Here is a 72,089-nt window from a genome sequence, read left to right as displayed (position 1 = left end):
ACGAAGTATGAAATAACGCAGGACTTGACGTTCATCTCTTTTTAAACATGCAATCGTCATGACAATAATAAAAACAGTCATGATTACATGAGAATGGATACAGTCGATTAACATTAGTTTCATGTGGGAAACGGGTGTCGTTTTAGAGTATTCTTTGCGTTCAAGTTACAAACTACCATGCGTGAGGGAGTCAAATTTATTTCAGATGTATGAAATACCGATACAGATCTGCATCTATACAGTCACTTAGTATATTCGAGAGCAGTACTCATAGTTATTTTGTAACATCCAAAGTAGGAGAAAAGAACTACAAACTACCTGCTCCAAACTGTAACTACTCACACCACTTATTGTAATAGGATCTCCTATAAAATTTTAGTTTCTCTCTCTTCTGATATATTGAAAAACAAATGCTGTCTACATTTTGACAACAGACATGCTGTAACACATCCAGGCAGTGTATGACTACAATTTTGTACACCGCCATATATTTCGCGTTCCTACCATGATTTTGCAGGCTGTGACAGGTGATAAACCAACATTAATACGTTGCGATCCACTGGCTCTCAAGGAAAGCAAGACATTGCATGGTGTAAACTAAGCTGCTCCTACAACACATACGATATTGGAAATGAAACACAATGGTGATGTTTATTATTATCAACAATGGGGAAGAGTTTGTGGCACTGTGGAGCGTTTCCAAACAGCTGTCCGCAAGTGATGACTTGTACACAATCTGACCTTCGCCAGTGACAAGGTAGCAGATGTCCTAGTGTTCCATTTCGAAGAGTATTGTTTCCTCATTTTGCACTCGTGCGCTTGATCTCTGTTCCAGTCCTGACCATTCATCGCGGGTGCTATTCATAACACATGCTAGGTAGCAGAAATAAAAAGAAGTACTGTTATCGTACTTGTAACAAAAAAATGTGGAGGGCATTGCAGTGTAAGGAAATAGATGGAGTCTGCAGCATTGAGGAACACATCCAAATGAGTGGCTGAAGGTGTCTACATTGAATCCCATCTTCCACAGTAACAGATAGCAGATGTTCAATTTCCCCCCTCTCCCCCCCCCCCCCAAGGCTCATCCCATCTCAAAAAAGTGGTGTCAGTGAATCACTATTTGGTAATCAACAGAATGCCAGTGGATGGATAGGATGGAAAAGACACTGTCGACATGCGATGATGTACTGTAACAAGCACCACAGTTCATAGTGTGATCAACTTTAGCAACTGTTTTGTAATTTGAACACCAGCCAATGATGAAACAGAATACTTACCAGTTTCTATATAATTGCTAAACCACCCATTCACTATTCTGCAAGTACCACATATTATACTGTGAATGCAGATAGATGACGCGGCGGTATGTCCACTCAGTCATATACACCAAAGTATACCAGACAGCGTCCTATACTGAATCAATTAGGTTATGTAATATTTATATGACATTGATCATAGTGCAAAATTTACAGTTATGACTGGTCATCTTTCCCTGTGTGGCAGGAGTCACAGAGTATTCTCGCAATTGTGGGATAAAGTCGGGGATTGTCTGATACCTCTGCACTGTCCTTGACCAACGCATCCTACAACACAGTCGCCGAATTAATCTGCACCTGACCAGAAGTAAGAAGGTATTATATGTACTACATTCCACATCTCATGAAGAAACAGAGTGAGCTGTGTCTATAACTGCTGTTCAGTGAAGACAATTTTACACCAGTCTTACCCATCGCACCATCCCAGTGCACAAGATGTCTCCAGATCCATGCACGTCGTCGAGTTATCACACCTTATTGGTGTATAGTAGACATGACTGTATTGTGGCGATATAGCAGATGGTTAAGAAGAAATCTGTGGTTTATACATAATGGAACTCCAGACAGATGAAGTTTGAAACGTTTTCGTAAATCAACTGTGCTATCAATTCTGGTGGTCTTATTCGAGTGTCTGTAGTCAGTTCCAAGAAGATACCGGCAGGAGAGAATGATCATAGAGCATAAACACACACTCCTGTGGATACACGGTTCTGAAGTATTAATTGTGGCAAATGAAATATTCCTAATACTCTAATGCTGGACATATATGTCCATCATCTGACATACAACATTCTGCAAGTTTTCTACCTCAATCACTACAGTGACAAACTTTCAGATGATAAAACTGCATCCTTCTACACTATTCATGTGCCCTAGGAAGTGACTGAGGTGTCCCTCAGTCAGTGTACATCCACCGCTCGAGCTGCTTAGAAAGCAACTAGAACAAAGTCGGGAGACTGATCCTCTGTCTCTTAGGAAACTGAAGAGATTTATGCGCCTTTTCAAGTTGGAACCGCATGTAGCCTCAATCACACTTCCCACTTTGGTCATGCTCATTATTAGTAGTAGTAGCAATTTTGACAGAGGTGGCTATACCTTACGAGGCAGTAGATCGAGGAAAACGACACTAATATTTGCGGTAGTTGATACACCGAGTTACCATCCACACCCTGCTGCACGAAAATGCACACGAAGAAACAGCAACTTATTACTAGGGAGTAAGCACCATGATCAGTGCCCAAAGCAGATGTAACAGTCTTATTGCTGTTTACAGTAGCTTTACCATGTTCCTGGTAGCATTCGTCTTGCGCTCAGAAGTCTGCAGTTAGATTGTTTGCTCATGTGTAGTATAATATAGCAATTTCATCCTAATACCATGTCTCTGGAGTACATCCTCTTCACAATATTAAGACTGTTATATGTGCCATCTGTTCACTCTCTTATAGAACACGTTAGGGAATGGCTCAAATCTGAGAAATGCATTGATTCTTCTCTTTAATACTTATGGAATAACATTGCTTGTGAGAATCAACAATAATTTGGTAAAATCTATATTCATGTGTGAGAACACAGTTAGGACAGGGATACATATGTTTTGCATTCTTTAATATAGCGCCTCTGTGTAATACTTATGTCGCCCTTGTTGAAGTATGTGTAACGAAAACCCACGTAGTTTACAGGTGGGAGGGGGAGGGTTAGATATGAAAGCTGCCAGAGCATAATTTTTAAGCTTATCTCAGTCTTCTTCGGGTACCCCCAAGCCACCTCAGTTCCACACATTTCGTGGTATGTCTTCCCTACTTTTATGTGTTCTTAGTCAATTTAAGTAAATTGGAAACTTTTTCGCGGTTTTACAAATGTCGCCCGTATTTACCTCAATTTTACGTATTTCTCGCCAATTTCTCGTAATTACGGAGTTTTCCTCAATTATTACCGATTTTATTTCATTTTTCATATTTATTTTGATAGTTTTCCGTACGTATATGGTCATATTGCTGGCATACCTATGTGTTGATCGATTTTAAACAAGGATATTAGCGTGTCCTATACGCCACCTACTAAAAGAAACTCCTAATAATTACGCTTTCCTGATGATCTGCATTATTGCATTTTGAACAGAAAGATCATGAGAAGCATAGTAACCCTCACCTCGTACCTCATCGAGTGGTGCAGATCGGAAAATAGAGGTCTGTAGACAGTCGGTGTAATGCTGCGACTCGTCAGAGTGCTTCTCTGCAGACTCAGGTAGCGATGTACTTGATCGAAAGCCAATATCTGAAACAGTTACACATGTTAATTTGATTTCCACTGCACTGTCTACGAATCTGGAAGAGGGAGATGACAAGTGTGCAGAGTTGACTTTTTCTGTTGCTCTGATATTTTTCCCATACCTATAAATCTGGATGTCATTCCTCTCTTTCAAATTCTAAAGGTGGCAGGGGTAAAACACAGGGAGCGACAGGCTATTTACAATTTGTACAGAAACCATATGGCAGTTATAAGAGTCGAGGGACATGAAAGGGAAGCAGTGGTTGGGAAGGGAGTAAGACAGGGTTGTAGCCTCTCCCCGATGTTGTTCAATCTGTATATTGAGCAAGCAGTAAAGGAAACAAAAGAAAAATTCGGAGTAGGTATTAAAATTCATGGAGAAGAAATAAAAACTTTGAGGTTCGCAGATGACATTGTAATTCTGTCAGAGACAGCAAAGGACTTGGAAGAGCAGTTGAATGGAATGGACAGTGTCTTGAAAGGAGGATATAAGATGAACATCAACAAAAGCAAAACAAGGATAATGGAATATAGTCGCATTAAGTCGAGTGATGCTGAGGGAATTAGATTAGGAAATGAGGCACTTAAAGTAGTAAAGGAGTTTTGCTATTTGGGGAGCAAAATAACTGATGATGGTCGAAGTAGAGAGGATATAAAATGTAGACTGGCAATGGCAAGGAAAGCGTTTCTGAAGAAGAGAAATTTGTTAACATCGAGTATTGATTTAAGTGTCAGGAAGTCATTCCTGAAAGTATTCGTATGGAGTGTAGCCATGTATGGAAGTGAAACATGGAAGATAATTAGTTGGGACAAGAAGAGAATAGAAGCTTTCGAAATGTGGTGCTACAGAAGAATGCTGAAGATTAGTTGGGTAGATCACATAACTGATGAGGAAGTATTGAAAAGGATTGGGGAGAAGAGAAGTTTGTGGCACAACTTGACCAGAAGAAGGGATCGGTTGGTAGGACATGTTCTGAGGCATCAAGGGATCACCAATTTAGTATTGGAGGGCAGCGTGGAGGGTAAAAATCGTAGAGGGAGACCAAGAGATGAATACACTAAGCCGATTCAGAAGGATGTAGGTTGCAGTAGGTACTGGGTGATGAAAAAGTTTGCACAGGATAGAGTAGCATGGAGAGCTGCATCAAACCAGTCTCAGGACTGAAGACCACAACAACATATGCTCTTATCTCTTACCAATGAGATTAATTAGTTTTGATTATACCTTCCAACTCTGATACGTTCCCACAACACTATCGGAACATCTACAAAATGTAGACTTCGGGTACTTTTTATCCTAGTAACTGGTTATTCGTTAGTTGTCAATGAGTCAACTGTGCTTAGCAAGCTGGAACATGAGATTTGGCCTTCTAAATACCTACAGAGTGCGTTTCGCTGGCAGTGTAATTTATAGATGAACATTTATCAAGGTAAGCAGTGGAATCGCAACCGCCCACCACTGACAACTCTATGTAGAGTCATGCTCAAAACCATCCAAAGGACCTGAATTGCATTTCACCTGATTCTCATGCAACCCACATAACGCAGCTGTCTAGCAGGTCCTCTAATCGCTCCTCGGTATAGTCGTTTGACTATCGAAAATGGTTCCAACAAGTCACCACTAGAGAACACTACTCGGTATCGCAATAACTCAAGATGTTAAGTAATACCAAGGTAATACAAATATCAGGGAATCCCTTATCACATATAAGACTCTCCTTAAGGCTTATAAGCTCACATTTATTACAATAAATGACATACCTGAAATGTTACCACCCTCATTATTACGTCATATTCATGATTTCCTCTTTAAAGTAGCATACTGTACTTATTGTTTAACACAATATGACATTAAAATTTTAAGTTATTTAGGAGCAGCTAGTTGAGAATATGTATGAACTTCAAATGACATGGCGAACCGTCTCGTTCTGCATATCGATTCATACCCAGGTCATGCAGACTAAGCAAAGAGTTCGTGACCGACGGAAACTAAAAGTCATTCCTAACTAGGCATACAGAGAGTGATATACCTCGTTTTTAGACAGTATCAGTTAGCAAAATCAATTTTGAATTACATAACGTATTCATTATTAACGGACGCGAATTCCTACCCATCATCTATTGTCCTTGTTAACGAACTACGAGAGATATTAAATATTGCTTGTTCAAAAATAACTTCCATGAAATGAAATGTCGTAAGGAAAACCTTTGAGTTGGATAGGGATTCTAAGCCAGAACCTAATCGGATTGTTATCGAAGCACAATCAACTGTGTCATATCGGAATTTCTAGGCAGTAGCCAGATGTTTTAACTGAAATGACGAGACAAAACATTTATTTTTCTTCCCAGGACTCCAAACTGGCATCTATCTCTGTTATATTCCAGAGAAAACGAACGTTAAATAAGGGTTTGTTACACCAGCAGCGACAAGTGAGCATGTTTGAACTAGAAATAATTTGACGAAGAGTTCAGTGCTGACTGGGAATCGAACCCCACACATATCGTTGTTGACTGCACTCAAAGAGACGTCAGCTACCGAATTTTTCTCCACCAGCAGCTCGGAATAACATCCATGAACTTACAGTGATCTCGAAAATAGTTCTGTGTCGCACTGGGCATCAAAACCTTCAGATATCATTAGAGTTGACAACGAATGAAATTACATTAAATATCTAAATTATTATCCACCAGCAGATAGGTGTTCTCATGCTAGAGCTTGATAATACATAATGAAAACTTTAGTGCCGGGCCGTGATTCGAACCCATTCACGCGCAATATGTGGAGATGTTGAGGAATATGCAGTTTTGGAGAAACAACAAATTGTAGTCGAGCTGTATTGTCACGAAGGGATCAAATTCCGTGTTAAGGACGGTCTGTGTTGCATTCCCAGTTCAGAACCAATTTTATCGACATACAGAAGCTCAAATAAAAGATGAAATAAGTGTCCTGTGACCCTACAAAGCGTTTGTTTCGTCACTAGAAATAAATAACTAGTATAAGAAAGGTTACTGTTGATAGAGTTCCTGCGTGTCGCGACTCCTGACTTTATTGTGGTTCAACCAAACGTCTACTCGGTAGAGAAGGAATATTATCTTTAACGTGAATTTCAGACCACAATGCCATTATACCTTCTTCACTTGGCGTAGCCAGAGGAGAATAGAATCTGTCTCTCCTTGTAAAAAATCATCAGAAGAAGTAGGAATCGAACCCAGACCATAAGTATATGAACCTACCGTGAATCCAATAGACCATCAAATCCTCTTCTCTTTGACTCCTTTTTCTGCCATAACAACTGGATGAGAATTCTGACACACAGACTCCCTTTAGTCGTTTGTAGCATGTTCAGTACATTCATTTACTTGGTTGACCGAATCGCCATGAACTAGCTGCCTCGGCTACCCAATGCATACATTCGACTCTATTTTGTAATCACCGAAATAAAATCAAATAACTGCCATCCATACAGAACTGCCAGCAGTGTAGGATGCAGAAATTTAAATGGGAAGTGTTCCTTTCCACTTGAGCTACTCTATTGTGCTATCTTTTTGCTGAAAACGCCGTGCAGTGCAAAAGTAGTGGATCATAATTCCCTTCACTTCTCACCCCAGAATAGTCGCATGTGGAAAAGGTCTAACTTCTGCGACATTTTGTTCTTTTCAGGTTTAATAGACGGCAGGGCAGCAGATGCACCTCGAAACTTTTGTATTATGTATGGGGAGAGCGCATCGTGCCACAATACGTCAGAAAGGTAATCTCTACATTAGCTGTCATGTGGTAGTGGCATTTTATTCTTCATCAAACATTGTTTGACAGCTTTAATTCGAAACAAGTTTTCTACATGCATGTAATGAATAAACTGCGTGTGCATTGTCAGACTGTTTTAGATAACATCAGAGAATTCGCATATATCGTTGATGATTAATTTCTCTGCCGTGTTTACTACTGTTTTAACAACACTAAAAGAAACCTTACGAAAATTGTGCACTTTGTTATAAGAAATGAAATAAAACTACCCACGATAAGCTTGCGACGAAACTCTGTTTCAATAAAACTGAGCATATGTACACAAGCGTGCCTCCATTGGCACGAATTAGTAAAATACTATTCACTTAGATTTCGATTTTGTCTGTGTTTCATTGGTATGCTGTGTCATACTCAATTGGTATGCAAATTGGGCATTTCATAAATGAAGATGTATTCCTAGAAACCCAAAATTTGCTTGTCAGCAGCGGAAAGAGGCGATACCTGTTGTGCAGCATTGTAAGTTTTTCACCATTTCACTATGAGTCGAAAGCATTTTCTTGCGATTTTCTTATCAATGTTTCATCTGACAGTTTGTAGCTCTTTCACAGAAGGGAATAGCAAGTGAATTTAGCGAGTCAATTCAGTACCATAAGCAGAAGTGATGCTCCGTCACAGTGTTGCCAAATGTTTGTGACGACGTTGTCAATTCTCAGCTGCGCTAGGAACAGATCTGTAGAGATATGCGAGAAGAATCCCATGCTCGTGTCATAGGAGGACACGGAGAGGAGGCGTGGGATTTGGTTAATACGCAGTGTTTTGTCCTACCAGTTATGTTAAACATTCAGGTGTATAATAATGAAAGTAATAATCGAATTATCCGGGAACTTTATACTTCACGGCGGATTTTCTCCAACTAAGAAATTTGTTGAATTAGTGAAAATTTCGGAATGGCTCCACATCGAGGTTATGATGCCTACATGAGACTTTACATCCTGCTGACATGAGAATACCATAATCACCGTGTCAGGAGCTTGCTTCTACTTAACCATTTAATAGACTCACATTTTTTCCACAGTGACTAATTTTGTAAGCTAAGCACTTCATCCGTTACAGCACACTCCTGGGGCTGGGAAATATGGCCACAATGGTCTAGTGGGACGAACTATTACAGGTGCAATGCGTGGGTTCAGGCATTTACTTTTTAGAGGCGCAAACAGATTTCCTTCACCTCTGGTAACTTCAAGAGAAAGACGTTATAATCCCGAATCGGTTTTAAACATCACATTCCTTCATTGCCAACTGGGCAAAGCCAGTTTACGTTGGGAAATGACATAGGTGGAAGACATGGTAAACAGAAACTTACTTACATTAGAAAACTTTAGTTTATTTGATGAACCGATAGCCATTTAAAGGAACAGGGCTCTTATATTACTGGTACTCGATTGAACTAGAGACGTTTAAAAATTTGGTGCTGGACTGTGATTCGAATTCGTATCATCTCTTTCGAGGAACTGAATCTCTCGGAACAGTATAGTTCAGTTATTTGGTTCCAAGACTGCAATCTTCTCTAGGTCTCCTCCAAAGGTAAGTATGTGGGTCCGAATCCTGATCCAGTGCAAAAATATTCATAATTTCATTTCAAGCCCAATCACGTGCACACCGGCCTGCTAGTGAAAATTAACATGCATTTTTAATGTCTGTTCGTGTGTTGCCAACAATCGCAATAGGTATCGTTATTTCTGGTCAAACACGCACACAGCTTACTGTTGGTGAGTAAGCAATTGATACTTAAGCTGTATTCGTGGATGATAAAGAAGGACTGTGTGTGTGCGGTTCGATTGTCGCTCAGGCAACAAAATTTGTATCCTTATTTTAGATTCAAACACCTAGCAGCTGATAAGAAAAACGGATACGTAACAATTGATTATACTTAGTTAACAATCCGATTATGTGTTGGGTTCGTATCTCCGTCACAGAACTTCACATCATGCGCTCCATCTTTAAGTGCATGCACACTTTGTTACTTCTGAATTGAGGTATAACAGACATCTTTCGTGGTTAGTTAACGGCCCTGAAGGTGTCTTGATAGGACTCCCGGTTTATTACAAAAACTGTCGTCTTTTATTTTCAAGTTTAGATTTCGTTACTGATATTGCCGAAAATTTCGGTAGTTCATGCCTCTTCATGGCTAGCCAGAAATATGATATGATTAGATTTGATTAGATTTGTACTTGTTCCATAGATTATGAATACGACATTTCTTAATGATGTGGAACATGTCATTTAAATGAGAGATTTCTTTACATATCATGATTCAATTCCTTTAAAACAATTTACACTCTCTCTCTCTCTCTCTCATCCTCTTTTATTTTTATCTCTCTCTCTCTCTCTCTCTCTCTCTCCCTCAAAAACACACACACACACAAACACACACACACACACACACACACACACACACACACACACACACATTCTTTTTTTTATTTTTATTTGTTTATTGTGCTCGACTATTGGTGAGGCACGTAAACGTCTGTCAATAAGTTTCTTAGTTTTTGGTAGACTTACGAAAGAAATATAAAAACAATTATGAGAGTTCCTGATATATGATGCTTTGTTTTCAGTCACTTCTGAGTATTATTAGTAAATACGCTCCAGTTCCTAAACTTCGTTACAGAAATGTGAATCGGACGTACTAGGTTCTCCAGGCCGCAACAGCCGCGTCTTTGAGACGCCAGCTATGTTTACTTCACAGCCTGATGTAGAATCACATCGGTTCGTCTTCTTCCTACTGGTAAAGTAACTGAGATTTGGCAACAAGACAAGGTATGTTTGGCATTTCTGTGATCGACGAGCTACTTCCTGGTGTGCGCGGAATTAAGCCTCAAATTTCACTTGATTTTACATGTCATTTCCATTGAATAATTTGAGTTATTATCGCTTGAGGTGGAAAAAAAGATTGTATATTTACGGTTTTCAGCCCAGGAAAGTAGTTGCACGTGGAAATCGCAACTAATCTCGTCCTTTAACTAGCTGTTTACGAGTTCTAGCCACTATTGGGCTCGTAAGAGGAAGCTAAGACACTTACCTGTTCGCCAGCTCTGTGGTAACGTGCAGACCTGTGAAAAGGCGTCTGATATGGTTCGCAGTTCCAGTCTCACTGAGTGTAGCGTTTTTATCCGTTCTGTGAAAGAGCAACAAACAGTCAGATCGAACATCGATAAAAAAATCGCAAGAAAATACTTCATCCTCATAGTGCAATCGTGAAAAACTTACAATTCTCCACAACAGGTAAAGCCTCTTTCCGCTGCTGACAAGCAAAATATGAGTTTCCAGGAATACATCTTCCATTTATGAAATGCCACATTTGCATACCACTTGAGTGTGACACAGCATACCAATCAAACACAGACAAAATCGAAATCTAAGTGAATAGTATTTTACTAATTCGTGCCAATGGAGGCACGCTTGTGTACATATGCTCAGTTTTATTGAAACAGAGTTTCGTCGCAAGCTTATCGTGGGTAGTTTTATTTCATTTCTTATAATAAAGTGCACAATTTTCGTAAGGTTTCTTTTAGTGTTGTTAAAACAGTAGCAAACATAACAGAGAAATTAATCATCAACGATATATGCGAATTCTCTGATGTTATCTAAAACAGTCTGACAATGCACACGCAGTTTATTCATTACATGGATGTAGAAAATTTGTTCTGAATTAAAGCTGTCAAACAATGTTTGATGAAGAATAAAATGCCACTACCACATGACAGCTAATGTAGAGATTACCTTTCTGACGTATTGTGGCACGATGCGCTCTCCCCATACATAATACAAAAGTTTCGAGGTGCACCTGCTGCCCTGCCATCTATTAAACCAGAAAAGAACATAATGTCGCAGAAGTTAGCCCTTTTCCACATGCGACTATTTTGGGTTGAGAAGTGAAGGGAATTATGTTCAAAGTTCCACTACTTTTGCACTGCATGGCGTTTTCAGCAAACAGATAGCGCAATAGAGTAGCTCAAGTGGAAAGGAACACTTCCCATTTAAATTTCTGCATCCTACACTGCTGGCAGTTCTGTATGGATGGCAGTTACGTGATTTTATTTCGGTGATTACAAAATAGAGTCGAATGTATGCACTGGGTAGCCGAGGCAGCTAGTTCATGGCGATTCGGTCAACCAAGTAAATGAATGTACTGAACATGCTGCAAACCACTAAAGGGAGTCCGTGGGTCAGAATTCTCATCCAGCGTGACGGGATGTGGTTATGGCAGAAAAAGGAGTCAAAAAGAAGAGGATTTGATGGTCTATTGGATTCACGGTAGGTTCATATACTTATGGTCTTGGTTCGATTCCTTCTTCTTCTGATGATTTTTGACAAGGAGAGACAGATTCTATTCTCCTCTGGCTACGCCAAGTGAAGAAGGTATAATGGCATTGTGGTCTGAAATTCACGTTAAAGATAATATTCCTTCTCTACCGAGTAGACGTTTGGTTGAACCACAATAAAGTCAGGAGTCGCGATACGCTGGAACTCTATCAACAGTAACCTTTCTTATACTAGTTATTTATTTCTAGTGACGAAACAAACGCTTTGTAGGGTCACAGGACACTTATTCCATCTTTTATTTGAGCTTCTGTATGTCGATAAAATTGGTTCTGAACTGGGAATGCAACTCATACCGTCCTTAACGCGGAATTTGATCCCTTCGTGACAATACAGCTCGACTACAATTTGTTGTTGCTCCAAAACTGCATATTCCTCAACATCTCCACATATTGCGCGTGAATGGGTTCGAATCACGGCCCGGCACTAAAGTTTTCATTATGTATTATCAAGCTCTAGCATGAGAACACCTATCTGATGGTGGATAATAATTTAGATATTTAATGTATTTTCATTCGTTGTCAACACTAACGATATCTGAAGATTTTGATGCCCAGTGAGACACAGAACTATTTTCGAGATCACTGTAAGCTCAAGGATGTTATTCCGAGCTGCTGGGTCGGCCGGAGTGGCCGAGCGGTTAAAGGCGCTACAGTCTGGAACCGCACGACCACTACGTTCGCAGTTTCGAATCCTGCCTCGGGCATGGGTGTGTGTGATGTCCTTAGTTTAGTTAGGTTTAAGTAGTTCTAAGTTCTAGGGGACTTATGACCACAGCAGTTGAGTCCCATAGTGCTCAGAGCCATTTGAACCATTTGAACCGAGCTGGTGGTGGAGAAAAATTCGGTAGCTGACGTCTCTTTGTGTGCAGTCAACAACGATATGTGTGGGGTTCGATTCCTAGTCAGCACTGAACTCTTCGTCATATTATTTCTAGTTCAAACGTGCTCACATGTCGCTGCTGGTGTAACAAGCCCTTATTTAACGTTCGTTTTCTCTGGAATATACCAGCGACAGGTGCCAGTTTGGAGTACTGGAAAAAAAATGTTTTGTCTTGTCATTTCAGTTAAAAATCTAGTTGCTGCCTAGAAACTCCGATATGTCAAAGTTGATCGTGCTTCGATAACAATCCGATTAGCTTCTAGGTTAAAATCCCTGTCCAACACAAAGCTTTACCTTACGGCTTTTCAAGTAAGTTACATGTGAACAAGCAATATTTAACATCTCTCGTAGTTCGTTAACAATGACGATAGTTGATGGGTAGGAAGTCGCGTCAGTTAATAATGTTTACGTTATGTAATTCAAAGTTGATATTTGCCAATTCATACTGTCTAAAATCGAAGTATATCATTCTCTGTATGCCTAGTCAGGAATGACTGTTATTTTCCGTCAGTCACGAACCCTTTTCTTAGTCTGCGTGACCTGGGTTTGAATCCATATGCAGAACGAGACGGTTCGTCGTGTCATTTGAAGTTCATACATATTCTCAACTAGTTGCTCCTGAATAACTTAAATTTTTAATGTCATTTTGTGTTAAACAATAAGTACGGTATGTTACTTTAAAGAGGAAATCATGAATATGACGAACTTACTACATGCATTACCTATATGACGTAATAATGAGGGTGGTTACATTTCAGGTATGTCATTTATTGTAATAAATGTGAGCTTATAAGCCTTAAGGACAGTCTTATCTGTGATAAGGGATTCCCTGATATTTGTATTACCTTGGTATTACTTTACATCTTGAGTTATTGCGATACCGAGAAGTGTTTTCTAGTGGTGACTTATAGGAACCATTTTCGATAGTGAAACGACTGTACCGAGGAGCGATTAGAGGACCTGCTAGACAGCTGCGTTATGTGGGTTGCATGCAAATCAGGCGAATTGCAATTCAGGTCATTCGGATGCTTTTGAGCACGACTGTACATACACATTGAGACTATGCGTACCTATTACCAATCGCGAAGTCTCCATTTAAACCACCTGTACACTATATATGACAGTGCTGCTTCCCTACAAATAGCGAAAAACTCTTTGAATACGTTTCTGTGGGGATGCAAGCACATTTAAATTCATCCTGTTGAAGAGCATAACATCTTCGGTGCCAGTTGTGTTACCAATAGTTCGTAACAACATTGTCTAGATTCTCCAGTAATAACAACAACCCATGCCATCCTGCTCCACCTATCACATCTTCTTTTATACTCTTAAAGATTCACGGTGACAGCACATGATCATCCCAGTTCCGATACTCTGTGTGCTAGACATCCATCGGATTGAGAGAGACAGTCTCTTGTGAGTATTATTTTTATATACAAGATAGAACAGTACATAAGTCAGACAGAATACTGTAGCACTTTACTCGAGTGAACTCAGTCATATACAGCCACATATTCAACAGATTTACGACGTCTGCTCTATTTTCTGTATGTCTATGTCTATGTGTGTGTTATGGATAGATCCTATGGCCCAGGGTAGGCCTGAGTTAGTAATCAAATGTGGAGCCACACCGCATTTTTTCAGAATGGTGGCTATATGTGGATCCACAATGCACAATATCCAGGACAGGGCCTGAAGTTGGATCCACCAAGCATTATATTTGGAAAGGTGTCTAGAGGTTGATCTGCAAAGCGGTACGTCTGGAATATGGTTCAAAGGTAGATCCACCAAGGAGAGGACTGGGTCAGGTTTACGGTAACCATCAGTGACATACACATAGGACAACTGTTTGGAAACGCCCCACAATGCTGCAAACTCTTCCAGTTTCCATACGTTGCGAAGTCTTCCTTATTTTGCCAATAAGAAACACCACACTGTGTTTCATTTCACCATCATGTGTGCTGTGGCAGTAGCACAGCTTAGACCATGTGATGGCCAGCTTTCTGTGGGAGCCAATGGATGGACTCATCTTAATGTCGGTTTAGCACCTATCATACACATCGAACGCATGGTAGAAAAAGAAAATGTTGTTTTCATACACAGCTTCGATGTGTTACAGCTAAAAATCTTTTCTTAAACTGCTTATGAAAGAAACGTCTCTCGTGATTAATGGTCTGTGGGATATGGTCTTCCTCGAAGCAGGCAACAAACCTTTCCACAGTTGTATGCAAGCGAATTCGGTCACTGGCGACCCTCACCAGAGGAGCAATATTTGTGTATGTAATGTGCTTGATGTCAACATGCAGATGGTAATTATTTTCCGATATATCGGAAGAGAGGGCCACAGTTGTTCCACGGAGTGGTACGACTGCCTAAAGTTTGGATTCAGTTGCTCGATAGTTTTTTGTCTACTCTGGATGTTGCAAAATGAGGAGTGCTCTCAAACGTACTAAATAACTGTATAGATGTTGATCTGAATTGGTATTTCGAACGTCTGAAATGAATGTAATGCCATTGTGCATTACAATTAGTAATTTGAACGTGCAGAATTCTCTCAAACTACACCAATTTTGCTCCTGAAAGTAAAAGAAATCGACTGTATCTGTTCTTGCGGAATCATGACTGTTTTATTAGGATCGTCATGAGTCCTTGTTTAAAAATACGCGTTACCGCAAGTCCTGCGTTACTTCATACTTCATAACCTCTGATTATAAAGCAGAGAGCACTAGAATTATAGCTTGTTGTGGAACCTACGAAAGATACTGTTGTTCTCGGGATGTGAGTAGATTGCATGAAATAAACTGTTTTGTGATGATCAAATTGCTTACGAAAATAGAACGCAAGAATCTGCTGCTATTGCGAATGATAATCTGCTAGATTTGGACTAGTTCTTCCTGTAGCCACCATAGAAACTTTACATGCCGGTCGATGTATTTTTTATTTTAGAGATAGAGGGGAGTTACAGAGCAAAAATGTCGAATGTCACCAAGCAGGCGGTATCTGTTTTTGATGTATCAGAGGATTCTTATTGGGTTCTCTACTAGGTGACGTTAGGCGGTCCTGTAAAAAGACATGATCTCACGATTTTTTTTTACGTTTTGTAAGCTCCAGTGCGATATAGCATCACACTGGTAAAACGGCAATTGCCACAGTGTACAAAACATCAACATCCTCTTGAATTACAGCTAGTTGTTGTCGAACGTAAAACGACTGTTTCTTCCCGACATGTAAGCAAATGGCGTGAAATGCTTTATTTTGTAACGTTATTTCAAGTATCTGGAATGTCTGTAATACACAAATGGACGACAGTTTATTTACGCAAGGGACGCTCTGAAACCGTGTAATTTTTTCCATCAAACTGAAAGAAATCACTGAAGATAGACGCTTCTTCTTCGGAGCTTAAATCTCGCATTTCTTTATTCCACTGGAAGTTTCGAAGTAACAAGGACATATTGTGATGATCAGCAGTTACTGCACCAAAATAGTTTAAGTTTTTTTATCGATTTTACACAGGATGTTTGTGTACAGGTGATGTGAGATACATCGGTTAATACATCTGTCAGATGTGTACCAGCGGCCTCTATAGTTTGATCATATGTAATCAACGGCAGTGCTGTAGTTTTTTTTTTTTTTTTTCGCTGGATGTCGCAAAATGACAGGCGTGAGTGTGTGTGTGTGTGTGTGTGTGTGTGTGTGTGTGTGTGTGTGTGTGCGAGAGAGAGAGAGAAAGAGAGATGCGAATTGTAATTGAACAAAAAACTAACATAAATGGACTGCGACTATTTTCGTGGAAAAAGTATTTACTACCGTCACGACCGTGTTTGGTTTTTTTAACACATGCTCGTTTATAGGAGGTGCATTGACGTTAAATGCGATTGTTACAGTGAAGGGTTTTCACACTCAGAATGGCATGCCGTATCCTGGCGGCGTGGGAACGATTTTGGGGGATGGTGCAGAAAAGCTGCATTTTAGACAAAGAAGTGGCACTTGGGATAAGCATCATTTATCTAGTTTTGTCCTCTATTCTGGCTGCATTACAGCCTATTGTCGCCGTTAACGCAGATCAACTGTTTGGACCGCCATGTCCTCCAGCCACGTTCTTCACTACGGACGCTCCCTGATAACGTGGGGGTGGGGGGGGGGGGCTGCTGTTGACACAGGCAGCACACAGAGGCGCTAGCAGCTACCTGTTTGAGAAAGCATTCTGGAGAGTTCTCCAGAATTTCGTTAATGTTCCAGTCTTTCCAACAAATAGGTTTAACTAATAAAAGGAAGCGTCCATCTGTGACTCAGTTCCGCTGACCGGAGACGGTATATCACTGCCGCCAGATGGGTCACTTTGTGGATGAAACAAGCCTGTATCACTATGTAAGGTGGGTAGAGGGAGGGATTGGGAGGGCAGATTGGAGGTATGAGTGTCCTAAGTTGGCTGGTCAGTGACCGCTAATCATTGAGAACACACGTGCAACAGCCGCCTTTCTCTCGTGGTGTGACCTTTTGGGAAGAGAATTTTCCGCCGTCCCCAGTACACATGTTCCATTTTGACCCGGTTGATAACGACTTTTTGTTTCTTCTTCACCACAATTTCGATCTGTAATTAGTACAGTGGAGCATTTTCCATCGGTTGTTGCAGAGAGTATTGGCATTCCTGAATTTCGGTTACCAGGGCTGCGGGGTGATTGTCGAGCAACGCGGCAGGAGGCATATGTATTGAAACCTGACATCATACAGCGTCAGATACAATCGACAGAGGTGTGGAGGGGTGGGTTGTTTGGGGGAAGAGACCAGACTGCGAGCTCATCGGTCTCATCGGATTAGGGAAGGACGGGGAAGGAAGTCGGCCATGCCATTTCAAAGGAACCATCCCGGCATTTGCCTGGGGCGATTTATGGAAACCAAGGAAAACCTAAATAAGGATGGCCGGACGCGGAATTGAACCGTCGTTCTCTCGAATGCGAGTCTAGTGTGATGACCACTGCGCCACCTCGTTCGGTGGCGGTATGCTTACGGGTTTTCCACATATTTAACTCCTCTCTGTTCAACACAGCATCTCATCAGTTGAACAAATGTCCCACTACGCACTGTGTCTTCACTGATTCTTAAATTGTGGTCGGATCAGGACTCTAGCCAGGCCAGTCCATTTAAGGAATGTTATTGTGCATCTTTGTACACAATCTATTACCTCACAGACGGTGCTCCATGACTCTGCTCATTATCACGATGATGATCTCCAACCTTACAAACAGGGTACGCCGTACACAGTTCTGTAAAATATGTTCCTATTCTTGTGCATTTAACGTTTCCCTAAGTGATACGAAGGGAAAGCTTCCCGTTATCCACCATCCCATTGTTTCGATCATTGCACCATCTCAAGAGTTGCTTAGCATTGACTACATGTGAGGTACTGCTCGATCACTGTATCCCCTACAGGCAGTCATTGCATTAGCTTGATTGCTGGTAGCACTTTGGAACTCACGGGTGATTCTTTCCGATGGTTTCTAAAGACGTCTTACAGTCACCCTCCACGGTGCTCCACGGTGACTGTCTGCAAGTACGTTATGTCTGACTGCTCTTGGCTTAGCTGTAGCTGTCCCTTCGCGTTTCTAGTTTAATAATACCAACAGCCAACTTGGGCCGCTTTAGAAAGGTTGACAGCTTTGTTATCAAATGATATGTAATCACCACTTCGAAGTCTGTTAGCTCTCGTGACCAACACATCCTGCTGTTACTGCATTTCTACTGACAGCACAGTACTCGCTGCCTCCTTTGATACTGGCAGTTCACCTCTCGTAAAATTTAGTGGACAATTCCGCATTACATGGGAATGCTGTTGATCGGAGGTGTTTTGATGGTGACTGATAATTAATGAGCCCTTTTATGCAGAGTCCTCCATCTACATTTACAGGGCGACAATTATTGAACTATATGAAAAACACATAAATCAGTTACAAACTTCGGCATTCACAGGCTCTATTCAACGAGTAAACGCCACTACAGATATTGGGATTTAGGTTATGACATGTTCGATATGCTTACCATCATTGGCGATGATGTGGCGCAGATGAATAGCGAAATTCTGCATGACCCTCTGAAGTGTCGGAACATCGATGCTGTCGATGACTTCCTGAGTGGCTGTTTTCAGCTCAGCAGTGGTTTTGGGGTTATTGCTGTATACCTCTTTTTTAATATAGCCCCATAAAAAAGGAGTCGCATGTTTCCAGATTCGGAGAATATTGCGGACAGTCGAGGCCCTTGCTAGAATATAGTCCCAAAGTGCTCCTCCAGGACATCACTCTCCTCCTTCGATGGGGTCGAGGTCCGTATTTTATCAAGCACATCTTGTCGAAATCAGGGTCACTTTGGATAATGGGGATGAAATCATTTTCCATAACCTTCACGTACCTCCCACACTCACCGTGTCATCAAGGAATATCGCACCCATTATTCCATCACTGGAAATTGCACGCCACGCTTACCCGTTGAGGGTGAAGAGACATCTCGATACGAAATGCAGATTCTCAGTCTCCCAAATGGGCCAATGTTGTTTATATGAAGCTGGTATCTGTGCAGATATCATTGGTGATCTTGCAGCTCTACAAGAATGAAATTATAAAGAAAGCTAGACCTTAAGCTACTTACAGGCTTTGATAAATACCAACGGCGGCAGTTGAAAAATGTGTGCCCTGACCGTGACTCGAACCCGGGACTTCCTACTTACATGGCAGACGCTATATCCAACTTTTTTCATTTCCTTGTTTTTAGGGGCGGGTTTTTGTTTTATTTATTTATTATTTTGAGGAACATAGGGGAAACAGAAAACTTATATTATTCACAAAACCATAGTACGTCCTTATACATTATAACTGTCCTGGAAGGAACCTCCCTGCCGTCCTACCATGCAGCATGAAATAACAACAAAGTGGGGCCACCTCCGGCACCATTATGAAAAGTATTTATAGATATTAAAACAAAATTCGAAGTAACATTCCATTGCTAATAGTGCAAGTGTTAGTTCTTCCTAGGTCGTATACTCGCGTAGTTGTCCTTAGCTGATCACTTTACTTGGTTGGTTTCACAACGACAGCACACCCCAAGTATATGGCGGATCCGCTAAAAACGTTACTAGGAAATTGGCATACCAATAGTTGTACTTTCGTTGCCGTAACAGTTTTGTGTGTCCATCTTGCAAGTATTGCCAGTAATCCAGTACGTTCAGTATGCTTAGACGTGTGTCTTTATATATTGGAAGGTGTCTACACTGAGCCACAGTGCCAGAGATTGCGCCAAAGAGTATTATTCAGCCGCCTCCACTGGCAGTTCTTGTCGAGATGTCGTGGTGGAGAGTGCTTATCGAGATGTAGTAGTAGTAGTGAGTCGGTGTTGAGATGTTGTAGTAGGGAGTGCTTGTTCCATGTTTTATGCAGTTGTTTGATGGGCTAGACAGCAGATGTTGTTAGAATGGAGATATTGTAATGATCAGAGTGCTTTTTGTCAATATATATGAAGGTAAGAAAATTCCCTTTTTTTTATTATTTCAATGTCTTAAATAATGCGTCATTACAGGTTCAGTCAACAAAGCATCTGGCTTGTGTTCTTGTATTAGAGTGTAATTCTGGTTTTCTTGCGCAATTATAGTATTTCTGTTTTTTTTTTAATTACTTCAGTATAAATGGTATTTAAAATTTCTTGTCTTATTGAAGTAGAACCGTGCCAGATGTGTACGTTGAATCACACTTCCACACACAGAACAATTACACTTGTGTTTTGGTTTCGTAGGTTTTATAGTTGCTGGGGACTTAATTATTTAATTGTGTTAACGGAAATTTTCTTTCATTCTTTGTTGTTATTCTATGCAGTCAGATTGCGTACTAAAACTAGTCAGGGCCAACCGTTTACGAGACTGCGTAACCGGACAGTTAGCTACTAAAAATAAAAAGTATTTTCATTAATATTTAAATAAGCCCCCATGCAATGTGTAATGGACCGTCATACCTGTGATCCTCGCCACTGCGTTCGTCTTATGACGCGGAAAATACGTTTCTTCTGGAAAAAGTTCTATGTCGGAAGATGCTGCTGTATAGATAGTGCGCCTTATGAACGCTGTTATCTTCCTTGCTGGAGTCCAGACAGCCAGCGCCTTGCCGCAGACAAGCCGGTGGTCGTCCGTATCCAGCACGTCGCATTGCTGACACATGGCCGAATCCGTCAAATATATTGCGTACTTTTTATAATTCGTAGGGTATTTCTGGTTCACTACAATGCGCCATGTAGACCTGACTGTTGTAGGTAGGGTGGGGGGGGGGGGTGTTCCGTGCGCCACACCACGTGTTTCCATTCCACCATGTTCCGGGCGTTCTGTCGAAGAAATAGATGGTACACGTCCTTCGATGTCGACTGTCGAGACGTCGATAAACGCTCTCTAACGTAACTGTGTTCAACGATGAACGTGCACACATACGTTAAAGGGGAAGATATAAGGCCGACACTGACTGGGGGAAGATGCGATGCTAGTACTAGTTGCCGCGCGGGATTAGCTGAGCGGTCTACGGCGCAGCAGTCATGAACTGTGCGGCTGGTTCCGGCGGAGGTTCGAGTCCTCCCTGGGCCATGGGTGTGTGTGTGTGTGTGTTTGTCCTTAGGATAATTTAGGTTAAGTAGTGTGTAAGCTTAGGGACTGATGACCTTAGCAGTTAAGTCCCATAAGATTTCACACACATTTGGACATTTAGTACTAGTACTGCGATGATTGTCCCCTTAAGCGAGTGATTCCTGTTGCGCCACCTTTTGGAACGTGTTGAAAGCGGTAATCCAGTTAATTACACTATTACTGTGCTTGTGTCGACAGCAAATGAAACTGTAACTCGGAAACCAATTTTTGTTTTGTTATTACTACTTCTTGTTCATTATACACTCCTGGAAATTGAAATAAGAACACCGTGAATTCATTGTCCCAGGAAGGGGAAACTTTATTGACACATTCCTGGGGTCAGATATATCACATGATCACACTGACAGAACCACAGGCACATAGACACAGGCAACAGAGCATGCACAATGTCGGCACTAGTACAGTGTATATCCACCTTTCGCAGCAATGCAGGCTGCTATTCTCCCATGGAGACGATCGTAGAGATGCTGGATGTAGTCCTGTGGAACGGCTTGCCATGCCATTTCCACCTGGCGCCTCAGTTGGACCAGCCTTCGTGCTGGACGTGCAGACCGCGTGAGACGACGCTTCATCCAGTCCCAAACATGCTCAATGGGGGACAGATCCGGAGATCTTGCTGGCCAGGGTAGTTGACTTACACCTTCTAGAGCACGTTGGGTGGCACGGGATACATGCGGACGTGCATTGTCCTGTTGGAACAGCACGTTCCCTTGCCGGTCTGGGAATGGTAGAACGATGGGTTTGATGACGGTTTGGATGTACCGTGCACTATTCAGTGTCCCCTCGACGATCACCAGTGGTGTGCGGCCAGTGTAGGAGATCGCTCCCCACACCATGATGCCGGGTGTTGGCCCTGTGTGCCTCGGTCGTATGCAGTCCTGATTGTGGCGCTCACCTGCACGGCGCCAAACACGCATACGACCATCATTGGCACCAAGGCAGAAGCGACTCTCATCGCTGAAGACGACACGTCTCCATTCGTCCCTCCATTCACGCCTGTCGCGACACCACTGGAGGCGGGCTGCACGATGTTCGGGCGTGAGCGGAAGACGGCCTAACGGTGTGCGGGACCGTAGCCCAGCTTCATGGAGACGGTTGCGAATGGTCCTCGCCGATACCCCAGGAGCAACAGTGTCCCTAATTTGCTGGGAAGTGGCGGTGCGGTCCCCTACGGCACTGCGTAGGATCCTACGGTCTTGGCGTGCATCCGTGCGTCGCTGCGGTCCGGTCCCAGGTCGACGGGCACGTGCACCTTCCGCCGACCACTGGCGACAACATCGATGTACTGTGGAGACCTCACGCCCCACGTGTTGAGCAATTCGGCGGTACGCCCACACGGCCTCCTGCATGCCCACTATACGCCCTCGCTCAAAGTCCGTCAACTGCACATACGGTTCACGTCCACGCTGTCGCGGCATGCTACCAGTGTTAAAGACTGCGATGGAGCTCCGTATGCCACGGCAAACTGGCTGACACTGACGGCGGCGGTGCACAAATGCTGCGCAGCTAGCGCCATTGGACGGCCAACACCGCGGTTCCTGGTGTGTCCGCTGTGCCGTGCGTGTGATCATTGCTTGTACAACCCTCTCGCAGTGTCCGGAGCAAGTATGGTGGGTCTGACACACCGGTGTCAATGTGTTCTTTTTTCCATTTCCAGGAGTGTATTTTCAGCTTTCAACTTGTATGTACAGCTTTCTAATGTTCACGCTTGCAAAAACTTATCTACGTGTTCTTTGTTGGCCTGTAAACATATGTAGTGAGGTAAGAAGCAAGGAATGCTATCATATTTTGTGCGCGTCAACAAAGTGAACGATTACTGAAATGTCAAAGAGACGGAACTGGATAGAGGTATATTCCATGCAGAATAGAGATCCTCTATTAGACTGTCAGCGCACTAGTCTCACTGTAGGCTACACATCGTCTTACTATGAAATCTTACGTATGTGTATCTGACCAATAATATCAACTTCATTTTTTAAACATGTTCCACCATTGTGCAATACCATAAATGTGATTCAGAGAATGGGCTCAAACGCTTAGACCTCGTAAAATGGATATTTGACTTTATCGTCTATGTAAGTCATTTTTCATAATGCTAGCCCAACCTGTTTAACATAGGTTCATCTTTCTAACAGCAGCTTATTTAATTCTTTTCAAAAGAATATTTTTCGCCAGTAACTCTGTCTGCTTTCAGGAATAACCAGACGTACGAGTATTACAATTGGAATGTGCGTATACTCTGAACATCAGCTTCATTTTGCTGTTGAATTTCATTTTGAGTTTTCAGTATATATAAGGCAATATAGCATGCTTTGTGATATACCAGTGGTTAATTAGTTTGTTTCATGTTCTATGTATCATTTGCACAATATATCAAAGTTATATGGAAAGAGTCATTTAATATCATCAAATTTTTGTGTAAATGTGCTTCTGTGCTGATCATTTATTAATTTTTAAATTAAAGACAAGAATTCCTACTTACCACCATTTACACATTACAATAATAGATAGTCTTCTGCGGAATAGGAGATGTTGTCAAGGAGCATCGTTTTCAGTTTAATTTTCAAATTTTACTTTGCTGGCTGTAAGTCATTTTGTATCAGTGATTTCTTTAAACTTTAGATTACGATCGGATTGACTACTACACCAGTAAACGACGCAAGCTGGCATTGTTGATGAAGCGACTACGTCTCACAGAGCTAATACATCGGAAACTACTTGGGATACGAAAGCAGAATTCGACAAATATCCCCAACGGTCGAAACTGGACACGGACACATCGGAGGGACATCACGGGAAAGTATCACCGTGGTGAACCATGGAGGTATAAACACGGAGAACATAAAGTTTTTGTCTATGTAACGTCGGTTTCAAGTTTGTGACGTAATGATAACATCCTTCCTATTTTACCCCCAAGTGCCCGACCATGCATTAATAACGAAGGCAAATGAAGTTAATAGTTTGTAATTGACATGTATTAAAACATGTAACCACTTTTTGTTCAGATTTAGCCATGAGCAGCTGAAACTTATTCATATACGTAATTAATGTTTGAGACTTGGTTCTACTGCCGAAATGTAACAATATTTTAATAAAGTTGTTAGAAGTAATTTTGAAGATCTTTCGGAAGTGTACTTGAAGCTGAATTTTGCTAGTGATTAATTTGGAGAGAAAGTTCTGTTTAAACGAAGTGAAGTTTTTTTTGCATTGAAGCTTCATTTATTTCATATCTCCAGATGTAACACGAGACAGGAAGCTCTCTGGTTTAATGGTATTTTGTGGTCTTTATATTAATATAGTTTGGATCAAAGTGATTTTTCGGAGATTTTTCCAACGTTAAAGAAACTTCATATCCCTTCTAGAAAGAAGAAAAATAAACTTAGTGGTGAAATAAATTTTCAAGTAATGGTTCGTAAAAACCAGACAGCATTATTCCTGGTGACGGAAACGAAACATAAGCCAGCAACCATACCAGTATCGCAGATTATCACAAATTGCGCTAAATGCAGCCTTAATATGGAATATCGTCGTACTCAAGAAAGATCTCTGATAAGAGCTCAAAGCAAAAGTACTGACTAAGACAGATAATAACAAATCATTGAGTTCATGTTTTGTGTGTTAGTTACAGATTACTTTTCTACACAAACGAAATAAGCAAGACCGTTATAAGGCGATTTTCACACCCCTAATGTTACAACTAGCACTAATAACAGAAAGCTAAGGCCCTCGATGATCGAGCGTTACGATATAACCTGCAAACTGAATAAACATTACCTCCGGAATGATGCAGTGGTGTGTGCCTGTAATTCGAATTACGCATTACTACAGTAACTGACAGGTTGGACATTCTACCCCGGAGAAAGAAGACGAACGAATAACTCTGCGACGCATATGGATTACCTTCATTTTTCACTCTTAGACCATGTTGTCACTCATCACACTACTAAATATAAATTCTGTCCATTTCTGCCCGTATCCTCCGGCAGTATTCCTATGATGATACTTGCATTGCCTTCCAGCGTTATTAGCAATCAATCATATACTATCCGTCGGATCGTGTAAGTGTACAGAGAACGGGAGTGGCCCTTTCACATTTAACTGGGTCTCTAGAATAACGTACTGCGTCCCATCACTTATAAATTATTCAGGCCAATCACAGATCAGAAAATTATGCATATGATCGGACGTTCGTTAATTGTTTGCAATCTGGCGTCTTTCCGGAAATCTGGCAATATGGAATCTGCATATTTGCCCTGCATCCGTTGTTCGCAGTATATGTTGAGAGAAAAGGGCACTTTCTAAATACGAGTTGATTTGTGGGTAGACGCTCTCGCTCTCAAGGCAATTTATTATACTCGTTGTAAGAATACGACCAAAAATTCTGCAGCAAACCGACTTTAAGTATATTGGTCTGTAATTTTGACACAGTGAATATAAAATGTTACAAGGAAAGAGCAAATTTTTTGTTTGAATCACAACAGAAGTTTTTTAGATTTTGTTTGTAGAAGAACTGTTCCACACTGTGAATGTGCCAGACCAGTGGCAATGACCAGTTCTACATTGGACAGTGAACTGCTATATGGACACAGTGTGAATTTCGTTACAGACCTTCCACAATAAAACCGTTTCTCTTATCCAGTGCCTCCTATCTCCATGTCTTCTTCACACCTTCTGAAACCTACATGTAACCTATAAAATAGCTTCAAGGTACCGTCTCCCTGCACGTGCCGTATAGTTTATAAATTTAAACCGCAGTCGACAGTGTTGTAGATTATACATTTCTTGGACTTCAAACGAGAAAACAGAAGATCATAGCCATGTTATAGTTGTTCGTGTCAAGGTTTAAGACGGCGTGTTTTACGCATTTTCTTTAATTTCTAGCGGGACAGCAACAAACTCTTTAGCGCACAATCCCCGCAACGATAGTAGTTGTGAATTTTTGAGTATGGACTCTAAAAAAACTCAATTGACTTATTTAAAAAAAAAGAGGACTGTTAATCAGTATCTTGTGGAAAGAGGACGCATTGGTAGGCCGTCGCTCAGAACGTATTGTTACATTTAATGAAAATTGATATTATAGTGATAAAACCGAGTAAAGTATGTGTAAGAGTTGTCAAACAGTTATGTATACAAATTTTCTGGAAGTGAAGAGTATAAATATCTTGTTTTTGGTAAAGGAGGTGAACTTCATTGTCGTCGCCGTCTATCAATCGACAGAACTGTAAGTGCACAAAGTTCACTAAAATACAGGACAAGAAATGCATTCTCTATAGTTTTCATTCAGTAAGTAACAACTTGTCATAATTTCTTAATTACAGTAATTTGATTATGTTCCTGAACAATATTATGGTGATGAAGTCCACTGACCAATTTTGATGTAGCAGGATGTGTAGTTTGAAGGAAGTTTGTGTGACAAGCAATCTCCTTTTCTCACGAAAAGCAGATTGCTATTTGATCTTGTTTACTTACAACAGTGGTCCCTTAGGTATGAAAAGCTACCAAAACTTGGGGCTCATATCTATCCGCAATACAGCCAAGTAACTAACAGAGTCGTATTTTAAAACTTCAAAACTTCAAGAACAATAACTTTCTCCAAATTGTAATACGTCACCAACTGGTGCAGAAGCTGATCAATCAAGGGGGCAACAACCAAAATTCCGGTACAAGTTACGACTTAAAGTAAAAATCTCAATCAAAAATTGATCTCTCTCTCTCTCTCCAAACACATATATAAATATTTATATTATTAAGATAAAAGTCGTTTTATAAATTATATAACAACTCTTCATTATCTTCGTAACAGTAAAACAGCAACCATATTTATGAGATGAAGAAACAGATAAAAATACACAAGAAATGTAACCTGTCCTACGATATTTAAATTCTGTCGTTCTCTGCAAGAAATATTACAAAGTATCGGCAGGAACTCGTCATTATAGCATCGTGGAATGTGTGAGAAATCATCCAGTTCGTGGTTTTTGCAGACCGTAAACGTAAAGGACGTCCGGTGAAGGACACAAGGTCTCCAAGTCTAATCGTTTGCCTTGTCAATGGGACTTGCCGGAATTTCAGGATACAGCGTAACAGAAGGGAGAGTGCTTGGCTGCTTGAATGTCCCCCTGAATGGATGTGACAGACGTTGTCACTGGCTCGCGATTTGTTCCCGCGGTGGCGATAGCCACAGGCTATTCATCCATCACTCCGGACACGTCATTACTGTCATCTATTCGCCAATTTCCTGTTGCGCGCCGCTCCTGTTAGCACTGGTACACGCAGCTGTTTGCCTCCCCGTCGTGGATTACACCTATACGTCATCTGCTGTGGCCCAAACCACCGTCCATTCTTAGAAGACAAGAAATGAATCCACTGCCGGCTTAATAGTGGGATGTGAAATAAATGTCACAGCCATGTCCGTACAATATTATCAGACGAGGTGCATGCAGTAACACTTCTTTTACAATCCACCTCTCATAGGGGGTCGACCTCAAAATAAATTTTGCAAACCCACGCATGTCATGACGATAAACGAGCGTAAATGGCGTATCCCTCGTGCCCGTTGCGCAGCAGACAATCATTGTGTTAATTATAAAAAGTGTTTCTTCACGCTACTATTCCCGGACACTCTCTGATAATTACACTGACCTTTCGATTTTTTTCCTAGGCCACTAAACTTCCGATACCGATGGGAACAAATTCGTTGTTACCCGGTTACGTTCTTGTAGATGTACGATGAGGTTAGAAGTACTTTTATGGAGATATGTAGCTTTATTACTTTTGAAAACGGACATTTTCGGAATCCCTAGTGCTAATTTACGCGATCCCGACAAAGCGGTATATGACAATAATCCATTTCTCTTGTCTTGCATTTGTGGAGTGCGCATACACTAGCAATCAACGATACCTGGTGTGATGAAGAGAGTCGTCTAGAGCAGTGGAACGGCTTGGCTTGTCATGTGACTAAGTTCTTGTCATGCTCTGGATTTCATATTGCCAGTTAATGTATAATGGTCAAGATATCAAATTATTTGAGGACTGCCAGCTTATGTTGGCGGTTTATGTGGATACAAAACCCAACCTGTAGCTTTTTTTATTTCTTAAGATTTATTGTACCATTACTTCAAACAGCTTTAACATTAGGTGGATCAGATCTAATGATGAGACTACAGTGGTTCGAAAACTAGTTAACGGTAGAATACAGGGTGGTCCATTGTCAGTGACCGGGCCAAATATCTCACGAAATAAGCGTCAAACTATAAAAATGCAAAGAACGAAACTTGTCTAGCTTGTAGGGGGAAACCAGATGGCGCTAGATGGCGCTGCCGTAGGTCAAACGGATATCAACTGCTTTTTTTCAATAGGAACCCCCATTTTTTATTACATATTCTTGTTGTACGTAAAGAAATATGAGTGTTTTAGCTGGCCCACTTTTTTGCTTTGTGGTAGATGGCGCTGTAATCGTCACAAACGTATATGTACGTGGTATCACGTAATATTCCGCCAGTGCGGACGGTATTTGCTTCGTGATACATTACCCGTGTTAAAATGGACCGTTTACGAACTGCGGGAAAGGTCGATATCCTTTTGATGTATGGCTATTGTGATCAAAATGGCCAACGGAATGGGGGTAAGAAATGATAGAGCAAACCGCCTGGTAGAATTTTGCGAAAAGCATAACTTAATCATTGCTAACACTTGGTTCAAGAATCATGAATGAAGGTTGTATACATGGAAGAACCGTGGAGATACTAAAAGGCATCAGATAGATTATATAATGGTAAGACAGAGATTTAGGAACCAGGTTTTAAATTGTAAGACATTTCCAGGGGCAGATGTGGATTCTGACCACAATCTGTTCGTTATGAACCTTAGATTAAAACTGAAGAAACAGCAAAAAGGTGGGAATTTAAGGAGATGGGACCTGGATAAACTGAAAGAACCTGAGGTTGTACAGAGTTTCAGGGAGAGCATAAGGGAACAATTGACAGGAATGGGGGAAAGAAATACAGTAGAAGAAGAATGGGTAGCTTTGAGGAATGAAATAGTGAAGGCAGCAGAGGATCAAATAGGTAAAAAGACGAGGGCTAGTAGAAACCCTTGGGTAACAGAAGAAATATTGAATTTAATTGATGAAAGGAGAAAATATAAACATGCAGTAAATGAAGCAGGCAAAAAGGAATACAAACGTCTCAAAAATGATATCGACAGGAAGTGCAAAATGGCTAACAAGGGATGGCTAGGGGACAAATGTAAGGATGTAGAGGCCTATCTCACTAGGGGTAAGATAGATACTGCCTACAGGAAAATTAAAGAGACGTTTGGAGAGGAGAACCACTTGCATGAATATTAAGAGCTTTGATGGAAACCCAGTTCTAAGCAAAGAAGGGAAAGTAGAAAAGTGGAAGGAGTATATAGACGGTCTATACAAGGGCGATGTACTTGAGGACAATATTACGGAAATGGAAGAGGATGTAGATGAAGATGAAATGGGAGATATGATACTCCATGAAGAGTTTGACAGAGCACTGAAAGACCTGAGTCGAAACAAGGCATAAGGGAAATAGTGTAGTAGAGAACATTCCGTTAGAACTACTGACAGCCTTGGGAGAGCCAGTCCTGACAAAACTCTACCATCTGGTCAGCACGATGTATGAGACAGGCGAAATACCCTCAGACTTCAAGAAGTATATAATAATTCCAATACCAAAGAAAGCAGGTGTTGACATATGTGAAAATTACCGAACTATCAGTTTAATAACTCACAGCTGCAAAATACTAACGCGAATTCTTCACAGACGAATGGAAAAACTGGTAGAAGCCGACCTCGGGGAAAATCAGTTTGGATTCCGCAGAAATGTTGGAACACGTGAGGCAATACGGACCCTACGACTTATCTTAGAAGAGATTAAGAAAAGGCAAACCTACGTTTCTAGCATTTGTAGACTTAGAGAAAGCTTTTGACAATGTTGATTGGAATACTCTCTTTCAAATTCTGAAGGTGGCAGGGGTAAAATCCAGGGAGCGAAAGGCTATTTTATAATTTGTACAGAAAGCAGATGGCAGTTATAAGAGTCGAGGGGTATAAAAGGGAAGAAGAGCAAGCAATAAAGGAAACAAAAGAAAAGTTCGGAGTAGGTATTAAAATCCATGGAGAAGAAATAAAAACTTTGAGCTTCGCCGATGACATCGTAATTCTGTCAGCGACAACAAAGGACTTCGAAGAGCAGCTGAACGGAATGGACAGTGTCTTGAAAGGAGGGTGTAAGATGAACATCAACAAAAGCAAAACGAGGATAATGGAATGTAGTCGAATTAAGTCGGGTGATGCTGAGGGATTTAGATTAGGAAATGAGACACTTAAAGTAGTAAAGGAGTTTTGCTATTGGAGAGCAAAATAACTTATGATGGTCGAAGTAGAGAGGATATAAAATGTAGAATGGCAATGGCAAGGAAAGCGTTTCTGAAGAAGAAAAATTTGTTAACATCGAGTATAGATTTAAATGTCAAGAAGTCGTTTCTGAAAGTTTTTGTATGGAGTGTAGCCATGTATGGAAGTGAAATGTGGACGATAAATAGTTTAGACAAGAAGAGAATAAAAGCTTTCGAAATGTGTTGTTACAGAAGAATGCTGAAGATTTGATGGGTAGATCACATAACTAATGAGGAGGTACTGAATAGAATTGGGGAGAAGAGGAGATTGTGGCACAACTTGGCTAGAAGAAGGGATGGGTTGGTAGGACGTGTTCTGAGACATCGAGGTATCACCAGTTTAGTATTGAAGGGCAGCGTGGAGGGTAAAAATCGTAGAGGGAGACCAAGAAATGAATACACTAAGCAGATTCCGAAGGATGTGGGTTGTAGTAGTTACGCGGAGATGAAGGAGCTTTCACAGGATAGAGCAGCTTGGAGAGCTGCATCAAACCAGTCTCTGGACTGAAGACCACAACAACAACAACCTTTTACCCACAAGTTGTTCCGGCCAATACTGTAAGTATAGGTCTACATATGTTTTCTATACAGTTTCGAACCAGTTTTGAAATAGCCGATGATTGGTCGCTTCTTTTCAGCTGATACTTGTGCCTTTTGACTTCCGTTACATGCGCTTCTTAAGATGGTATGCGGAGTGAGTCAGTTCAAAAGAAGATGCTGGTTTACTATACTGGCTGAGCCCGTGGTTTAGGCTCGCCGGCAGAGTAGATTAGCGTGTTCGTTCAGAGAACAGGCCGACCTCTTTAACTACAAACTGAGTTATGATTTCATCGATGGAACTGGAGAGACGTCATGCGACATCCGCACAGAACCACTGACGAAAAAACGATGAAGAAAGAAACTGAAAGAAAACATAAACATGGAGTGGCGACTTGGGATAGCAATCGGACGTTATGGATCATAGGTTCGATCACAGGCACTCCTTAAAATCTGATTGAAAATCGTCACCAATGGCGGCCGAAGACTTCCGTTACTAAGCGTCGCTCTGATTATGCAGACGCCTGTGTCAAAGAGGGTGAAGGAGCGGGTAGAGTTTCAGGGCACTCTCATGATCGTTGAATCGGATATTTCCCTAAAAGGTCTATCAGCAATGATAATCGGTATGAGGATGCAGAAATAAACTGTTTCGCTAAACACAAATAATGTATATTCACAGGATATGTCGCCTGCAATTGGGAAAGCTTCTCCACTGGCAAAATATTGCAGATAAGGCCCCCATTCGGATTCTCGAGAGGTATTGCCCAGTTGGAGGTGACCATTTGGAAAACATTGAATGACTAGCGAAGCAGTAACTGTAAGACCGTAAGTTTGAACGTGGAATGCTCAGTATATATATATATATATATATATATATATATATATATATATAGCTGAAATCAGTAAAGCAGTAAAGTAGCCTCGCGGGATTAGCCGAGCGGTCTAAGGCGATGCAGTCGTGGACTGTGCGACTGGTCCCGGCGGAGGATCGAGTCCTTCTCCGGCATGGGTGTGTGTGTTTGTCCTTAGGATAATTTAGGTTAAGTAGTGTGTAAGCTTAGGGACTGATGACCTTAGCAGTTAAGTTCCATAAGATTTCACACACATTTGAACATTTTTAGTAAAGTGAAATAAAGAGAAGCCAAGGATTGTTGGTCAGTTGAGTATATAGTAATAGCAACAACAGCAGAATGTGGTGTAACGAGAGTAGTGCTCGTTATGAATACGAAAGAAGGACAGGAAGTGAGTTACTAAGAAGAGTTCAGTGATAGGATTTTCTCGTCAGAATAGACAGCAAGCAAACATCAACAATAGCCCATACGTACATGCCGATGTAACATGCATTAGATCAAAAGACAGAAAAAGTATATAGGGGTACTCAGCGAGTAATTCAGTATGTAGAAGGAAACGGTAATCTAACATCGTGAAGGACTGAGGCGCAGTAGTATTGGACAGAATGGAAGAATGAGTTACAGGAAAATATGGGCTTGGTCGTAGGAATGACATAGGATAAAAGCTAATTAAGTTGTGGTTTATACTTCAGTTAGTAATAGCAAATAAAATGTTCAAAAGTCACGAGGGGAAGAAGTACTCTTGGTAGTGACCGAGAAATATAGAAAGATACCAGTTGCGTCACATCAAGGTCAGTAAGGGAAATCAGATGTTGGATTGTAAGATATTCAGAAGAGCAGATATAGACTCGGGTCACAGTTCAGCAATGATGAAGAGTAGGCTAAAGTTTAACAGGCATTGCGGAAAGAAATGGGATACTGAAATATTAAGAAACGGTAAGATGTACTTGAAGTCCTCTGACGGTATAGATACGGCGATAGTGAATGCATCAGTAGGCATTTTAGTTGACGTGGAATGGACATTTTTAAAAATGGGACTCGCAGAAGTTGGAAAGAAAAACAGAGATACATGGAAGGCGACTGTGAAGAAACCATGGAAACAGTAGTAGTATTCGGCTGATAGACGAAAAAAGTGCAAAAATAATCAGGAAAGGACAGGAGTACAGCAATATAAATAACTTACGAATGATATAAGCATCAAGTACATGGAAGCTAAGGCGAAAAAGTGAAGAAATCGAAGAAGCAATGGTCATCGGAAGGACTGATTCAGCGCATACAAAAGTAAAAGCAACCTTCGCTGAAATTAAAAGTAAGAGCGGCATCATTTAGGGTGCAAGGGAAATTCCACTCTAAAGCACGGAGGAGAGAGTGAATAGGTGGATAGAATACATTTAAGGCTTCTGCGAGGTGGAGGGTTTGTCTGATGGTGTTATTGAAGTAGAAATGGGACATAAGGGATCCATAATTTAAAAAAGGCTGTGGAAGATTTGAAATCAAACAATTCAGAAGAAAAGATAACACTCCATCGTACTTTCTGAAATCATTGACGGACGTAGTAACCAAATTACTAACCAAACTGGTGTTCAGAATCTATGAATCAGGAGACGTGCTATCATACTTTCGGAAGAATCTCATCCGCACAATCTCGAAGGTAGAAAGGACAAATAATAGCGCATTCTATTGCATAATCACATTAAAAATCATTCATCCAAGTTGCTGACAATGACAGTACATAGACGAATAAAAAAAAATACAAGATGTGTTGAATCACTATCAGTCTTACTTTCGGAAAGCAAAGGCCACCAGAAAGGCAGTTATTACGTTGAGACTGATACTAGAAGAAAAACTTAAGAAAAATCAAGAGTTTCACATGATTCGACATGGAAAAAGCGCTGGACAGAGTAAATTGGTGCAAGATATTCGAAATATTGGGAAAAGAGAAATAATCTAATGGGAGAGACGTCGACATGCGACTTCTAGTAGAACCAAGGGGGAACAATAAAGTGTAGAGACAAAGAACGTAGCAATTGGATTACAAAGAATGTAGTACAAGAATCGAGTCTTTCTCCCCCGTTGCTCAGTCTACAGCGTGGAGAAAAATTGTGTCACGAAATTTTAACCCTGGATACTAGGAACCAAAATTGCTAATGTTTCGTAGGTCGACAACGCACAAGTTTTAAACTGCGGAAACTTGGCGCCACGCGCTCCGGTTGGCCGCGGGATTGCCCTGTTGCCGGATGCTCTGGACAATGCATGACCGCGAATGCTTTGCCTGCTGGAGATTGCGCTGTATCCAAGGCGGCCCGCACGCTCTGTGGTAGCGCGCCAGCCTTCCGCTCTGGGGGCCTGGGGGAGAATCCTCTGGGGTCCCGACGCATCCATCGTAGTTTCATGAGAAGACGTACCGGGAACGAACCCATCAACAACTGTTAGGTCGCGTACAGAAAGTCTTTTACAAAATGTGTCGGCGCTGAAAAGGCCATTATTGTAGCTAGGACATTGTTTACTTAAAACAGGTGCTCGAACTGGCGACCCTCTGATGCGACACGTGCTTCGTAACGTCGAACGGTGTTTTGCCAAACTGTTTCGAAAATTCCTGGCATTGTCCTGATGCGATTGGCGGCATGTTGAATGCTATCTATTAATCCCTCTTCGTTCCTAGGTGGTTCGCGTGCGGGTGTATGAACTGGAACCTTGAAGAATCCCCACAGGAAAAAGGCCAGTGGCGTGAGGTCTGGTGATCGCGGGGGCCATGTCTAAGAGCACGTCTGCCCATTACCCGGCCGTCGACGATTTCATTTAAATATCCGCGTACAGCACGACTGTTATGTGCGCGCCCCATCATGATGCAACCATATGCATAACCGTATGGCCAGGGGAAATATCTTCCAGCAGGCCGGGTAGAGTTTCTTACATATTTCTTACAAAAAGTGAAGGTAATATGACCCGGGAAGTCGAGGAGGTAGACGGACTGTCCCAATTAGATGGTTCAAATGGCTCTGAGCACTATGGGACTTAACTTCTGAGGTCATCAGTCCCCGAGAACGTAGAACTACTTAAACCTAGCTAACCTAAGGACGTCAGACACATCCATGCCCGAGGCAGGATTCGAACCTGCGACCGTACGGTCTCGCGGTTCCAGACTGTAGCGCCTAGAACCGCTCGGCCACCCCGGCCGGCTCCCAATTAGATGGTCACCCTCAATACCTGCCCTAATTTTGAGCGAAAATCGTTACTCGAGTTCGTGGACGTACGTAACGTGAGGATTTCCCCTTGCCCGGTAATGAACGTTTCAAGCGTTCTAAAGGCCATCCAGATGGAAGGTGCACTCGTCGGTAAACAACACGATGCCGGGGAGGTCGGGATCTCGTGCAACACGTCGCAGAAACCACCAGCAAAACATTAGTCATAGTCCGCCACGGTATTTAAGTCTTCGACAGGGTGGAAACTAAATGGATGCTGGCCGTCACTCCTCAAAACATCCCAGACTAACCGATCAGTGACCCCGATGTCGTGTCCAACCACTCGAGTACTTGTCGTAGGTGCTTTCTCGAAGCGCTTGAGAACAGTCTCGACAAATCCATCATCCAGCCGTGTTCGAGGTCTTCCAGCATCAGCATGATATCCCGCTAACGAGCCTGTTTCGCCAAGTCGCCGGTGAACTGCTGTAAACCTTTGTGGGTGTGGGTGGCGTCTTGCTGGGTACCGCTCCACATATAACCGTCGAGCTTCATGCGCATTAACTTCGGCTAGTCCAGAAACAAAAACCATAGCTCGTTGTTCTTCAAACGAGTACTGTGTCGGCATGCTTTTGTATGACTAAATAGCACGTGACGTGTGTGTGATCCGAAGCGAAGCTTACGTGTGAATGCCTCTGACGTGAGGTGTAGACAAACAGCAAGACCTATTCGACACTTGTGCGTGTGACGTTGGGGCAGTGATTGGGCGAGGGATGTTTGTATGTGTGAACCGACAACCATAGCGCTGCCCGTCAACCGAGGAACGGCAACAAGGCAATCCCACGCACAATCAGAGCTCATCTTGCCAAGTTTCCGTAGTTAAAAGAAATGTTCAAATGTGTGTGAAATCTTATGCGACTTAACTGCTAAGGTCATCAGTCCCTAAGCTTACGCACTACTTAACGTAAATTATCCTAAGGACAAACACAGATACCCATGCCCGAGGGAGGACTCGAACCTCCTCCGGGACCAGCCGCACAGTCCATGACTGCAGCGCCTGAGACCGCTCGGCAAATCCCGCGCGGCGTAGTTTAAAAATGGTGCGTTGTCGACCTACACAACATTAATAATTTTGGTTCCTACTGCGATTAGCTATCCAGGGTTAATATTCCTTGACACAATTTTTCTCCGCCTCGTGCAGATCGAAGAAGCAATGTAGAAACTAAATGAAAAATTCAAGGTAAAAGCATGTTAATGATATACTTCACTGATGACGTTACTGTCCTCGGTGAAAGTAATGAAAAACTGCAGTTCTTGTAGCATAGAACGCACAGTGTAATGAGTACAGATTATGGATTAGAGTAATCCGAATAAAGAGGACAGTAATGAGTCGTAGCAGAAATCAGTTTAGTGATACACTTAAATCTGAGGACCACGAAGTAGATGAGGTGAAGGAATTCTGTTAACTTGGAAACAAAATAACGCGATGAACGTAGCAATGACGAAATAAAAAGCAGTTTAACACAGCCAAAGTGGCTATTACTGACCAGAAGGTATCTATCTTATCGAACATCGGCCTTCATCCGAGGTTAAAATTTCTGAAAATATACATATGGAGCACAGCGTTGTATGGTAACGCGTAATGGATTGTCCAGAAAGGAAGAGAATCGAAGGGACTGAGATGTGGTGCTACAGATGAAAATTATATGGACTGATAGCTTAACAAATGATGAGGTTCTCAGCAGAATCGGCGAAGAAAGGAAAACACAGACAGGAGTGAAAAATAGAAGGGATAGGGTGATAACACATGTGTTAAGACATCAGGGAATAACCGGTGAGGTTTTAAATGAAGCTTTACACCACATGGGGTAAAAACTTTAGGGGAAGTCAGAGATTGGAATACAGTCAGAAAATAAATGAGGAAATAGTGTGAATTGTTACTTCGAGATGAAGAGATTGATGTAATCGAGAAATTCTTGGCGAGCAGTATCAAACCAGACACAAGTACTATGATTAACAAAAATTAATATCATACTGTTGCACTAGATGTTCTATTTTATGTGGCACACTGTCATATTCCCTTGATCTTTGAACTTACTTAGCCAGCCGGTTACATGACGACCTATATTTTACCCCAACTTTTTACCACACTGCAACTTGGAATTTTACCGCTAAACAAATCGTTGCTAGAAGTACATGAAGAGTAAAGAGAGAAAAAAAGTCATTTGATTGACAAACGACTGATCTATGAATCCTTGGATTTGTAGTCTGGAATTTTCGTAGCCACTGAACCCTACACCACCTGTCAACAGACTCAGTAACTACACCCATCATAGTAGAGAGTGGGTAATAAGTTTACGTGTCCGATATGTGCCTGTGACTAAATACACGTGGGGAGAACCGTTCACTAGTATTCGTATGGAGCTTCTGGCCCGTTTCATGTATCTTAATACGGCTACTATACTTAGTACTGGGTTGCCTACATACCAACAACGAAGATAGAGGCAGGATGCATGTCATGGACAATGGAGGTGACATGCAGAGTAACAAAGCTCCAACAAGTAATTAGAGACTAGAAAATCTAATGTGTAGCGAAAAATGAGACCAAACGAATGGTGTGTAATGAGAAAGATATGAGACCACAGAAAATACACATCTGAGGACAAAACCTCAGCGTGACTAGCGCTATAGTGTGTCCACGGGCTCTAGTTGGCCGACAAGTTGGTCGCGGTTCTGCAACGACCCGAGGTCTGCACTGCAGAAGCGGTACCAGCGCTCACAGACGAAGCAGTGGTACCATATGACAGTCATTGAGTTCCACGCTCACTGTCTGGAACGCATTCTGATACTACCTGCACAACACTCTGGTTCTGCAGGGTAGCAAAGGTGTCAGGGGTTGCCAACCTTTTTCTTACCCTCCACGTACCAGTGCGAGGCAGGTGAATTAGAAAGAGAAGAAGTGGGTTTTTGTATTTCTATAATAATAATTTATGTAATCTGACACAGATGTTATCTAGCTGTAAATGTGTGGTTATCTTGTTTGATAACTGAGTCGAAATACCAATTTAATCTCGTTCTGTCCTTTCAAATCCATACGTTCTGCATCAGAGCTGAAATAACTCAGTCATAGTACATTAACAAAAGCGTTCACTCTTCAGCCCTTTGTCGTGATAATAAGACGCAGGAAGTCGACGTACGTGGTATTGTGGTGATCTGCGTCGATGATAAGAGTGGTTATTAATTAGTTGTACTTACGAAATAACATTTCTTAATTAAATGACTTGCTCAAAAAGTAAAAACTGTGGTGCAGGCCCTATTTAACCAGTTATTCGTCACACATCCATACAACTTGTGTTGAGTAAATCTTTAAACATGGAAACTGAGGTTCAAAAAATTGCAAGAAAATACAGTATTGTTTTAAAGTCAGTCATAACAGTCCATAACACGTTTCAGTCACATTTCACCCACGACTGGACATAATGCTGTAAATTACAAATATATCAAGATGTCCGCCACCATAGTATATTATGACGATTACATTCAGCAACTTTACAAAAGCTAAGACTGTATTGCTCATAATTCATAACAGTTCTCTTCCCCTTAATAGGGAAATTACGATGAGTAAGCCTCCTTCATTTTCCAGAGAGTGCAATGCTCTGTTCCAGTAATACTGGGTACGTAAGTCTGCAGGATTTCTTGGCCGTAATCACTGAAGTTGATATCTTCTGGGTTGTTAGGTCGCATCATATTTCTTACAAACGACTGACGTTCCGTTTCCTGTGCTGGGATCTTCTTCAGTAACTACTGGTGTCCACTGTTGACTGAAAACTCGTGAACACGAGTGACACAGAGTAACAAGCCAGAAAATGTTAATCTCAGTACGTGGTATGTTAGCGCTAATTGCGCGCTGTTACGCAGTGTATCATTACGCAAAGCTAAATGTTCTCATATTTACAAAAAATTAACAGTTTCTTTTAGCACAGGGTAGCAATAGTAGTAGTAGTAGGTATTTGCCGTACAGCAGGTCTTGTCATGGTTTAATCCTCTTCCACTTTTGTCTGTCCATAGCCAGTCTTTTCATTTCTGAATTTTTGTCTTTTTGGATATTGTCCAGCATTTGATATCTTCTTTTTCCTCTTTCCCGTTTTCCTATACCATTCCTTCTACTCCTTCCTCCAATAAACAGTCCCTCGTCAGACAATGTCCAATCCAGTTCCGTTTTCTCTTTCTAATGACGTTCAGCATGTTTCTTTTTTCTCCAACTATTCTTAATATTTCTTCATTCCTTACTTGGTCTTCCCATTACACTTTTTCCATTCTTCCCCAAATCCACATCTCTAGTGCCTCCAATAACAGTAAAACAAGAAATTTAATGTATTGAAAAAACAGGTCGCAAGAAAGGGAACTACATAGGATTCATGTTGTATATCCAGATCACAGATACGTTTTAAATTTCAAGTCTCCAGCTCGCCAAGGAGTTAATTTAAAATCAGCTGCAACATACGAACCTAACGCACAGACAGACACGAACCTAATGAAAATGTCTTCATAAAATAAGTGACTGCTGTGAAATTATTATTTTCTTAGAGTAGAGATTGCTGCTTGGGAGGATTATCCTTCTTTGCGCCTATATTTTGTGGTCACTGTAACATTATCTAGGAATTCAGGCTGTTACAAGTCTGATGAATATCTTTGACTTCTGAAAACCTACTTCCTGTAGAGGAAGGCCTGACGTTAAACGAGATTCTGCTTCGACACTCCAGTCTGCAGAGTAAGGGCCATGGAGAGGGGTTTCCGATATCCGTCGCTTGCTAGCGTTGTTTTCATCAATTTATATGCAAACGAACGGCCGGAGCAGAAATGAGCCCTGAATCTCGATGCCACATATCGGATTCCGGGTGCACACGCGATCCTTGGCACCATTAATTACGTAATGGACGGGCGTTGTATGATCCACATGAAAAGCTACGCTGTCGGGTATAAATAGTCGATTTTATGTGTTGCAATTTGGTGTTGCTGTGATAGTAATAAATTTTTAGGTGTTGTCACGGACGAATAACCCCAGTCAATCATCAGCTGTCAGATTTTGTGATTATAGGTGTCTACAGCTTCTGAATATACGGTGTAACTTTTTATTTATTTTGTTCTTTTGACGTAGCATTTCACGAATTAGAAAATATTTATGAGAGTGTGCACGTCACGTGAGATATAACAGGTGCCTCGCAGTTACCCATATCAGGTTAAAAGTAGACTTAGAGCATGTGCAATTTTATATTTTGTAAAGAAACTGCTGAGCTCAAGGTTGAGATTAAAGCGCAATATTCTTATGTCTCTTAAGAGCATTCTGAAAACATAAGAGGGTGATCAGTACAGTAACCACAAGAAAACGAAATATCTAGAAAACTAGTGCTACAATAAAAAACTTTAACTTGTTTTCCTCAAAAAAGAGAGTACCTGATCATTCACCGTTTGTTTCCACCTGAAAACAGTGATAAACATGTGGCAAATCGTCAGTCGATTTGTTACAGGTTTTTTCTCTCTCTGACTTCACCCAAAACAGGCAGTCGTCATATGTGACCTGATAGACTTCGGATACGCTTGAAGCAGGTTATTTTGGATGAAATATTCTATGAAATCTTCGAACGTTCTGCAAAGAAGCTCATCTGTACTTCTTCAGCTCTTAGTCCACGAGAATCACTGAAATTACGCATATGTATCCACACACACAAAATGAACTAGCAGAAATTTGGGAGGCAAAAGTGTTCAGATAGAAAATAGTGACAGAATTATCTTGCAGTATATGAGGAAATGGATATTTACGTAATCACTGCGAGTTTCTACCTTTATAGAATGTGTCTAAAATTCTTCTATGCGATTACAAGCATGTGCTTATTTTTGTCATCAGACTTGTTTCGAGGAGATGAATATTTACGTAATCACCGAAGGTTCCTACTTTTATTGGAGGTATCTAAATTCATCTCTGTGACTACAAGAATATGCGTATATTTGTCACTGGATGTGTTTAATTTTATCAACAGAAAACTTCTTCAGTGGCTTGTAGTTAAACATGTACTTGGCTTCCTTTCTAAACTTATAAACATGTCTTTCTAAAACATAATAAAGTGTAATTTTACTTACGATCACACACAAGAAGTATTTTTACTTTTTTATTCGGTTAAAAGAATAGAAAATAATTCTCTTTATAACTAATAACAGGTGTACAGTATTTTACTAACTAATGTTACTGGTGGCTAAAATTCCAACGTTATTTCTATACAGGTGGTACATTTGAGGCTAAATTTAAAATGTTGATAATTACGTTTTCGAGTAGAATAAATGCTGTTAGATGGCAGGGGTTGTCTGTAACTTGTTGAACAGGTAACACTTTCTGTGTGCATCTGTAGTCTTGCCAATAAGTAATACTTACTTTCCACAATCTTTTCGGAAGGTTAAATCATGAGGAACCCTACACTGTATGTCAACACAGTTTATAATAATTTTCTGCAAATAATTTCCTTAATATAATCAGTCATGATAAATTACGCCAGTTCTATACTTTGCCTGCAGGACTCCTATTTCTAAATCATTACATCAGACAGAAACATACCGTTCTTCAACATAATAATGTTGTTGTTAGCTACGATTATATCCCAGTGCATATTATCTTGTTATTAAACGTTACAAAAGAACTAAATTTGACAATTACTTGAGTAAGAGTACGACTAGAAAGTTTCCTTACAGATAACTAAATTTTGTGCCAGCGACTTTCTCTTTTTACTGAGCCTATTCCGAGTTTCACACATTAACTCTCTCATTAGCGTTCATCCATGAGGTCAGTTTGGAACATTGTGGCCTTTCATTAATGTTCCTACTCCTCCCTTTATCTCTACGTGTCTTTTCACATCACTTACGATCTGTAGCATCAATGACATCCTCAGCTGTCCCCGACAATTCCTTTCAGTTACATCCTTCTGCTACTATTCCAAAGATATCATTGACCTCTTCTTGTTAGGAAATGCTTCCAGAAAGAGTATTTCTCAAATGTTCTTGTCAATACCTGCTCCTTGGTAAACGTCTCTGCAGCTCATTGTTTACAGTACAAAATATCTAGGGCCAGCAGGGGTGACCGAGCGGTTCTAGGTGCTACAGTCTGGAACCGCCCGTCCGCTACGGTCGCAGGTTCGAATCCTGCCTCTGGCATGGATGTGTGTGATGTCCTTAGGATAGTTAGGTTTAACTAGTTCTAAGTTCTAGGGGATTGATGACCTGAGACGTTAAGTCCCATAGTGCTCAGAGCCATTTCAACCATTTTGAAAATATCTAGGGCTTCAAGTATTCTCTCCACGAGTTTATGTATTGTCACACTTTCATCAGGGATACACATCAGCCAATGACTTTTGTGACTCTTATCCCCATTTCCAGACTAAAGTTCTTACTGATGGGCAACTTTGTTGAAAATTAGATACGACGTTGGCCTGTGCTAATGTTATGACAGCCTTTTCCTGGTTTCCACAATTTTTATTTCAAGTAGATACCGGTAATTTCCTCCAACTCATGTGTTGCATTCTTAGACATTCACATTCTTTTTCGATGTTGCATTGCATAACTTTCATGCCATACATATTACATATTTAGGTTCTTTTCTAGATCATCTTTCTCCTCCTTGACAACAACGATGTTTAAATACCGCAGAACAACAGAATGAAAAGTAGACTGGGAGAAATGAATGAACGGCGAAGCCGTCTGGGAGAATTATGCACGGAGCATAATATAATAATTGCTGACACATCGTTTAAGAATAATGAGTGAAGATGGTACACGCGAAAGAGATATGGAGACACCACTAGGTTTTTGATAGGTGATGTAATGGTAAAAAAAGTTTTCGAAACCATTTTTTAAAATTCAAAATATTTACAGGGGTAGTTACGAAACGTAGCAACGATTTACTGGTCATGAACTGTAGATTAGCACTAAGGAAATTGCAAAAAAGTAGGAAATTAAGGAGATGTGTCCTGGATAAACTGAAACAACCAGAGGTTATTGGAAGTTTGGGAGAGAACATTAGACAACGACTGAATGAAACAAGTGAAGGAATATAATAGAAGACGAATGTGTAGCATTGATGATGGAGTAGTGAAGGAACAAGAGGATCAAATAAATGAAATTCTAATACAATAAGCGAGATGCTTTACGCATAAGAATGCAGCAAATGTAGCAGGCAAAATGGAAAACAGGCGTCTAAAAATGTGATTGACAGAAAATGCAAAATGACAAATCACGAATGGCTATAGCACAAATAAAAGGTATTGAGGCGAACGTGACTATGGGAAAGAGGAATGCCACTTACAGAAAAAATTAAGAAAAAAAGCATTTCTGGAGAAAAAGTGTTTTGTAATGCATATCAAGAGTTTAAAAGCTTAGGCAGTACAAAGAAAAGAAGGAAAGGATGAAAAATGGAATACACAGAAAAGCTACACAAAAGCGACGAACTAGAAGACAATAGTTGGGAAATGGAAGAGAAAGTAGATTAAGTTATGGGATTTGACACTGCAGGAAGAAGTTGACAGCATGGAAAGAGCTTTGTCGAAACCAGAATCCTGGAGTAACGACATACTCATAGAATTATTGAGGTGTTTGGGAGAACATGCATTACAAAACTACTGATGCAGAACATATGGAGTTTGGTGAAACAGCCTCAGAGCGAATAATAATGAAAAACTTCCAGTTTAAAAGAAGACACTTGCCAATAGGTGTAGTCAATGTTACAGAACCATAGATTAATTAGTTATGGCTGGATAATACCCACACAAATTACTTGCGGAGAAAAGGTAAAACTGATGGAAGTCAACTTGAAGAAGGATCATTTTGGGATCTGAAGAAATGTGCGATCTCTCAAGACAATACCGATCTTATGACTTACCGTAGAAGATATGGTGAAGAATAGAAAACCTAGAGTTATACAGTTTGTAAACTTACAGAAAGTTCTTCACAGTGCCGACTGAAATACGTAGAAGGTATCAGGCATAAAATCCAAGGGTATGTACAACTTGTACTGGAACCAGGTTGCAGTTTCACTAGCAGGAAGATATGAAGAAGAAGCAGTAATTGAGAAGGAGTGGCATAGTGTCTCACCTATTTCAATGTCATTTGGTCTCCGTACTGAGGAAGCAGCAACGGAAACAAAAGAGAAATATGCAAAGGGAATCAATATTCAGGGAAACTCCTATTGGAGAATTTCAAGGGCTGGGAAAAACTGTTAGATGGAGTAAACAGTATGTTCAGATGAGGCTGTAAAGTGAACACAAACAAAAATAAAACAATGATAATGGAACATAGTCAAATCATTTGAGACAGTAATTAGGTTATCAAATGATATACTAAAAGAACTAGATGTGTTCTATTATTTAGGCACCAAGAATCTTATGATGTCTGAAATAGAGACGATCTGAAGAGTAGATTCGAAATAGCTAAGAAATGTTTCTGAAAGTGAGAAATGTACTAAAGTTGAAAAAAAAATTATGTGATAGTGTGCTGGCATAAGTTGCAAGAAGAACGATAATGAGCACTGAATCAAGTGCACCTACCAAGGAGAGGCCAAAGACAGATTCGCAAGCAATGTGCCGCCAACGCCCTCTGGGCTGCCAGTATTTTGAACGCCGCCACAGACTGGGGGACCCCAGTCGCAGACAGAGTCACTCACAGTCAGCTTAGTTACTAGCTCAGTTAGTTTCTAGTTGGAGTCTGTCAGTTACGTCACCAGATACGAGAATGTAGTGTTTATAGTGGGACCTGTACTTCACCAGCAGCGAGACTAACATGGACTATTACAGAAGAACTTGTACCACAACAACTTGCCTAAAGATAAGTAGCTTCTTGTTTTATGAATAAAGAACCCTGTTAATACATGAGTGCAGTTGTGCTATGGAAAGAGGAGACTGGCCACCAAACAACATCTTCTGGTTGCTTCTCATGGTACAAGACTCTACAGTGGCAACTATGACACAAAAGGTAGAAATATTTTTCTGAAGACACTTGGAGTGTTGAGTCTGACGTAAGTGAAATATGAAGAATAAATTGTTCAGAGAAGAAGAGAACAGAAGCCTTATTTGAGAATATTGCATAGCTGAAAAGGTAGTGAATCAAATTAGATTTAAAATGCAGAGCAGAATTCGACTACAGGATGGACCAATCAATAAGAGGTATCCTGAAGCATCAAGGAAACCGATAGTTCATAATGGTGGGAAGACTGTGTATAGTGGGTGAGGGGGAGTGGAGGGCCAACAGTTTTGGGGCTTATATGTACTGTTACTATTGCAGCCTCCTGTTCTGGTGCACATTCAAGTGATTCCTCACCACTTTCTTTCTGTCTCACTGCCATCTTTTCTTGAAAAAACATTATCTTCAGATTTAGTTGTTTATTTAACCATGAATATATTGTTTATGATATACTACACTCAATGACAATTCTTTGATATATTGATAATGAATTCGCTCTATGATGAGCCCAAAAACTTAATACATTGATGGAAACGGATTTGGGGATTGATATAGATATGACCAAACACTGGACACAAAAATGTGGTAGATTAATTTAAAAATTATACACACACAGAAATAGTAGCTGTTTATTACTGTGATTTACAGATCAACAATACAAATATAATGTTAGGGGCTGTTTGGCTGGGATGAACACAGCTCATTAACTGTGGTAGGATGAGACCAGGGGGGGGGGGGGGGGGAGGGGGCGCAGGGAGCGAGGGGAGATGTCGAGCGCGTTGGGGGGCTTTAAAGTACTTCATCTCACAAATCTAATGAGTCAGTGTTACTTGCCGCCATATGCGTCTGAACTGATGTCGGTAGGACATGTCAGTTTCGTCATATAATGTGTGACTACTATTAAAAAAAAAAGTTGTTGGTTACACAATGTTCTTTCTTAACTGAAGAACGGTGTGTTTCACCCGGATAGAGCATCATCAGGTTATCTTAAAAGATAAGAGGACGACGACGTAACAATAACTACGTCGTGGTCATATCCTGGACAATTATAAAAGTAAAATAAGCTTCAAAAACTGGTCGATAATGTTTTACAGAGAAAAGTAATGTAACTGACGATAAAAAAAATTAGTAATCTTGTGCCAAAAAGCATACGCAAAAAAGTATGATACTGCATAAAACGTACTAAAAGGCAACCTATACGGAAAAAGTATTAAAACTAATTAAATAAATCACCGAGATCAGGCATGAATAGCGAACGGAGGAGGAACACAAAAATGCATAGTGGAAGGTGGGGGAATTTGGTGTGTCTAAGGCATTTTGACTATAACCTTTAATGATGAGAATGTCGGTTTAATTATCGATTAGATACTAAACAATAATAATAGTTCTCTCATAAAAATAGTGACAAAAATAGAGAAGAAGACTCGTATACAAGCGATTCGTTATATCTGTAAAACAACTAAAGCTTCTTCAGACAGGAGTCACAGTTATAGTTTTCAGGGCCGTGCCACAAACTGTATTCTGAGTGACACCAAAAAGCGTAAGAAATACACCGGTACCATTCCTCGCCATCTTTACCGAAATCACCACATACTGCGCGCAGATACCATACACTACGCCGGCCAAAAAGCGTCGTCTGAACAGAGGAATCTGGTCTTATAAAAATGATGCACTATGTTATTTTGACTTCGATCATACATGCATTAACACATCTCGTTTAGTTACCTACTTCATCAGTCCGAAGCTGAAGTGGGATAAAATGACGCACTCGGACTCTGCGTCAAATTACTCCAGGAACCTAATACAGAGTGACAATTATTGAACTATAAGAAAAAAAACGTAAATTAGTTACAAACTACGGCTTTATTCAACATGTAAACGTCACTACAGTAATTCGAATTTAGGTTACGACATGTTCGATAGGCCTGCCATCATTGGCGATGAGGTGGCGCACGCGAATAGCGAAATTGTGCATGACCTGCTGAACTGTCGGAATATCGATGTTGTCGATGATCTCCTGAATGGATGTAATAAGCTCAGCAATGGTTTTAGCGTTATTGCTGTACACCCTGTCTTTAATACCGCCGCACAAAAAGGGGTCGCATGTGTTCAGATTCGTACTACAGATGAGTACTACACAGCCAGAATGTGGTCCCCAAAGCGCTCCTCCAGGACATCAAATACTCTCCTGCTTCGATGGCGTCGAACCGTCTTGCATGAGCCACATGTTGCCGATATCAGGGTCACTTTGGATGACGGGGATGAAATCATCTTCCAAAACCCTCACGTAACGTTCGGTAGTCACCGTGTCATCAAGGAATATCCCACAGATTATTCGGTGACTGGACATTGCACACCACACAGTCACCCGTCGAGGGCGAACAGACTTTTCTATCGCGAAATGCGACTTCTCAGTCCCTCAAATGGGCCAGTTTCGCTTATTGACGAACCCATCCAAACGAAAGTGGACCTCGTCGATAATTCCCATCATGCCCCGTGGCCAACCGTGGCGTTAGAACGTTCTAATGCCAACCGTTCACAATGTATGACGATTCAATTTCATGTGGCTGAATAATTATAACCCTGTGAAACTATAGTTCCACACTTACGCTTTGCTTCAGATAAGTAATACTTGTATAATCGTGAGTGTTAATGAGGAGAGATAGACATAAGAACAGAAACTTATATTTTAACGCAACCACAATTGGCTTACCTGGAGATAAAATATTAGAAGAAACAAAGATAAAACACACTCTTCTTCTTGAGCCCATATCTGGCAAGTAGTGTTTCCTGCGTTCCGTATGCTTATTTACATAACTGAGCATCAGATGGCAGCACCCATCAGAATAGATCAGCTCAAGACATACTCGCATGCGTCCTTTTACCCGCTACGTAAGATTCGCCCACTCTCCCCTATTACACCACGGAAGCGACCAAAGGCATAGGAGAGCAGAACAGGAAGTCGCGCACAAGATGGAATGCAATATTTTTAAATGTGTGGCTACTCACTGAGTATTGCCATCCTTCGTACACTGCGTTCTGTGATTCTGTAGCAGAGATCGGTAGAACTTAAATCGGCACTCCGTCCACACTGCCGGACCAATTCTTTTCCAGGTGTAGGTTGCCCAGCACTCGACCTGGGACTGTTACTCTTGCACACAGTGTCTGTTGTCGACAGTGATTGTCTCGCACGGGTGGTGCTACTGTAATATTTGAACGTTGAGATCAGTAGAAGCAGACAGTTTCAGCTACTTTGTTACATTCTGACACTTCAACCTTTAAGTAAGTGTCAGAATGTAACAAAGTCCCTTCGAAGATGAAAGGAAAATGAGTAAGTCACGAACCGAGAACAGGCATCAGAATCAATGTAAGGATCAGGCTAAAAGTCCGAAAACTGAGCCAACAATAGCTGAAGACGTCTCCAGAAGTCAAAGTGAGACCCCTTCGTCGAAAGGAAGACGAAAATCACTTGTTTTCAGGTTTGTGTGGATCCTCTCTCTCTTTATTTCTTTCTCTCTATCTCTTTCTGTCTGACTGATCACTCATTGCTGACCTGATCTGACAACGACTGTCCATATTTTCTTTCTCTTTGCTCTTTCACTCACTGTTTTTGAGGCTATCCCCGTTCACCAGTTTTGTTTATGGTTCTCCCACTCTGTCCTCCAGGTCGCTGAATTTCATTACATTCTATGCTTGTCACTGATCGGCTCACTCTGAAATCTCACCCAAAAAACTAGCGACGCTATGTAGCTATGCCTCTCAGTAGCCATTCACGTTTTAGTCTGTCCGCCCAGAGGCGCCTGAGCGTTGGGTAGATGGAGGTGGACCGATTAATTGGCCATCCCGTTTGCCTGCCGTAAGACTCCTGGACTTTTACCTGCGGGAGCACATAAAGTCTCTCGTGTAGTCCACTGTTGTTGTGGGTGTAACTCCATGCACGTATTGTGGCAGTCTTCATACACTACGAACTGCACCAAGCATTTTTGGTTGTGAGGCGACCAACTGAGGCCTGTATTCAGGCTGCAGGAGGTCACCTTGAACATTTCCTCTGATACGTAACCAGAGTGTACCATATGGCGTTAGAGCAGCCCAGCGCAGTTTGTCGGAACTATATCGTATTCTCCTTAGCCGCTTTTATGTCGTCTCGTTGTCACTATAGTACTATACCATGGGAGGAAAGGAGAGGAGGTTGCTTGGTGGTCATTATCCTCGTTCTATAACACAAACTGCACGCAATTAATAACTTGGTTCTTTATTCATAAAAAATTCGCTACTTTACTTACGTTTCCATGTGATGTGGTACAAGCTCTCTTCTGTATAGTCCTCGCAGCCTCAGTGCTGTTGAAGTAGAAGTACGCTATGTTCACTATAAGGTTGCTATGTGGCGCCTATCTCTGTGCTAGACGCTAAGTCTGCGGCTCAGTCACGGTGACACTCTGGAACTCCACGGCGTACAGACTCGAACTGCCTGACGTAACAGGCTCGAACTAACTGGCTACGCTAGTCCTCCGATCCGCGGCGGTGATCCTAAATATGGGCGGCTGAGACGGCGTGGGCTGCATGTTTCCAGCAAGTCCTGTCGTTGGCCTCTATCGTTAGTCTCGTAATCCCTATGCTGATTGGTGTGCTGGCGCCAGCGTACGCCACCACAAACTGAAGATCGAATAAATCTGTAATAATGCATTCCGGATGTTGTCAAAGCCTTTTTTCTCCTGATTGTATGATTAATCCACTCCTACAACTTTGCCTTCGGGTTCTGAAACACCCTTTACGGTGTAATATCATTGTGATACTAGTGATTTTGTTTCTCCAGAATTGTTGAACTCGTTTGGATGATGAGAGTTAGTGCTGACAGTATCAATAATGGCTTTTTGTTTTAATTTCTGTCAGCTGGAATGTGTGAATTCTGTGACGCATTAGCTTCCCCCACAGTGCCAGGTGATGTATGTGTGTGGGTGTCTCGTGCCACCGGTCGCTATGTTACCTGTTGTGGCAGTTCTCAATCGCTGTCGCCCAATAAGTGGGCTGCTTCTAACTGCGAAGACTGTGGAGTCCCTTAGCTGTCGTCGTCAATCAACTTGGAAGGCTGTGACACAATTTCACTCGCCTTCATATATTTCTGTTGTAGGTAATCGACTGCATACATACTATGTGATCACCTGATATTTGCCGCACTGATTTTAATGTTCCGCCACAACTGACTTGTTTTGGTGACATAACCTGTCTGTCATCTTCCATTAAGTTTTAGACAGTCACCTCCTACTTGCTACTTAGTTATTTACTTGTTTCATGAATCAAAGCCATGATGTGATGTGTAATATGACAACAAAACACACGTAGAACAAAAATACATAGAAGGAAAAAGATGAGAAAGATATTTATGTGGCTACATGCTACCCGTTTACAGGTTTGATCTCTAAAAGATACCAATTATTCCGACCCAAGAATTCCTCTGTGATACAGAAAGAAGTGTTAAACACACAGACAGGTTGGCTGTGGGTCCTCAATTGCCCTACTTCTAACCGAAATATGGCCATCACTGGCACCGGGGTAGAACCAGCTTTCATCAGAAAACGTGAGAGATCTCCACCCTGCCCTTCAATGAGCTTTTGCTTCACATAACTGAAGTCGCAAATTGCGGTAGTTTGGGGTCAGTGGAGTTTCTTGCTCGGAGCTGTCCTTGAGGCAATCGATGTGCAGCAGTTCTTTGTGTCACTGTGGTGAGCACTGGAGGCCATACTGCAGAGGTTACATGACAGCGGTTACATGACAGCGGTTACATATGCGGACTGACGGCATTTGCTGGTGACGTGCTGTTCTTTAAGTGGTGACTACAAAAGAATTATGTAGGAGAAATGCAATCCGACGCTCCACGAACTTGAGGGCTGGTCTCGAAGTCTTAAATTGCCACTAGCACCTCACAGAACCTAGTAAGAAAGATGGAACCATTAGAAGTGCAGTAACGAGATAACTGGGAGTATTTCTGGACAAACGTAGTAACTTGGCGCTTCATATAAAGGAATCGGGCAGAAATGGTGCAAACGTGATGAACAAAATTATAATCATTGCAGACAGGCAATTTTGGCTTCTCTTGAATATAATCAGAGTATGCCATCAATCTATGTTCTTGTTGTTGTTGTGGTCTTCAGTCCTGAGACTGGTTTGATGCGGCTCTCCATGCTACTCTATCCTGTGCAAGCTTCTTCATCTCCCAGTACCTACTGCAACCTACATCCTTCTGAATCTGCTTAGTGTATTGATCTCTTGGTCTCCCTCTACGATTTTTACCCTCCACGCTGCCCTCCAATGCTAAATTTGTGATCCCTTGATGCCTCAAAACATGTCCTACCAACCGATCCCTTCTTCTAGTCAAGTTGTGCCACAAACTTCTCTTCTCTCCAATCCTATTCAATACCTCCTCATTAGTTACGTGATCTACCCACCTTATCTTCAGCATTCTTCTGTAGCACCACATTTCGAAAGCTTCTATTCTCTTCTTGTCCAAACTGGTTATCGTCCATGTTTCACTTCCATACATGGCTACACTCCATACAAATACTTTCAGAAACGACTTCCTGACACTTAAATCTATACTCGATGTTAACAAATTTCTCTTCTTCAGAAACGCTTTCCTTGCCATTGCCAGTCTACATTTTATATCCTCTCTACTTCGACCATCATCAGTTATTTTACTCCCTAAATAGGAAAACTCCTTTACTACTTTAAGTGTCTCATTTCCTAATCTAATCCCCTCAGCATCACCCGATTTAATTTGACTACATTCCATTATCCTCGTTTTGCTTTTGTTGATGTTCATCTTATATCCTCCTTTCAAGACACTGTCCATATTAGCATCAATCGTAGGATAAGGTATGAGCGCTTGGGACCATAGACTGTAGCTAGTGAAGCCAGTCTAATTCGCGAGTTCAACGAGGAGTGTTACTAAGACTAACGGGCGCCTGCTGCATTACCTCGGACATCGTAGGATAAGGTACGAGCGCTAGGGACCATAGACTATAGCTGGTGAAGCCAGTCTAATTCGCGAGAAGAGTTCAACGAGGAGTGTTACTAAGAATAACTGGCGCCTGCTGCATTACCTCTGACGTTTATTTGTTAGTAATTCTAGGAATATGCCCACTAGACTTGGAAATTTGGAACAAGAAGGCAGTTAAATAGAAGTACGAAGGGTACTTGGAACTGAGACCAGTTCGGAAAAGGCAGTAAAAGGTCGCGACACTTCAGTCACAGGCAGGTAAACATACTAATTTATCCATAACATCAGGGAGAGATTAAAAATGAGATTTCTTATCGCATCGAGTGGATTCATCCATTACCTCACTGGCCACCGCCCGCATGCTGCGTATCTATACAAAATCAGAAGACCGATGAATGACAGCTGTGCTTGCGGCACAACACACACTGTGGGACTGCGCGGGCTGTGAAGATACGAGGGGGGAGGGGGGGGGGGGGTAGTGGACGTCAGGTATTGACGATGTGGGATCCCAAAGCAGCACTAAGGAGCGAGTCGACCTGACGCACCTTGGACGATTCTGCAGCCACAGTGTGAAGGAAGGCGAAGGAAGATTTCACGAGGCATTCAACCATACGTCAACATGCTACCATTCAGGTTAGACAACATACTCTGTAGTCGGAGAGCAGATAACTAAGGTAGGCAGGGACTGAATGAAATAGAATCCCAAGAATGTGTATTGCATTGGTGTAAGTGATCATGGTAGTGCGGACTTTAAGAAGTAACAGTGAGGAGTTGAATTACTTGCTGTAGTGGAAACGCTGCTGACATGCTTCCCGACGTCCGAGGAATCCAGCAGACAGTGGCTGTTGACCGGGGTCGTACGAGGACGGATCCGGTAGCGGATACAACCATATACAATTTCAATGCACAAAAATAAATGAACAAACAGAGAGCAGATTCTGTAGTGCTTATAGTAGTATTACAGGGAACGGCGCTTAAATCCGGACAAATGTAGAGCTGAATTTCCCGCCATATCGTACTTCTACAGGAGGTCGCGATTGGCTTTCTTGAAAGCCATTGACATCTGGTAAACAGCCGGAACCTCAAAGTGGCCAAGACGTTACGAACAAGTGCGGAGTACAATCGAAGACCCTCGATTATCGAAAGTCTTCGCGCTGGGCGTCCGCGAACTGTGATAGTTCGATTCTTCAGGTACCAGGATCTACTGTCTATGACATTGTGGCCAAGTATTATGCTTTGGAGAAGTCTGGTTCCATGTCCTACGTGTTGTTACTAGTGAAGGTGTTATCATACCACCACGTTTCTTTGAAAAGGGACAAATTGTTACATAAAAAGCTTACCTGCAGGTTTTAACGAAAGCCGTCAAACTGTGGATGGTAACTGTGGCGTCAGGGAGACAATATATGTTTCAACAGGACTGTGTCCCGGCTCATACGAGCCATTTAGTCCAAAATTGGCTTTCGTATATCGCTGACACGCTCTGGTCAAAGGAGTTTTGCCCCCCCCCCCCCCGCCCCCCTTCCAGAATGGCCCGGATCTGAATCCCCTCGACTACTATGTTTGGAGCTTAGTCGAAAGAGTTACCAATAAGACGAGGCACCCTAATGTCGCATCTTTAAGCACCGTTATCGATGCAGCATTCGCGAACATGGACGGCGCTGTTTTAAAGAGTGCGTGCGATCGCTTCAGGGTATGTTTGGAGGCGGTCATTGCGGCTCAAGGGGATCTTGAAAGATACCAGTACTTATATGTTAAAAGATTTTAATTTTCGTTTGTATCTTCTTTTAATAAATTTCTCCGTTCTAGGCGCTTCAGTCTGGAACCGCGGTAATGTTCGAATCCTGCCTGGGGCATGAATGTGAGTGATGTCCTTAGGTTAGTTAGGTTTCAGTAGTTGAAGTCTAGGGGACTGATGACCTCAGATGTTAAGTCCCATGGTGCTCAGAGTCATTTTTTTAATAAATTTCCTTTATTTAAAAAAAGTTTCATTTGTGCGATTTAACCGCATCACCCTGTAGCAGTTAGGTACCTGATTGAGGGTTTATTGTAGTCTTGTAGTAGTAGTAGCTGTAGTATTTTAAAAATTTATTATCAGAGTTAATAGTTAATTCATAATTTATTATTATCCAAGAAAATGTGATTCGTATGGCCTATTTTAGCCTGCAGATAATACGCTGCTGTTGTGAATAACAAATAAATAAACATCACTTTGGTGCCATCCGCTGCTCATATTGCTGCTGCAGTTGCCTCACGATGCGCCAGAACCATACATCCAACACGACGAACGTCCGTCTCGGCAGTGCCACGCGGCCGTCCGCAGCCTGGTCGTCTTGCGACTGCATATTCTCTTCACCACAACTTGGAGCAGTGGCTACATACGTGCCAAGTCTTTCTGCAATATCGCAGAAGGAACATCCAGTTTCTCGTAGCACTTTTACACGACCTCCCTCAAACTCAGTGAGGTGTTGTTAACGGCTTCTTTGACGGCTTCAAAGCATTCTTAACTAACATCAATTCACCGTGTCCAATCTCAAGAGTAACAAATGCTCACGACTGTTACGGCATATATTTAAAGCAATCTCTTTTGCATCCACACACTGGCGCTACTAGCGCCTCTCATGAGACTGGCGTGAAATCTGAACACACACGTTTCAGGTGTAGAAACACGCCTAGCAACTTTTCGCATATGTAGCACAATTCCTTCTTGGTGTTCAGACTTTTCTTTCTATCAGCGTGTTTCCACCGAGTGCTTTTCGAACGGTATTATAGCTTTCTATTTCACACTTTCCCGTACCGAAGGTAGAATTATTAAAGGCTAATGCAGACCATTTCTCCTTTTAGTGTTGCACTTACTCTCAAATTCAGATCAATTATTGTTAACAACTGTGCTGGACTGTGAAGCTGTAATACATATTCCCAATTGCTTTAAGAGATGCATGCCAGATGTACACTTGTGTAGCGACGTTATTCTAATCATAGCGGGCTATGGAGAAGTCGGAAGTCATACAGTCCAAAATCGGTATGCCAATCAGGCAAAATCGCCGTGAGCATTGAGGCAATCATTCCACGGGCGCACCAGGCTGAATATACCCGTTTGGTAAAACAACGTGTCCTGCTGCTTGAAGGATTCCGTAACTGCCTGATGCACATCTTCATCCGAAAGGAATCGTCGACTCTTCAGAGCCTTTTTAAGGGCGTGATAGGGCGTGATAGTCGCATGGGGAGAGATCAGGACTATAGGGTGCTTGCTCAAGGATACAGGGTAATTTTCCGACTCAGTATTACATGAAAATCAACACCTATATCTTTCAGGCACTGTTTATAATGTATATGTTTTACAGATTTTTTGTTCATATCAGGTAATGCCGCACACTTTTTAAACAAATTAGAACTATTTTGAATATTTTTGGGTCTGCTGAGGGTTATTACAAAATTACAAAGGAATTGATGCATTTCTTTTTCCAAAATGCTTCCTCAAATTGATTTACCATTTAATCCAATGTTATAAATTTGAAGGAGACCAAAATGTTAGCGGATATGCATTACATGATTTCTGAGGTACTAGACCTATTTAATTCCACCTATTATGTATATTACAAGGATAAAAAATATCACATCTTAAATTTTAATTTTTTTAACATTCTTCCTAATAAAAATATATTTTTTCTGTAATTTAGTTGATTCTGCAATAAAGCTTAGATCTACTACATAAATATGAACTATTGAAATTTGCAGAAAAAATTGGAGCAATGCTTCATAATCTTTAGGAAATATTGGTACCTGAATTCTGAAAAATACAACTTGCGGGAAATTGTGAATGAAGATATGGGTCCAATTAAACTGTGCCTCAGAACATTTTCCTGAAGCATAGTCTTCATCCTGCAGCATTTCTTCATCTTCAAGTATCCTCTTGGCATTCCTTTTAGCACTTCTTGCTTCTTTGGTAACTTGAAGAGCGAATCTTTCATCTTCGTGCACCCGTTGTCTGTCACATGCAAGCAATTGATCTTCCGTATTAGAGGCATATTTTATGCCTAAATTTCTCAGGACTTCGAACCTTCCTATCACTGCATCATTGAAATATATCACTGCATCTAGTACACCAACTTTTAATGTATTTAGCCCTTAAAAAATATTCTTGGGTGATCTTTTCCATATGCAATGATCGAAACTTTCATTTGTATTCCGAGTGCCCCCATGAAGACATTTACTAAGCAAAACAGGGTCACTCAGGTCTCTAAAAATTAGTATTACCTCATCCATAACACGCTCAGGAAGAGAATGCTTATGATGGTATATTTGACCACATTTTTTGCTGTGGACAACTTATGAAAGTTGGTGGCCCATACAGCTTTTCTCATGGCTGTAACATCATTCAGAGCTGCAGTTCGTCTAATGGTCAGTCCACAGTAACTCTGAAGAAGGTCAATTTCAGTTTCTGTCAATGTGCCTCTCCCAGACAGAGATTTTCCATCAGATAGCAACTTTCCTTCCATTTCTCTTCGTAGCTTCCTCAATCTACCACCCATCCTCTTTTGCACATTTCCACAACACTCCAGTTTTGATACCAAGATATCACCATAAACACTGAACTCATTAATTTTATTTAAAACTTTAGAGTTCCCATCGCCAAAGTGCTTCGTGTATCTAACTTTATAAACGGGCACCGACCTCTGATATATTTTTAGAGCTCCATCACACTCCATACCTCCACTGTAACCATCATAATTTCTAGCATACTGATGTTCAATATGTCCATCAGTGTTACCATGGTAAGTGTGGCAATTTTTGGATAAGCACTCAACATCAACAATTTTTCCATTCTCCAGAGAAGTAGCACTTACAACACCATACAAGGAACGATGTCCTCGACCTTGCCATGTCCCATCAAGTGCAACAGCAGTGCCCCTGGTTCCATTAATATTTACCGTTTCTTCTACTGAACGTTTCATGGATGCTATACACACAACCGTCAAGGCACCTAAAAGTATTTTTATGTACTTGCTGAACCTACTGGGAGGAGGAGGAAGGTCCATCAAACCATGAAACGTTTGAGCAACCTTTTTTCCTTTTCCTATTGCAGCACTGCATATACTTCAGATTCACATCATATGAATTATGCACAATGTTGGAAGTCATTTTAGAGGTAGATTTATTGCAGGACCTACACAGAAGCTAAACCATTCCTGCTACTTTGTTGTTCTGTTATTTCCAGACACCCTACACCATCACATTATTTACATTTCGCCACTTCCTTTATCAAAGAAGATACGATGCGCTCATCATCAATAAATCCACTGCAAATAGCATCATTGTTGACAAAAAAAATTGAATCACCAGGAGGCGTACCATGTAGGAATTTCTTCCCTGAAGAACTGATACATAGGTTACTTTCAACAGTGTGGCTTGCTTTGTTTGTGAACTGCTTACTACTGAATTTCCTGTTATTGAATTTCTTGAAGCGTGGCATAGTTCGTATTTATTGCACACTAAAGGATATTTACTTCCACAAATATATGTAGCACTTGGGAACAGACATTCAGTAACACCTGAAGAAACTGCTTCAGCGAAACAAAAGTAAATACTAGTGAAGATAATCATTTACAGACACTAGAAACAGGCACTGTTACCAACATATACTCGAACAATGTATCATACGTATAATTGCTGGAAACTTCTTTTCGAAATAATAGCGGTTTCTGTAACAGAAATAAAGGGGGGCGTGGCAGCATACATGGCCATAACATTAAAATTGGGTATATATAGGTCATTTTTCATTTGAAACACTATAATGTAAATACCATTATAATTAGTAAAGACTATAGAATTTAACAAAGTTATTAAAAAATTATGATGTTCCCACCATTTATAAGTACCCTGTATCCTCAAGTATCTCCGACCTGACTTGACGTAACTTCTGGGTTATGAAATTTGTGACATGAAGACGAGCCTTATCATGAACCAGCAGCACTCCTTCTCGTGCCATTACACAACGGTGGTTTTCGATAGACACGCTACCCGATATACATACTTCATTATCCGATGGGCGTCTACAAGTGTTGGTTCTCCGGTGGCCAAGAAGAGAGTAACAGAGCGTTGGTCCTGTTTGAAAGCATTCAGTAGTAACATCGTCATAGTTCACGTTTCGCGTTTGCCACATGCACATCAGAAAGACATGAATGCCGCACTAATCCTTTTCCTACATATTGGTGATTCCGCATCGGAGTGGCGCTACGCTTCCCATTCGCTGCAGCAACACCCTCAAGTGGAAACTTTTTGTTTTTTATTTCTTGTGTGCAATGGACACTTTTCACCTAAGTGAGGATTTTTCCCAGAATATTCTCCCATCAGATTTCAGTGAATGAAAATGTGCAAGTTAACGTACCGACTGCTTTTATTCGTGTCTCTCATTATGAATGGAAATGCTTGGAGGAGTAACTTATTCAGGTATGGGTGTCAAATAGTTGATTATCATGCTACTGCAAAAATTGAATGTTTTATGTCACTTACATACTTCCCAAATGAGATTTACGACATATGCTTGTTTGTGATAGATGAATTCTTATGCCACAGGTTAATACACTACTGGCCACTAAAATTGCTACACCAAGAAGAAATGCAGATGATAAACTGGTATTCATAGGACAAATATATTATACTAGAACTGACGTGTGATTACATTTTCACGCAATTTGGGTGCATAGATCCTCAGAAATCAGTACCCAGAACAACCACCTCTAGCCATAATAACGGCCTTGATACGCCTGGACATTGAGTCAAACAGAGCTTGGATGGCGTGTACAGGTACAGCTGTCCATGCAGCTTCAACACGATACCACAGTTCACCAAGAGTAGTGACTGGCGTATTGTGACGAGCCAGTTGCTCGGCCACCATTGACCAGACGTTATCGGTTGGTGAGAGATCTGGAGAATGTGCTGGCCAGGGCAGCAGTCGAACATTTCCTGTATCCAGAAAGGCCCGTACAGGACCTGCAACATGCGGTCGTGCATTATCCTGCTGAAATGTAGGGTTTCGCAGGGTCGAATGACGGGTAGAGTCACGGGTCGTAACACATCTGAAATGTAACGACCACTGTTCAGAATGCCGTCAATGCGAACAAGAGTTGACCGAGACGTGTAAACAATGTCACCCTATACCATCACGCCGGGTGATACGACAGTATGGTGATGACGAATACACGCTTCCAATGAGCGTTCACCACGATGTCGCCAAACACGGATGTGACCATCATGATGCTGTAAACAGAACCTGGTTCATCCGAAAAAATGACGTTTTGCCATTCGTACACCAAGGTTCGTCGCTGAGTACACCATCGCAGGCGCTCCGGTGATGCTGCGTCAAGGGTAACCGCAGCCATCGCCTCCGAGCTGATAGTCCATGCTGCTGCAAACGTCGTCGAACTGTTGGTACAGATGGTTGTTGTCTTGCAAACGTCCCCATTTGTTGCCTCAGGGATCGAGACGTGTCTGCACGATCCGTTACAGCCATGCGGATAAGATAGCTGTCATGTCGACTGCTGGTGATACGAGTCCTCTGGCATCCAGCAGGGCGTTCCGTATTACCCTCCTGAACCCACCGATTTCATATCCTGCTAACAGTCATTGGTTCTCGACCAACGCGAGCAGCAATGTCACGAACGATAAACGGCAATCGCGATAGGCTACAATCCGACCTTTATCAAAGTCGGAATCGTGATGGTTCCCATTTCTCCTCCTTACACGAGGCATCACAACAACGTTTCTCCAGGCAACGCCGGTCAATTGCTGTTTGTGTATGAGAAATCGGTTTGATACTTTTCTCATGTCAGCACGTTGTAGGTGTCGCCACCGGCGCCAACCTTGTGTGAAAGCTCTGAAAAGCTAATTTTGCCTATCACAGCATCTTCTTTCTGTAGGTTAATTTTCGCGTCTGTAGCACGTCATCTTTGTGGTGTAGCAATTTTAATGGCCAGTAGTGTATATGTCAAAAATATGTACATCCCCTACCTGTACGGATTGTAGGGACTGATCTCATGCTGCATTCCACTCTCGTGGTGCTGTAATTATGGTTGCATCGTTTGTGAAGTTCTTGCGTAGGTCCGCAAATATTTACCTTACACAACAACGCAACATACAGCTGGACGGTAAAAATTACACACCGTAATGAAGTTGTTTCATTGGAAGTACAGAGGGAACAATACGACCGCAGTAACTCTGCAGTGCGGTACTCCAAAGTGTTTCATGCGATAATTAAGTGCAAACGCTACTTCACGTTTACGCCAGCGGAATGGCTTCAGCGGAACGGCTTATGCGTCTCTGTGTTAAGCACTGGTTAAGTGACACCATATTACACAACACCGTTTACTTCCTAACAATCCAGTAAAATATTCGATGTTGCCCGGAACTCCGTTCCGGTCAGCATCCACGTTAATGGACATTTTTCGTATTCATACGCTTCAGCGAAATTCCAGTGGGGCACCTGATGCAGTATTACTAGAATCGTATTTCAGAGTAGCAATCCATTATAGCAACCACGTCTAACGTTTAATCACTATCTGCCAATACTCTACCTGAAATTATCGTCCAGCTTTATTGAGCGTAGCAAGGACGTAACCAGGACATTGTCAATGGGGGGTCCGATTTGTTAAAGAAGACCTTGAATAGTGTCTTGTTTTTATTTGTTCAGAAAACAAATTTATTTATTTCTTACTTTCATTAACATAATTTTGGAGGCTTTCAAAACTAAGCAAGAAAAACTCTTCTTAAATACGTATGAAATGTATTATATTTATTTGGAAATATGATAACTTCATTTTATTTCAAAATGAATTAAATCTATAATGCAATGTATTAAATGTGTTGCCTCTTTGCTAATAAAACACAGCTTTGTCTTCGAATATAAGGGTGACTATCGCAGAACAGAACAATCCCAATGTTGGATTGAAAAACTTATAAATTTAGCGGTTTCAAACCTCTTTTGACAATAGTTATCTTTTCCTACTACAATCTTGTGTTTAAATTTCCGACCTACCTGAAACCAAGTCAGAATTCCTTCAAAATATCAAAAGATCCCTAGATGCTCCATTCAGTCTCCAACTACGTATCCTTCATTTCATTAAAATCTTTAAAGTTTTAGGAATCAAATTTGTGTATAAAGCAAAACGAAATACACAAATATTATGAGCTACAGTTTTAGGATTTTAGCATTGATTCTTTCATTGATTGCAAGTACATCTGTCATGAATACGACGTTACAAATGAGATTGCGTTTATCCCTGGTAACATCTTACACAGTCTTTAATGTTAATAACTCTCCTGTGATGTACAACATTCAAATCGTTTACATGACGTTTGTTCACAAATACATTAAAATTGTGACGGTTTGACTCGCTGTTCCAAGGATGTTACGAGTAAGACATTTCACAGTAGATCGTCTTTCTTGCAGTAAAACTTGAAGACAAGATACATCGCCGTTCCACAAGTGAGTCATCTTTAGGCATAGCTATAGAATACAAAATGACGATCGCTAGCTACCTTCCGCTCTAAATATTGCTGAAATTTTACACAAACCATCATTACAATTAAATACTGTCTGCCCGAGAGATAAATACCTGTTCCCAAAATCAAGGTAAGTAATGGTACAATAGTAACGAAAACTTATTTTTTTATAAAATCGTTTCTACATATTAAAAGCAGAACAGTTTGAAGATCGTCACAGAGCATTTGAAAACGCATGAGTTATTACAGTGTTACAAGATACAAGAGCATAAATAGTTTGCTGACGAAAGGGGAAAGGAGGGGTGGGGGTCAAGTTCGGGGATGCAGGGCGCAGTCTGGTCTAACGAACTGAAGCAGACAGCTGAAACGAACGAACTACAGAATGTGCTTTCCATACACACCCCTTTCGCTCTCCCAAACGCCTTCTAACATTCCTTATCGGGACTGGTTTTCATGATTGAGTAACGCCTGGGTGACCGCATTGGGCCATATTTTGCCATTTGGTCTACTAACGATAGAATTTTGAGCAAACTTTTTCTTTAAAGGGATGCAACCAAATTTTTGTTGATAAATGATATTTTTGGGTGATAAAGGCAAATACAGATGCATTTCTGCGCACTGATATTAATTTAATATAATTTGTAGTTATATTTCCCACTACGCCACCTTGTGAAATACTGAAATATTGCAACTCGCAAGTTCTCCCAGTCTCCAAACAATGACTCCACTACTAACATTAAGTTGTTATAGATATGTAATTAGGCTGCTATACTAGCACTGACATACTTTTAACTTACAATAAGATTAGTGGACCAATCGAAATTGGTTTTCCTCTTCTTTCTTGTTACAAACTTGCCTGTAATTAGAAACTGCCACAAGAGTACTCAGAACAAAAACAGTAAATGGCAGCACCTACACTGAACTTAGCTGCATGTAAGAACCTAACAGATTATCAAAACAAAGCAACTCATCTCAAGTAAAGCCCAACAACGTGCAGCATTTTGTCTTGAATAAATTATGGGTGGGCGACATCTTATAGTGCTATCGATATATCGGTAACTTATATCTACCATTGGCTTTGTTGATTTTCGATAGTGGATATCCATTTTCCGTCGTATGATTGAAAATCAAATAAATATCTTTCAACTTCATTGTACAGTAGTTAGATCGTGTGTAATTTCGTTTAGGTGATAGAGGATGTCTGGACCTCTTGGTTCCCCATCCCTACCCCTTTGTCCTGAGCGTAGCCGATGCAGGGTACCGCTATTATTCTACGCAAACATAATTTCGTGTCTTCACAGACTCAGTTCATGTAAATTAACGTTATACAAGCATCACGTTGATTCAACGAAAACTAGACGAAAATACATGTGATTCGATAATACTTCCTGTACATGCGTTTTTAAAGTCCAGGAGAAGTGGGCGAAGAGGAAAAAAATGACCTTGTAATGTGCTGGGTAAGACGTCGAGAACATCACGTAGTCTTTTAGCATCGGCGTTTGCCTTGTTATTTCCGTAAATTTACATTGTTTCTCTCGTTTAATTTTCTGTCTTTTTGATCTGTCACTCTAAGATGTAACTGTTATTTATTTCACACAACATAGTACGAACTTGCGTTAATAAAGTAGAATCCCAATTCCACAACTCCCGTGGCGCGTTCTTACCTTGTGCTCCTTGGTTGTCCGTGGCTACAGGTGTGCGGTTGTATTATACAGGCTGTTACAAAGTGCAGACATTGTGATCATTGGTACCTTAATGCGTACCCACTTTAATGTGATAGTTGTTGTTTCACTGTGTCTAACAGTCTTCCCGCAAACACATCATAATTTACTACCTAATGTTTTCTGCACAGTCGTAACTGCACCATTAAGTGGACTATGACTATCGGTATAGACTAACCGTTTTGTGACCACGTGCCCACTCTTCAGCACCTGACATGCTGCCAAGGGAAGTAAGCATTTATGACATTCTATTGCATGTATTAAAAATATTAACCGACCTGAGAACATGCTACTCCTAAGAACTATAAATATTAGTCTGCAAATGAAGTTAAATCTGATGCAATGTTGTTCAGTGCGCTATCTTCTGTCATCAGTAAAAACATCTACACTTGTACACGTAACAGCATGTTTATCTAACGTGATTTTAACTCAATAAATAACCACCAAAACTTGGTAGGAAAGTTTGTTTATATTGTTCACTTACACAAACACACAGGACTACGATACGCTGAAAATTCGAGATGTATATCTGTTGCCACTGTCAAGTTAAGCAGAAAAAATACAGGGCTATTTTCGGAATGTATGGACATATGTATCAGTACGAGCATGTGATTGCTACACCATTTGGTATCGTGTCACGATTCTCTTCACAGCAGTTACTGCAACCGACCATTTTGAGCTGATGAAGTTGCTCCTTGTATTATAGTGGTATGAGACATCATTGTCCGCCCCCGGTAGCTGAGTAGTCAGCGCGACAGAATGTCCATCCCGGGTCAGATTCCCGGTTGGGTCGGAGATTTTCTCCGGTCAGGGACTGGGTGTTGTGCTGTCCAATCATGGTCATTTCATCTCCATCGACGCGCAAGTTGCCGAAGTGGCGTCAAATCGAAAGACTAGCCCCAGGCGAACGGTCTATCCGATGGGAGGCTCTAGTCACACGACATTTATTTAGTCATCATTCTCATGCTGTCAGGATTATGAAATGTCTGTAGGTACTTATTAAATGGTGCACTAGGCCGCCCGGTTAGGCGTGCGGTCTAACGCAATGTTTTCAGGGCGGGAAGGCGTGCCGGTCCCCTGCACGGAGCCGCCCGGCGGATTACTGTCGAGGACAAGTGTGTTGGCCGGTCTGTGGATGGTTTTTAAGGCGGTTTTCCATCTGCCTCGGCGAATGCGGGCTGGTTCCCCTTATTCCGCCTCACTTACACTATGTCGGCGATTGCTGCGCAAACACTATCTCCATGTAAGCGTACACCATAATTAGTCTACGACGCACACATTGGGGTTACACTCGTCTGGTGTGAGACGAGACATTCCTGGGGTCGTCCAATGGGGGCCGAACCGCACAATAACCCTGGGTTCGACACACACACACACACACACACACCATTGCTTGCATCATGGCAGATAAATATGTACTACCTACTGGAGGGCTCGGTCTTCCCAGCATCCATCAATCACGACATTACCAGTGGATAGATGTGGAATGATCAGCGAGCTGAGGTCGCCACACCACAACCCCACAGGAAAAAAAATTGAACTATTAATGTCTGTTGGGTCGAGACTGAAGGAAAGTATATTCCTACCGCAATGGGTTTCTGTTGTGATTGGATAATGGTGGGTCGGCTCGTATTGCGAGGTGACTGCTGCATCTGGGCGGGTCGGTTTCCAGGCAGGTGGCACTGCACATGGTGATACTATAGCGCTGGAGGATGCAGGATATGCTGGCTGACATTGCAGCGCTGGCAGATGCAGGAATGTTGTGCCTCCAGTGGTGTCCTGCATTTTGGTGGCGTCTTCTGTACTTAGATAGAATGGCTTGCATCCATCAATGGATATGTCTTTAATGTGTAGAGTGATTGTCCTATCATTCAGTTGCCTGACTGTGTATGGACCTTGGTAGGACCGGTTCCAGTAATTTTCGAACTGGATCACGTCAGAGGGTAACGTGCTCCATCATTGCCAGGTCTTTGAAAACAATGGTAGCCTAATTACAGCACCGTGTTGTTCCACTCGTTCGCATGGTCCGGATTTATGTGGGGAAATTTTGAGGACAGAGGGCCAGGTTATTGGTTGAAGTACTCTCGCGGTACGTGCAGAGGTTTCGCAGGCACAAGCTCCGCTAGGAAGGCCTGCAGGCCTTGTTGTATTAATGCACTGCATTAGCCCAACAGCACTATTGAGAGGGCGTTAGTAAGCGATTCCGTCATATGTCACATTATACCCGCCTTCAAGAAATGGCGTATACGCTCCATAATGCTCTCTGTGGCTGCATAATATAGCGAATTCCTTGTCAGGTGTATCCTGTACAACTGGGCGATTGCACGAAAGATAACTGACCTCCAATGGCCACCCTGGTCGGTAGTCAGTTGTTGGAGACAGCCAAAAAGTGACATGGTGATGGTGGTATGGTGATATGGTGAATTCCTTGTCAGGCGTATGCCGTACAACTGGGCCATTGAACCAAAGATAACTGTCTCCAACTGCCCATCCTGGCGAAAAGTCAGCTAAAACGTGACATCCAACAACTGTTGAAGTTCCAGTGGGAACATCTTCAACCACCTGGTGTATCTATAGATAGCCATGAGAAAATACCAGTAGTTACGTTCAGCTGGGTGCAGTCCTACAAAAGCCAAGTGGGAATCGTGCCTCTGGGATGTCAAAATTTGCGAGTTGAGCTCGAATACCTCATGTTAGTTCGCACTATTGGCAGGCAAAGCAGGTTTGAGTCCGACTGTGGCAGACCTTCTGTGTACCGGGCCACACAAAACACTGCGCTCCTGGCGCCCTCGTAGCACGAATTCTCGAATTGTTGAGCCTGTGCAGATAGTTAAAACCCTGACGTCATAGAAGGACAGGCACAAATGTCTGCTGTCGACCCGCTGACAGTATATCAGCTCCTCAGTACCTGGCAGCGGCAGTGGCATGTGATAGCAGTGCAGAGCCGTCTAGCCTTTCGGCAGGTCCTCATCATCATTTTGCATTGCTGCCTGCTCAACGAAATTCGCAGGTGAAGAAGCGCTTTCCACTCTAGACGAGGCGTCAGCGGTCGCGTTTCTCGAAATACTTATAGGCACGTTGAAATCTGTTTTCGCAGGACAGAGCGGATCAGGTTGTGGAAATGGGCAAAGGTCAACTACTGTTAGATATACAAGAAGACACACCATTTTATTCCTCAAACCAATGCACAGTTTTGTCTTTAAACAACAAGATCAATTCACGGCTCGGGGCCCGTCACTTCTCCAGAATAAGTTTAAATGATCGCTTCTAAAACACCAGGATTTAGAGAAACGGCTGAAGGCCTTATTTAAGTAAAATTACAATATCTTCTAGGATAAAGGCCATATTATGGGAAATTCAAGTTAATCCTTCGGATGAAAGAGCAATTAAAAATTTTTTTTACATAATGAAAGAGAGAAACTTTAAAGATAAGCCTTTAATCTGTACAACAGAAAAACATCTTAAGAAAACTTGAAGTATCTTGTCGACTGAAGGCCCAAGCAATTACTCAAGAATAATTCAAGACAACCTTGAGATAAACATTTACAGAAAACAGGCTGAAGATCGTTTCAATAATTCAAACTAATTAAAGAGAAACCTTACAGACAAGGATTTTAAAGCAACAGATTCTTAAACAACCGCGGCTGAAGGCCTAAATACAGAGAAAGAAGTAGTTATGAATATTAATACACGGCTAGAGGCCTGACACAGTACGTGCGACCAAATAAAATGACAATAACAAACAACAAACAGTTGCAGAAACAGACATAATGTTTGATGGGATAGCAGCAATCAGTGATTGTATAATGTTTTTCATGTGACGCAGCATGTGAAAGTTGCTGGATTTGGACGAGTTACTCCCGTAATTGAAAATCAGATCTGAAGATGGTTCTGAATGAACCGAAACCGGTCATATGAATAAAAATAATTTTGCAATCAAGACGGATTATAAGTAAAATTAAACATTGTGCACGGAAGTTTTCCACGTATCGGCCTGGGGAGGAAACTCAAACCACAGTTTAGCTGAGACAGACAGCCAAGCGTAAAACTAAACGATCGGATTGCAGCACGATGGCCGGCCGCATTGGCCGAGCGATTCTAGGCCCTATAGTCGGGAACGGCGCGACCGCTATGGTCTGAGGTTCGAATCCTGTCTCTGGTATGGATGTGTGTGATGTCCTTAGGTTAGTTAGGTCTAAGTAGTTCTAAGTTATCGGGCACTGATGACCTCAGACGTTAAGTCCCAGAGCCATTTGTAGCATGATCTACGGACGGCTGAAGAACCAACCAACAACCTAATCAATTCCCTGTGTCCCAACCGACCAATTGCCTACTCCAGTATGTAGACAGCATTTATCTGCTCAGTGGAGATCACAGAAGCTACACATGGTTCCACGGAAACACACTTGCACAGGAGGAACAACCGTAAAAGCAATCACTGTGGAACCAGAAGGACGAATCAATTCGATATACAGGGAGTTTCCACAAGCAGTCGGCGACCAAATACACGTCATCCGATGACACGACCGACCGACCGACGAACCCAGGTCGTTCCCACTCAAGTTACGCATGTCGGCAAGGGTCGGGAGGGTCTTGGCTGTCCAAAGCTCACTGCAGCTCCAACCCGACTCAACCCCAAGTCCGTTCGGAACTCGGAGACACGGCGACCCGGGCACATTGGCTCGGACCCAACCATGCAGAGGTAACTCTTGCCCACTGGCCACAACATCTCTGCACAAGGAAGGAAACGACCCACGTCCAGCAAGGTGGCCAAGTGACGATGCCCAGAAAAGGTCAAAAAACCAAATATACGTCGCCCGATGAGACGACCAACCGAACGACCAACCAACCGTCGTCCTGCTTCAATCTCCGGACAGTTCATGTGTGTCGCCAGCGGTCGGCAAGTACTGGCTGCCCGCACCTCACTGGCGCTCCGTCCCCGACGCTCCTTCGTCCCCGACCGCTGCTTCGTCCCCGACTGACACTCCGTGCCCGGCCGACTTTTAGACACACGAAGGCCCGGAAATACTAGCGGTCGCTCCAGAGATAGTGGGACAGTGCGACAGCGCTGCTGCTGTTACTCACGGGCAAGCAAAGCAGCAACTTAGTTGCGTCACTAAATCGAATAACAGAAAATGAGGCGACAGAGCAACAAAACCAAGTGACGAGCCATAAACGGCATGACCACGGGCTGTGCATAGCTCACTCATGTCTGTTGTAAAAGGGTAATTAAAATTTAAGAGGGTGACTTGCACTTGAGAATAGTTGTTTGATGACTGAGAAAGGGCGAAATTCAGTGGCCGATTATTCTTGTATATAGTGAAGGCATACGCTTCCACCATGAATGTGAAGTATCTAAATGCTCCATTGGGTGGTAATTTTTCTGTGTAAAATGGTGATCAGGAGCACAGCTTCTCTCTGATCATCTTCGAAGAGAACCCTACCAGAGGCCATTTACATTGTGTTGTAGCAATGCACCGACAGCTCGGGATGAGGCGTCTGAGAAAGCCGCTAAAGTGCGCGTCATTTATGTTGGCGGCCGAGTTTAGGTTCGTTCTCCTCATCTGACGTCACAAAACACAGTCAGCCAATGAACAGAGAACGACGTTGCCAGATCTCGACTGCAGTCCAGAGCATGGATGAGTGTCTTCAGTTTTAGAAACGTTCAGTCATAAATAAAGTAATAGAACAAAAGCAATGTCTTGATAGCAGACTTTCTTTTATAGAAAGTTTGAAAAAAGTATTCGTTATACCAATTGCTTCATATTCTATCAATTAATTAAACCAAATGAGCAACTAGACTCCTAATTCAGGCGATAGCAAGGAAAGGTGTTTGTATCAATCTCACGAACCGCTTTTTCGCAATAAGGAACAGCGGTAATTGTTTATTTCCTATTGCACTTCGACGAAGCGTGAGTAGATCATAGTCATACCAACAGTGTTTGTCAGTATTTTGCGTGATGCGTTAAGACTCCTCATGGCGTTCAGTAGCCAGATGAGCTGCGTTAGCGTAATGGTTAAGGTGTTGGGCTCCACGCGAAAGGTTATGAGTTCAAACCTTGTGCGATGCTTAATATTTTCATTATTTAAAAACAGTATCGAAGTGCCTTACTTCACGAATTATAATCGTTTGAATGCAATTTTTTTGAAATTTCTAGTGCTTTGTCTCTTCATTAACCCTTTAGCTGCTGCAGATACGTGCTCCCCGCATTCCGCGCTGTGCGCGATTTTGTCATCACTGCACTGCTCGCCTGTGCAGACACATGGTGTTCCAACTGCTTTGACACACTTATCATTCGATTCCACAAAAACTATTTGGCCCAAAAATTTGATTTTTACACGTCTTCTTGACTGATTCCTTCCCCCCGTAAATGACTTAATTTTGTTTCGATGTTCACCGCAGTTATTATGCAGCATTAAATGTAGTAAACCATTGCACGAAATTTTGTAGAGTTTGCAGAGGTAAAAGTCCATAGCGTATACTTACCGTATGGTCGATTTTAGTTGCCAGAATATTGAGAATGAAATGTGGACAAGGTATCTAAATTTCATATAAAATTTACTGTATAACAATATCTCATTTAATTTAAGTACCACAAAGGTGTCGTATGTAATATTGAGAAATATTCCGTCTTTCGCGACTGTAATAAAAGTTTTATTTACACCGGACGCGTTTGGCTTTATTTTAAAGCACTTCAGTCAATGACAAGTATGGCACATACACAATGGTACTCATGCTCTCTTTCTTGTTTTTGTTCCACAGTCGCAATTTTACCAATGGTACTGAAATATATTCCTCTTCTGCAACTGTAATAAACGACTTATTTAGACGAGACGCGTTTCTCTCTTTTGAAGCATCTTCAGTGGACAGTATTTTGTCTCCTCCATTGCCAAGTCACCTTTCGTAGTTTTGTGCTGCGGTAACACAATAGTCAACGTTTGTGTTGGCTGATCAGTGTTTTAGCAAATAAATGATGTTTGTGTGTGCAACACACAAAAATTATATTTGACATAGCTCAGAGCACTTCACTGATAGACGGTATATTCAAGTCCTAATGTTTTTTTAAGTCCACAGTTTTGTTTAATGTATTTTGTCTACTTCCTTTTGATTGATTGAAGTGCTTTAAAATAAAGCCAAACGTGCTCAGTGTAAATAAAACTTTTGTTACAGTCGCGAAAGACGGAATATTTCTCAATATTACATACCACACCTATGTGGTACTTAAATGAGATATTGTTGTACAGTAAATTTTATATGAAATTTAGGTATCTTGTCCACATTTCATTCTCGACTTTGTGATAACTAAAGTAGTTCACACGGAAAGTATACTCTATGGACTTTTACCTCTGCAAACTCTTCAAAATTTTGTGCAGTGGTTTACTATATTTAATGCATAATGACTGCGTTGAACATCGAAACAAAATTAAGTCATTTATGGGGGGAAAGTATCAGTCAAGAAGATGTGTAAAAATTTAATTTTTGGGCCAAATAGTTTTTGTGGAATCGAATGATAAGAGTATCAAAGCAGTCGGAACACGATGTCTCTGCACAGGCGAGCAGTGCAGTGACAAAATCGCGCACAGCGCGGAATGCAGGGAGCACGTCTTTGTAGCAGCGAAAGGCATAATGTGGCCGTGGTGGCTTTACTTCATGAACTGCGCGCTCCCCCCTAAACGTAAGCTTGCGAACGATGCCATACTATGGCGCTGCTTCTATTGGCGCGTGCGTCGTGTGCAACTGGCAACGCAGCAATCTCCTGCGTCTGGGCGGGCATGCGCGAGCCGCCGAGATAAAAGAATTGAACTATAATGCAGCATTTGGGATTGTATGCATAAGAACGGTAGCTTGCTTGAGGCTCATCTGTTTGGTTGTTTGATTTGGGGGAGGGGACCAAACAGTGATGTCATTGGTCCCGTCAGATTAGGGAAGGATGTGGAAGGAAATCGGCCATGCCCATTCAGAAACCATTCCGACATTTTCCTGAAGGAATTTAGGGAAATCGCGGAAAACCTAAATCCGGAAACCGGAACTGTCGTCCTCCCAAATGTGAGTCCTATCGCGCTAAACACTCCGCCACCTCGCTAGGTGGCTCATCTGGCTGACTTCGAATGCTGCCTGCTGTTCATCAGCCCAAGTGACACGTGTTGAACACGCACTTTGGGGTTATGAGGGTGGCATGGACTGGAACTTCGGCTTCAGTAATTCAGAAGAGCAAAGTCCGTAGCGACACATTCTGCGGGCTGTTTTTAGAGCCAGCTAAGTTATAACTGTGGTGTTGTGCTCATCTCGCAGATATGTTGTCGCTGCAGAAACCTGATATCCAAGGAATGTCAGCTGATTAGCACCGATGACACGTGTATCCGGCTTTGTGAGGATTAAAAAGTCGTCAAACCTTTGGAAAACTATGTAGTTGAAACCTGGTAATCAAGGAAGGGCGGGATTCGGTTACCATTGTGGACGGGTCCGTAATCAGTTACTACTGGTTGCCTTTTACAGTTGCACACATTTATTTTAAACCAGTAATTCCAGTCTCAACAATAAATAAAAATACCACTCGTTATTAATGAAGGAAGAAACAACTGTGCAAATAATAGTGTTTTCGGTGCGTCGCAATTTAGCAA

This window comes from Schistocerca serialis, chromosome 8 (assembly GCF_023864345.2).
Source record: "Schistocerca serialis cubense isolate TAMUIC-IGC-003099 chromosome 8, iqSchSeri2.2, whole genome shotgun sequence".
NCBI classification, from domain to species: domain Eukaryota; kingdom Metazoa; phylum Arthropoda; class Insecta; order Orthoptera; family Acrididae; genus Schistocerca; species Schistocerca serialis.
The sequence above is the reverse complement of the archived record's forward strand: the minus strand, read 5'-3'. Positions refer to the sequence as shown.